This window comes from Amblyomma americanum, chromosome 9 (genome assembly GCF_052857255.1).
Source record: "Amblyomma americanum isolate KBUSLIRL-KWMA chromosome 9, ASM5285725v1, whole genome shotgun sequence".
Taxonomy (NCBI): Eukaryota; Metazoa; Arthropoda; class Arachnida; order Ixodida; family Ixodidae; genus Amblyomma; species Amblyomma americanum.
Genome location: NC_135505.1, coordinates 130,960,436 through 131,032,524, shown reverse-complemented (window position 1 = coordinate 131,032,524; position 72,089 = coordinate 130,960,436).

Genomic DNA, 72,089 nt, shown 5'->3' with positions numbered 1-72,089 from the left:
TCCCCCTGAGCTCCTGCCACACCAGCTGCCTTACGTTTCTCTCGGTAACCACTTGACCACCCTGAACGATCATGGGTTGGCTACTGTGCACGTGAAGTATCTATACCGAAGTGGTGAACATTCATTTCTTTCTTTTGGCTAACGTATCATAACATTGCGATCGGTCGCCAGTCATCACATCATTACTCAAACCACTTCTTTCCTTCCATCACTCGCTACACTGTCCTTGGCCTTATTCCAACGCTGTTCGCCACGCCATGAAAGGGCAGGCCTCAAATAGGAGATATAGTACCGGCAGGACACACTGCTAATGCGGTACTAATGCGCGGACACACCGCTACACATTTCTGTGTAGCGGTGATTCGCGGCATTCAGTTATTACCACCTCTTAACGCTGAATGCGCATACGGAGCCCTCACTGGTTCCGTGATGCCAACTACTCGAGTCAAGGAGTCTAAGCATCGTTATTTGCTGTAGTTCAGTACCAGGGTCGTAGCTTAAGTATTTTATCAGCACTTGTATTGGGGCAAGTTGGCTAATGATTAAAGATGGATTACTTCAAAGTGCAACGCACAGCACATAAAGGTAGACGGGGCAAGCGCTTTCGCTCAGGTACTCGTAACGGTTCTCTGCGGGTGGCTTGCACATGAGCTTTCCTGACCATCGCTACCCGGCTCTCGCCCTGGAGCCCTTTTAAGCCATTGCGATAAACTAGAGCCTTGGTCAAAAGTTTAATGCCGAGAGGGGTCTGCTCCTGGACCACGCCATGTGGCTCGCTATTCTTGCCCACAATTTCTAATCTCTTCAAGCTACGAGGAACCGTGGTCCTCCCCATCAAAGGGTAGGACTTCCACAGAGGCTACAAGGGGCCCACCACACTGCTTAGAAGTTGGCGCTGTCGGGCTCTAAACTTTTTTCAAAGGCTCTGCCTATTTGTTCGCAGTAAGCATACACACCGGAATTGGATCACTTTAAGCGTGCGGACTGTTGCACCTGTGACTGCCGCAAGGCATTCGCCCAATTCATGTTACATGTTTCGGTTGGTGGGAGAAACGCGTATCTTTTCCAAACTTTAGCCGTGTCCAGTCTCGTTTCTCTCCCGCTGCCGCTCGGGACGTTGCCGACATTCACTGAGATGCCTGTACTATGTACACCGTTTGGACACGTGCCATCTCGCGGAAAAATGTTGAGAACAAAGCGGCCTTTACTGGAGTAGGTGCAGTCTTGGTCAAAAGTCTTAGGTCGAAAGGTTTTTTGCTTCAGCCGTATAACAGAGCCATTACGGCACTATTAAATACAGAATGACCTTGAAATGCCTGCAGAATGGTTCTTCCTGTGGTGGAGAATCTTCCTGCTCTACTTGTGTTTTGAATGATCCGCTACACGGAGCATTCTAGGAACATTCATTTCGCTGCAGCCGAATGCTGTGGCCTTAAAACTTTTGTCCAAGGCTGCACATCGCCTTGGAATTGCACAGCAGCGACAGACCGTGGTTCATTTTCTGATTAACACCGTGGGGGCTTGTCCTACAACTGCGGTCAATTTAGTGCCAACGAACTAACACAGTCGTTTCGAGAAGAGATCCCATTTGACACTATTCTCCGTACCCACGGGCGAGCTGAACCAGGAATGTTTTCCAGCAGATTGCTCACCAGAGTGCTGAAGCACAACTTTCAAATCTGGTCTTCGCAGATATTCGGCCTAGTGGTACATCTTTTCGGGCCAAGCGGCTGCAGATCGAGAGCTATACCTGCACTGAGACGGCCTCAAAACGAAGCGAGAACAACCAGCGCGGCTAGCCACCGCCAAAACACGCCAGGACACACCGCGAAGCGTGATTTGTCGCTGCTGTTTCTGCGGCCGCGGACGGCGCGTCCCCGCCAGCCTACGTGGGAATTCGCTTCGCCTCAACGCCCGTGCACAGCAATCAACAAGAACATCAGCAAGAAGCAGCAGCAGCAGCAGCAGCAGCGGGAGCGGCACCACCGCCGCGAACAGCAGAGGAGAGTAACGCCGAGAACCCCAACGAGGCCATTTGTTCGACGATCACGTTCGGACGTCATTATGGGGCAGAGCCTGAAGTGTGGGCGCCGATGCCAGGCCGCCATTGGCGCACGTCTGAGGGCACATCTGCTCCGCGCCGCCGATGCGACCGGTACGGAACAGCTGGATGCCACGGGCCATTACCATAGTCCGGTGGGGGAAAAGACGTGCATGCTTCGCCACTCTTCGACGATGGGGGGCGCTGTGCGAGCGAATTACACGAGCCCGAGAGAGCGAATGCTGGCACGAGGAAGACTGTTGTTGATACGCAGTCTCGCGTTGCTTACAGATTAGTAGCACAATATAGCGTTTATGAGCGGCCTCTGTTGCGCCGAGCCATCGCGAAATATGTCATTGACTCACTGTACCTCTTTCCGTAGGTTACTAATATCGCTCCGTTTCTTGTTGGTGTTGTCGAGCATTGGTTAGAGAAAAAAATGGCACCCTGAATGACGTCCATCTTATCTACGTAGGTATGTACGTAATAATAATAATAATAATAATAATAATAATAATAATAATAATAATAATAATAATAATAATAATAATAATAATAATAATAATAATAATAATTGGGTTTTGGGAAAGCAAATGGCGCAGTATCTGTCTCATATATCGGCGGACACCTGAACCGCGCCGTAAGGGAAGGGATAAAGGAAGGAGTGAAAGAAGGAAGAAAGAGGCCCTATGTATGTAGATATACGTAGATTTTATGTACGGCGGTAGGTAGTTATGTACGTTGGGCGATTTTTATGTTTTGGCTTACATACTGGATTGATCCTGAGGAATATAGTGAATTTAGTTCATGCGAAAATTCACGAAACATAGTTGTTCCGCCAATTACGTTTCCGACCACACGCTCTGGTCGAGAAATTAAACACACACGCACACAGATTAGTGTGCACGAGTTAATTGACTTTTCATTCGCCTATATTTCTAACTCTGCCTATCCGCGTTATTACAACATGATACATGTCTACGCAGGCGACAGCATTGCTTTAGCGTGAAGTAAGCGAGATAATGCAACCTCCCTTTAATAAACTTGAATAGTATTTACCGTAATTACTTGCAAACTCTCACAGTTGAGCCACGCGATATTTGACTCTGCGCGAAAAAAAATCTTGGTGTCGTCTTGCAATGCAGCAAAGTTAACCAGCTGCCTCGTTCTAAGTGTGTGACCGATGTTATCCTAATGTTATCCTAAGAGGGACACCGGTCAAATGCGGTTGTTGCCTTGGAGTATGTTCCTACAATTGCTAACATAAACATGACATTCATGTAGTACAGTTATTGTCCTATAGGGTATCCTCGGCAGTTGCCTCCTTAAGCGTGACACCCGCCTAGACGATATGTTACCTCATAATATTTTTCTACAGTTGTCGGCTCAAGCGTGACACCTATATTGTAGCTCATCTGTCCTCGATATTTTAAGTTGCCGCCTTAAGCGTGACACCCATGGAGGACAGTGTTGTTCACGAGCATTCTTCGAAAGGTGGAAGTGGGACTCCCACGTAGCCCATTTATTGCCTTTGAGAATGTTTCGGCAAATGGCGCTGTACATCACCTAGCTCGCATATGCACTTCTTGTTTATGGATATATAGAGCACTTAGAAATCGTTTCCGCGGTCCGTTTCCTTTGCAAATCGCTTTACCCAACCGCCTAAACAGGCACCAGTCCGGGCCGACGACGTAGGCGGGATGATAAAAGGCTCGAGGATGGCTCATGCGTTTTCCCCTGCCTACTTCTAAAGGAAGTAAAAGAAAAGAGGAAGATATGAAGAACGAAATGAACGAAGCGAAATATTACACGCGAGAAGGAATTCGTTTTCAATTCCCCTCGATGACGCATGGGGCACGAGGGGTTCCTTCCTGCCGGATTGGGTGTTTATCACGCCACTGAATACAAAGTGACCACTTCCGAGAGCCTTAATAGCGCCTCCCGCTGAGGATGCGCGGCGCTAAGAACACGCGCGATAAAAGAAAATAAACAAGCGCTAAGAAGGACGACAAGTTCCCGTGGGTGTTGCTAATTCAAAAGAACGTTGTGCTTGGGTCGCGCGTCTCGGGCGGCTCGCTGCGTAGATGCACGAAGAAAGACTGGCGAAGTAGTTCGTTCACTGCTCCTTTTTTTCTTCGTTCTTTCTTTCGTTTGCGGTCTAGTCTTGGCTTGGCCGCGCTTGGCCTCGTATGTCTATCTGTTCAACGCCCCGCGTGGGAACGCATATGTGGCCGGCATGCCCCATCGTTGGTTGGGACCGTTTCTTCTTCTCTTTTCCCCTTGCTATTTTCCGCTCTGGGCCTGCTCCCTCGAAAGGGATTCGCGCGCGATCGGTCAGAATCAATCTTGTCCGGTATTGTGGCGGTCGGTAGATGTCCGCTTGCAAAACACCGCGGGCTTCTGGCTCCGCCCGGCGAGGCTAATCCCTCCTTCGTAGGCGTCGTCGCCGAAAGAAGGGCATTTCGAATTCCGATCATTCGTTCCCGGCGTTCCCCGGTGCCTCTTCTTCCGGCGTTTATTACATAACGCCTCCTACAGCCTGCGACTTTCATAAAACGAACGGTGCCCTCAAGGAGGCATCAGCACCACGCAGCATGCCGTCAACGCCGCCGCGGCCGCATCGCAATCCTCATTCGCAGTTCCTCAAGCGACCATTATGTATAGCGTGGTGAGAAGCGGCTGCAGTGTCGACGGCTTGCCCAAGGGGAGAGAAAGGGAGAAAGGTGTGAATCATAAATCGTTTCTCGTGATGTGTGTTCCGAACGACGCGGAGAAACGAAAATAAATCGGTTCCTCCCTTGACGACCGGAGGTATACCACATGGCGTAGTGACCTCAAGATTCGAGCAGGGTGGAGACAACCTTTGCACACCCAGCGGAGATCAGCGCTAGGCGTTGCTCTCTGAGTGCAATTGAAAGAACGAAGTGGTTTCCAGTAAGGGGGTATGGAGAATTGGGGAAGAGGAGAGGAACGCGGCCGAAGGTAGAGGATTTAATCCTGTCTCACGGCAGCACCGGGCACGCATCATGCAAGTCCGGGATTCCTAACCGCCGTCCTTGTACGCTGCGAGCACGTAGACATACAGTTCCAGCCATCGGGAGAGGTCAGGAAGTTGTGGGCGTCCTGTGACGTATGGGGATTCAGAGCGCGGCGCTTTTGAAGCGGGTAGGGTGCGCGCTCCGAGCGATTTGCCGTTCCGTGGGCTCCGACGCATTTTGAATGAGCGCAGTGTCGCTCTCCGCGTTTCCGCAAGTCTTGGTACTTGCCCGGGCCTGGTAAGGATTGAGTATGCTTTTGCGATGATTATTTTAGTTGTGATCAGTGCTCTGTTTTTTTCCTTGAGATATTTTCTCTTGTTGTTTATTTTTCTCGTAGCAAGCCGAGGTAGCCCTTACAGAAAATTCTTTACACAGTCTATAGACTGTCCATAAACTTATGTCTATAAAGTCTATAGACTCTCTAAAGACAAACCCCAGAGAACAGTCTACAGGAAATACAAATTCAATAGACAGTCTATAGACAATCTATAGATTTATGGCCATGTACTTTTAGTAGACTTTTGTCTATAGACAGTCCATAGACTATGAATAGACAAAGATAAAGATCTACAGGAAGGCAATAGAGCCGATAAGAAGTTTATAGACTGTCTATAGACCATTTTTGTGAGGGAGGGCATTGTCAGAGGCTGCGTCATATGCAGTGACCTGTCTTTGAGTGTCGTGGCGAAATGTGCAAAACTTAGGAGTGTTTTTTTTTTTGCGCAGGTAGAATTGGTTTAGCGATCATTTATCTGACAACAAAAAATCTCGGATACAGTATAGAATCACATAATCATTATACTAGCTGCGTGAGAGTACCCCGACGCAGAAGACGTCAGCGTTGGGTTTAAAAACATCACTATTTGCGTCGTCGTCGAAGTTTCTTTTATCACTACACGCGCCTGACATTTTTGACATGTTGTCCAAGCATAACTGACATTCATCGCCATCACCACCACGTAAGTCTTTTCGAGTGCTTCACAGAATGCGGGAGACAGACATTTTAAAGAACACAGTTGAAGCCTGCCTGGTTTTTAACCTGGCATGCTACTCCAGATGATGGTAAACGAAGAGGGTGAAAAAAGAGGTGAAAAATGAAAAAAAAAAGAAAAGGTGAAACCGAGCAGGCAATCAAAGGATGTCTCAAAGGGTAATCAAACGATGTCTGTAAAAACATTGTCCCCAAGAAAGACGATTAATGCTTTTGTCCCACGCGCAGCCGAAGCCGCATCACACCAGGGTCCAACCCTTGCGAAAATGCTCTATATACAGTCTGTAGACTTCTTACAGACTCTATTGCCTTCCTATGGATATTTTTTTTTGTCTATTTATAGTCTATGGACTGTCTACAGACAAAATTCTACTAAGAGTGTATGGCCATAAATCTATATATTGTCTATAGACTGCCTAAAGAATTTGTATTGCCTTTAGACATGTTCTCTAAGGTTTGTCTAGAGTGTCTATAGACTGCCTATAGACAAAAGTCTACTAAACTGTATGGCTATAAATCTATAGATTGTGTATAGACTGCCTAAAGAATTTATATTGCCTATAGACATGTTCTCTAGGGTTTGTCTATAGGTATCATAGACAGAGGTCTATGGACAGTCTATAGACTAAAGAAAATTTGTAAGGGAAGGACATGCTCCAGGGACAGGACGCCAACCCGACGCAGTCCTAAAGTACCTAAAGCACTTAACAGTGCCTTGCGGTAATTACTGTTAATCTGGCAGCGACATACCCAGCGTTCAAGATCTTCCCGCACGCCACGTGTCGGGCACAGACGGGTTGTCTACTGCACCGGTTTTATGAAGAAAGTATTAAGCGTAAGAAACGTTCAAGCGAATTCGGTGCATGCAATTACGGTCACGCCTAGCTAAATTGGTGGGAATGTGAAAGTCATAATTGGGGTCGATACGAACGAGGATTCCGTATTGACGCTGCTGATCACACTGCAGAGAGCGTGATGACACCATAACTCGAACGACAACCTGGACTGAGGCCCGTGCTTGTCCGGCGAAAACAGGCAGGACCGTTACTTTCTTAATATTAATATTTGACAGCAAAAAAAAAAAAAATGGGCACGTGCCTGATTCCGGAAACGAGGAATGTTGGATGAAATACATTTTCTTGTAAAAGTTTCAAACCAATATTTGTCTAACGAGGTTTATAAAAAAGTGTTTCTATCCCCGATCTGTTAATCCCTGGAAGCACTGTAAGTAAATCACGTAAGCGTAAGCGCAAAAATAATTTCATCAAGACCATATTTAAAATTTCCTCCCCGTTAACGAGGAGTAGCGGATAAGGAATGCCGCATACTGAAAACATCACATATGTAGGTCTTGTCTAGATAACCTTTCCTCTTTTGGCCTCATATTTTACTGAAGTAGTACTTGTCCGGACATATGCAAATATTTATGTCCAGGTAAGTAAAAAAAAAGACTCGTTAAGGTTAGGAACGAGCTAACTATTTCGGCGTATGCCGCTTTTGCCATGCGAAATGCCCACCTGTCGAAGCCGCGGCCAATGAAACAGCGTCGGATGTTCGCGAAAACACGCCGCACTTAATGATACCACTGTCACTAACAAAGCATGCAAGAGTACATCCTGCCTGGAATAAGAATGCATCGGCCATAGCTTTTAACTTTTCCTTAGTTTTCGTTTCATTTTGTCCGCTGCTATTTGGTCGCTGCTTCTGGTGACGTAGACATGGGGGGGGGGGGGGGGGGGGGAGGGACGTCAGGTTGATTGCGGCACAAACATACCCAAGGTACCGGAAGCGCACCATAAATTTCCATGCTGGTGACTACGCTACACTGGCACTTTGAGAAACAGGTATGTACACGATCAATAACGAGCAAATAACGCGATGAATCAAATTCAGATCTCTCTTTGTGTTCTTCTGTAGAATATATTATTGTTTTCAGAAAATCTGAGTGTGGTGCAGCAACTTTTCCTATGCACACTACCTCCGACCTCGCCATTATTTCACTACAAAATATCGAAATGTGCACTTTGCAATCACTTCCTTTCTGTTAGACGAGTACTGCGCTGTATTTTCTCTTTCCCACGAGTTCAAATTTATAGGGTTATGGGTTATGTGGGCTTAACGTCCCAAAGCGACTCAGGCTATGAGGGACGCCTTATTGAAGGGCTCCGGAAATTTCGGCCACCTAGGGTTCTTTAACGTGCACTGACATCGCACAGTACACGGGCCTCTAGGATTTTGCCTCCATCGAAATTCAGCCGCCACGGCCGGGATCGAACACGCGTCTTTCGGGTCAGCAGCCGAGCGCCATAACCACTGAGCCACCGCGGCGGGTCAGTTCAAATTTATAAGATCGCGCTAGAGAGATCTGTGCGTTCGTTACTTAACCTTACAATAACGCGAATACCATCTTTTTTATTTACCTTTTTCTTTTCCTCTCACCTTTGCATTCCTATGCTTGACATTTGCAAACAAACGCTCCCGATAGTGGGAGGCATCTCCCTGCGGCCACTTAGGCCTCTGCTGGAGGGCGCTTCATTCATGCCTCTCTTGTGTCGTAGACATAAAGTGCACTTGTTCTGACACATAGAGGTCGTCTTGATAGGCATACGCAGTTAAATAAAGAGAAACAAGAAAGCGACCTAGCCGGAACAGTACTGAATGCCTTCGATGGGCCCTGTTTTTTGGAGAAGCCTTAAGTGCAGGCACAACGCAAAGAAAAAGTTGCCACAACCAAGTATGCAGCCCCTTCGGAGGCAAAGAGACACTTCACGTCATAAACCCACACATATCATCGTTTCTCAAGTTTCCGCCCGTTTTGTCGTCGCCCCAAAACTAGAGCTCACTGTAGGGTCCTTATGAACTCGCAGAATTCTGTTGAAAGGACGTCAGGATCCGCAGTACTTCGGGAAGGGTATGAGACCAAGAAGGACGGGAAGCCGAAGAAATGCCGCGTCCGAGTCTACACAGTGTACGCCGTTCCGCTGTGGGGTTCTCGGTATTGTGAGACTCCTCGCCGGATGCACCCTGGGGGTCATCGGGCGCCAAACGGCTCCGCACAGGACCCGCGTCCTCCTCGTACATAGGGTGCGCGGGGGTTCGATTGAGTGTACTTCAAGCGCAAAATGGGGAACCCCGTTTCATTTCAATACCGTGCGGGTCCCCTGAGAAAAGCGGGGGTTTGGGAGAAGAAAGGCCGCCGTGTGCAGGCTCTGTACTCGGAGAGGCGCCGCGCTGGCGTGAGCGGAACCTTTGTGGACAGAGGCAGTCCTTCTGCACTCTGCTCCCGAAAGCGCGCACATTCTAATTTCGCGGTTGATGCACTCAGGCAAACAGCGCGTTTTGTCGAGACGCGTTTTTTCCCACACAAATGGTTGGCTGAACACTGCCGTAAAAGCATGCAGCCAGAGGGTTCTGAGGTTAGAGGCGAAAATTTGATGGACCGTGCGGGGAAGAGAGCAGACGTCTATTGGTGGAGGGCGACGAGCAGGGAATGTTCACACTTTCGGTTTATTTCTAAATTCGCGCAGTTAACGTGCACCGGAATGACAACAAAAATAAAGATAAAGAATAGTAACCTGTCTCTTCGTAACGAAAGGAGTGCATATAGGCACTCGAGAGTTAGTCAAGCTTCGAACTGTTCCGGGCGCAGCTTGATGGCGACGGCGACAACTAGAGAAGTTTCTGTCCCTCTGTGCTTACACGATACGTGAAAGCCACAAAACCGTGCCAGTAAATCTCACGGTAGCTTTTATCCTTCATTTTAACCAAAATGGTATCTATGGTGGCGCCCGCAGCAATTAAAGGCTGAAAGTTTTTCACCAACACCATCCCGCAAGTAGCCACCAACCTCAAACTTGATTCAAGCTTAGTGTGCAGCACGCAGTATTTCTTTAATGGCATTCGCTTTGAAAATTTTGTTCCTGGTGAAATAAAGAGCATCGCCGAGTAACAACGGATAACCTTAAGTTCAAGAAACCTTGTTTTAGGTACGCGTGTTTACTCTTTTTCGCGTAGTGAAGAGGTCACAAATACATAAGGTGGCCAATCAGATAATAATAAGGAAATTTGTCAAAAGCCAGGAAATCCCTCGGTCCATTCAATTGTAATAGTTTTTCGAGGTCATTGTAGTTATTGTTTTATTGCTCTTCCTCACAAGACCCTCCGCACATTATTCTTTGAATTTCACCTAAACAATAAATCTGTTCTGTTTTTGTTTTTTCGTGTGTTTATACTTTGTTCGCATTCGTGCCGAGTGGGTAATATGCCTTTTACGAACTCCGCCTTCTTCAACTATTTCTTCCTGCTCTAGCTGCGTGCAAGCCACAGAGGAAACCCTTCGTGAAGTGGATCGCAATCTCCATGGCACCTTTTTCACAATATGCTTCACCTGCCTCCAATGTTTTTCCTACAAGGAGGCACCACCTATCGCTCGCACCTGATTGGCGGACTCTTGTAACAGCCCTCACCTTCCGGCGACAGCTCCTTCCTACTTTCAACCTAGCTTTGCATGTCCAACATTCTTGGAGAAAAATTTTGAACACTGGAAAACTGTAAGGCACTGATTTTGAAATATTGAAGCTAATGGTCTATTCTTATGATATGTAGCGAAATATTTCATTTATAGTGTTTCCGTGTCTCGCATAGAGCAGTTTAGAATGCCATAGAAAGCCAATGGGGAAAGATTTTGCGATAGCAAATCGTTAATAGCAAAGAACGCAAGCCTGCCGACGAGAGATCTGCGGGTATTGATTGTTATAGCGAAACCATCAATATATGAGAAAATTGAGCTCATGAAGTTCTTTCCGTCCAAAACTGCTTTTGTGCAGAATTGTTGAGTATGGGTTATGCCCTGCGGTGCATGGTGGTGGTGTCCACCAGCAAAAAAACTGTGCTTTCGCGCAATATTTCGTGCTTAGCAATGCTAAACCGCCATCCATTTTTTTTTCTACTTAAACCGGAGACTCTGTCCCCTAGATATAGGTACAGCAGAGCATTAGTCTAGCTCCGATGCAGCGGCCCTTCTCCTCCTTTTCGCTCATTTCCCTTCTGCCAACGTGCACTCCAGTTGTTAATTTGCGGACATTCTTCCATCCAGTGCATTACTATCTGTTGAACACGGTAGTCTGTTGTCCAACGCACATCCGGAAACACCGCACAAGCACTAGCGACGTCTTTATCTGGTCGAGCCCTGCTAAGACCTGACTCGAGTTGTTTTACGACCCTCTATCTATAGCTCGTAGCCAGCCTTTTACCAACTGGACTGAGTGCACAAAAGTCGTGCACTGAAAAGTAAAAAGGCCACTCAAGTCATAAAATGTAGACGTGGTATGTGTACTGCTTATTGATTGACGCATTAAAGGGCCGTTCTTTCGCACGAAGGAACAGCGATTGTCTTATATATCGATAGCCGCTATAACACCTGAAACATATAAAAAATATATCTGTTCTTGTTTCCGGTTAAAACCCGGGCACTCAAACCATTACCGCGAGGAGGTCAGTTTATGAGGCTCCTAAAGCCAAACGTTGATTAAACCGGCCGCCGGTTGTCGTATCGAATGCAAAACAACACGGTTCACGTCGATTGGCCGTGAGACGTGGCCGCTATCACATATCTGCTAAGTGCGCCCCCCTGTGTTTGAGGTAGGAACGGGGCCAAAGATGGTACGATGCTGCCAATTACCTTCAAGCGAACACATCTTCTACGCCTAACAATTTCAGAACGTCCTAGAAAGATGTAAGTGCATATAGGAGCAAAAGAACGCACCGCTATTTTCACCCTGAAAAAAAAAAAAAACATGCGAAACTTGGTATTCGATAACCAAGCGGGAGATGTGCTCTGATGTTACGGTCGAAAGGGGAAGGGTGGGGGGGAGAGCCTTTCTACTCTGCAAGAACCGCCCGACTACCCAAGCACCCCCGACTGCTCGGTCCATTAACATTGCGTGTAGTTTTTAATGCGAAGCTGTATACCTCCATTGGCCATAGATAAGAAAGCCTTAACTAGTCGGGAAACACGAGCATCTAGTGCTGCTTGGAGCCGACCTCCGTCGTCTTCGGGAGGCTGCTCTTCTGGAATCGGGCGTTTATTACCGTACACACTCGGTAACCCGCCGCAGTAGTTCGAGAAGTTCGGCTCTCTAATCGAGAGCGAACAGTGTAGGAGTTGGCAGGGGCCACCTGCACGCGGAAGCCGATGCGTACAAAAAGAAAAACAAAAGAAAGACTTGGAAGTCCTTAGTCAGGCTGCGAACGTGCCGCAGCGTGTTCGTTTCAATCGGCGCAGCGGGTCTTGAGACGGCATAAAAAAAAAAAACAGCTGTTCACCATAGAAAGAAGAAAGAAATCGAAGACGAGTCGTATCTTTCGCTTCCAGACGCCACCAGGAGAGATCCGTGGAGGTCCTGTTCGTTTTGTTTGTAGAGATGCGACTCAGCAGAATGCAAGTGCTCAGTGTTAAGCGCGAACTAAGCCAATCTGCCAGCGCAGGAAAAAAGAGAAAAAAAATCATCAAAAGGCGGGAAGACAGTGCTGCAGGAAAGGCAGGGCGAGGCGTTTCGAATGTCGGCGGCGCTCGCGTTCAGGCGTATGCGTCGGCACGTTTTCGACCCGCCCAGCAGGCTCCGGCCACAGGCCTCCCAGATGCGGGCGATACGCCCATAAAGCGGGCGATGCGCTTGTTCGCATAGGGCTTCAGTCCCACGCGGTTCAGAACCCAGGACTGCCTTGTGGATAAGACGACACAATACACCACAGGCGTGTATGTTTGCAGCCTGGCGTGCGTGCAGTTCCATGCGGCTGCGAAAGCGTCTTTGCTATTGTACAAGAGACCAGAAGACTCGGGACCTTCGCGGTCTTTGCGTCCGCCGCCTGGTCTCAGAGTCCAAAGGCTTTTTCTCCCCCTACCGTAAGACCTCGGGGCAATGGTGCTGTGCGTCGGCGGCACACGTTATTTTGTTCCCTCCAAAGTAAAAAAATAAATAAAATAAAATGTGAATAAGGGGGCGAGCGCTCCTGCATAGAGCGCTCCCTGAGTGATCTTGTTTGTTGATATGGCCTGTATGGGGATTAACTAAGCCCCCAGCAAACGGAACCCGCTCCCGAAATGCTACGCTTGGCTTTTGGAAGTTCTCGCCGCCTCCCTTTGTGCATAGCGGCTCCCCCGCAAAGAACGCTGGACAAAGCAAATTACAGCTGGTTCCCTTCTCTGGTCAGAGAGTGGGGAGCCTGTAAACCTCAGAGGAAAGGTAAAGAGTGGAGACGCAAAGTTGAGGAGAGGGCTGGCGGGAAGGGGCCAGTGGTCGAACGGAAGCCGTAGAGCGATGATCTGGCCTTCGCAAAGCGGCCTCTTTGCAAAGAGCGATGGATCTGAAAAGGAACCGCCGCCGGAATTGAGCTGAGCCGATATTCCTTTTGCGCGCGCCGTCCGCGTGGGCGATATGTGCGCACTCCTCGATGAATGTGTTGGAGTCGTCGACCGTAAAACCGTGTTAAAAGCGCCTAGTTAACGAAGCAGGGTCGTACGGCCAGCGCCTCCAGCATTGTGAATGTGTGCGGCCGGTCGTTGCAAAAGGTTTATGGCGACATTTACGGGGGTACGGGCACCAACGGTGAAGGGCGACGGTTGGGCCTGCGCTCTTCCTTATGACGGCATCTGCGTACAGTGAGTGCCACTAGAGGTCCGTATCGTTTCCCAGTGACGTCGTGTGCGTCGTGTGTGCAAGTAGGTGATGCTTTTAAAGGGGTGCTTATTGTAGCTCGCCTGTGGAGAAAGACAACGCAATCGCTAAGCTATCATTGGCTCAAATACAACGGTTCCAAAATACTTCTGTTCGCTCAAGGCGGCTTTTGGCGAAAAACTTGAACTGAAAGGTCCTTTCACCCGCCGCGGTGGCTCAGTGGTTAAATCGCTCGGCTACTGATCCGGAGTTCCCGCGTTCGAACCCGACCGCGGCGGCTGCGTTTTTATGGAGGAAAAACGCGAAGGCGCCCGTGTGCTGTGCGATTTCAGTGCACGTTAAAGATCCCCAGGTGGTCGAAATTATTCCGGAGCCCTCCACTACGGCACCTCTTTCTTCCTTTCTTCTTTCACTTCCTCCTTTATCACTTCCCTTACGGCGCGGTTCAGGTGTCCAACGATATATGAGACAGATACTGTGCCATTTCCATTCCCCAAGAACCAATTATTATTATTAAAGGTCCTTTCACTCAAAATTGTAATGACGGTGCAGAAACGAAGTATGGAGATTTCCATGCTGTTTATATTTTGCTTGCTCTTTTGTTACTGGGGAGAAGTAACCATCAATTGCGTTTTGCATAATACTCTTTTCTTTAGTCAAGAACAGCCTGACTCTAGCTGTCATCATTTTTTTCCGTTGCTTTAGGGGCTATCATCTCTAGAATGAATTTTATCTATAGATTGGGCCTTTTTTTGTGAGTGCTCGCGTATTTGTTTGAAGCTTAAAGATGAAGTGCTACGGAATCCTAAACGGTGGAATGAAATGGCTAAGGACGCTTTTAGGGTACACTGGAGGGCAGAGGGGGCAGGACACTGACGTCTAGAAGCAGTACAATTTTCCAGCACTTTGTGTACAGAATTGAACATTGCAGCTGGTGTCACACGTATATATGCATACTGGCAATTCTAACTTCAGCGAGCAAGCCACATTGAAGAGTATGGCACGCAGCGTGTTTGAGCTGACATGAATGAAATAAGCGTCCATATATTGAAAACAAAATAATACAGATTGCACGCTCAGTTTCAAGGAGCTTTGGCACGCTTTTGTATCTCGTGATTTCCGAACCAGTGACCGCTAAATTTTGGCCGAAATCTTTGTGAGGTCATATTCATTGTACAAAGTACAGTTTACAAAAGACCCACACCGTTTTCACGATGTTCTATGTCCGCATAAATGCACAGGTGCACCTCTTGATTTTCTCTGTCAGCAGCTAGGTGACAATTAAGGTGCACCTGTGTACAGTGTAAGCACGGGTGCGGAGAAGGGGGTGCATTGAATTTGAGGCTCCAAAACTCACGGGGTCCTGATGTAGCGCCAAGACAGCGCCAGCTATCAACTCACGCGCAGGCTCACCTGAACATATGTAGGTGTACAGAGAACAAACCTGGAGTAATAAACACCATTTTACAACACTACCTCCAAGGCTTTGCAAAAAATAAAATGCTATATAGTTGCTGAATTGAAACGGTGACTTATACATACCCAGCTTTTCTCATTTTACCCTTTTTTTACGGATCATGTACCAATTTTTTTGCAAACAATTTTGAAGTTTTCGAGCATCTCAGTGACTCAATATTTGAGTGATCTAATTCTGTCTTTTTAAACTAGCATGGAATAATAAGTGAGTTGTTTTGTGCCTACGAAAACAAAAAGAACAATTTTGATGTTCGGCGGGTGGTGGCATCTCAGAACTTGTAGTGATCATTACTGCGCCGTTTAATAGTGCTAAGGCGGTAGTTTATCTGAAAACGCCACCAGCGAAGGATTTCTCCCTCACTTTTACTTTCCTAAATCGATCCGAAAGGAAATCCTCTAAAACTGCGGAATAATATTTCTCTCGGATAGACGGAGTCGAATAGCTCTACAATTCCCTGCGCATTGACCGAATGCCTTGATATGATTTCACCAGCTTTAGGCAGTTACTTGCTGTTGGTTTCTGTACTGATCGTTATTGAACAGATTGCTTTAATCGAACAGAGTGTTTATTGATTATATTGAGTCTCGCCTTACTGCTTGTTCGGTCGCACGCCACTTAGCGACGCTGTCCATAGACAACCCTTCTATGAGGCATAAAATGTCCGGAGTAATAAATGGTATCGTGGGTGCATTACTAAGGCCAAATTAATTACTGACGCATAATACTCTCGTCCGACCAATATCGCAGTACAGCTCTCACGTTTGAAATCCCATTTAGTAAGCGGCAGGGAAAAAGAAGATTTTGTTCAAAAATGTTATTTGATTTCTCTCCCGCAATTACGATACTCCTTTTCACTTGAACCAAAATTTTGATTTCTGAGCCCAAGACACCTCTAAGCATGCCATCCTGAGAGTCCGTTCCATTTTCAATTCACGTTTACTCGTTAACTGAAAGCGCTATTCTTGTTTTGATTATGTTTTAAGGGCATCATGTTCTAGATATCTTAACCCCTCGAATAAATTCGCTTCTCTATGACCACGCCTACATTTTTAAATATAGTGCATAACCCACAATTAGTACAATATTCAGACCACTAGGTCACCGCTGCATGCGAGAGATGCGAGGTTCAATCCCCAGTACCACCGAGTACACACCGGTGATACAATGGGTAGAAGATTTCCCCTGGTCTGGTGCTCGGCTTATTGAAGAGAAATGCTTGGGAAATGAGTCTTTGATCCCACCCTGACTAGAAGTAAAAATCTTGTACCATGGCCCTTTTTGGCCACAGGTTCCCTCAATTGCGCCATAAAAATCCATCATCATCATCATCATCATCATCATCGTTACAATGTTTAAAGCAGATACCTGCCAGTTCTTGGTCTCTGCAATATAAATGTTTATGAAAGTTACTTAGAGCTGCTGTCTCCGTGTTTGAAAGCACTGTGTATTCGTCTTAGATGGCATTTGTTCAATTAGGGCTTTTATTTTTCCTAACATAAATAAATCAGCTATATGGGCGCAGTTACACGTGAGAAGCAGCAGCCGTGAATCCGTTAGTCCCTCATGAGGGAATAAAAATAAACTGACATAATCTACTGTATAGCAGTGTTTTCATTCTCAGTATATTATATTATATGCGACGCTAAATTCATTGCTGACTGGCTACCACATCGCTGCTTATTATTTGCTCTGCGACAGGAATTATTCAAAGGGGTGATTGCTAATTGTTGCCACCACAGAGTCTGAAAATTCCTCTTTGTAACAAACTGTTGAAACTACTGCGTCTGTCTTTTCCTCCCTGAGACGCTCTCACCTCTTGAAATCAAGCAGTTTATTCCTGACAAATGAGTGAAAAGAGTTTCCGACCAAGGGCTACAATACTCATCACTGCTCTGAGCTACATAGATGAAAGGTACTCACAAGAGACCCAAATCTATCTTCCCCGATGGCTCATCTTTCGACGACGTCTCCACATTGTCAGAGCCGCAAGGCAGGAAAGAAGCTGTCCTGTATCATCCTGCTTCGAACAGCTCGACCATGGATGATTCCCACCAGTTCTAAAGAGCTCTGCAAACCCTGTCAAGCTGGCCACTGTGTACTACAATGGTACACAGCATACTGTGGTATCATTTGGGCAAAGAAAAGGTAGCCGAAGCACCCTGCAATGGGCTCGAACGCCGGAATCACATAAAAGTTCACTGATGAATCAAACACTGAAGTCAGAAACATATGCTTATGAAGAAAGGGATTGGATTTTGAGTTAACCGTCTCATCAGTATGAATTACATGATTACATTTACACGCACCTGAAGTCCAAAATCTAGGGTTCCGCACAGACTCGTCATCTGGAATTTTTCTATACATCGACTGCATCTGAATTCTACATTCAGAAGCAACGACCGCTACCGCAAAAAAAAAGAAAAATCAGTCCACATTGTACCAGCCGTGGTCCAGATAAGCAGCGCAGCCTATTTCGTTAAAATGCTCTGCTTACACAGACCAGCGAACATGTTAACACAACAGCCACTAACAATTAGAAATCTTCTGGGCGCTTCGGCTTGTCCTGGCTTTCTCGACCAATTTTAAAATGTTTTCTTATATATACCGTTCATGTTTCTTCAATCGGATAAATTCTACGACTGCATGTGGTTATTGCTTAAAATTATTTTTAAACACTTTTCTGCACCCTCCGTTGCCGCATTTCTCCCCCAACTCACTGGCTAGCGCAGAGTGGCATATAAGAGGGTTCCATAAGCCGGTTGCAACGTCTGCTCGTTATTAATCAGCCTTCTGTCTCCGTCTCTTCCTTGGGTCTTTTTGTTAGAGCCTTTACGTGGACAGGACCGAGTTTCCAGAACAATACTTTTACTTAAAGGAGCACTAAAGAGGAATCTGAACTCGTCTTTTTACAGCAGGAACTCGATCTACAGGCTCCCAGCATTCTTAGAAACTTCAAATTATTGTCCAGCGCCGCCTATGTCACTATTAAATTAAATTAAACGTCCCAACTCCCGCCCCCCTTTTCTTTAAGTTACCTCTGAGAGTAGGAGAATTCAACCAACGCGCGGAGTGCTTTCAACCAGTCGCATGGCGGCTTCGCTTTCCCTTTTATTTTGTTTTTAGTTTTCTGTGAATAAATAGTTTCAGTCGCAGATAACAAAGCCGCATATTAGGCCCACGGAAATGAAAATACGCGTGGGCTCTTTGCTTTTGCAGATCACTCCGCACACTATTGTGTATCACTTCGACGATAGCAGAGCTGCAAGCCGCCAGAGGACTGGCTGAAAGGCACTCCACGCGTTGGTTGACTCCTCCTACCTTAATAGCTCAGTTAAAATAGAAAGCTGGGATCCGGGACAAATCGGCCGCACAGGACTATAATTCGAAGTTTCTAAATATGCTTGGAGGGTGTTGATCAACTTCCCGCGGTAAAAAGGCGTGCTCAAGATCATCTTTAGTGCGCATTTAAGACTCGGTTCCAAACACAAGGCCTCCCACAAACGGGGCAATCTTCCTCGCTGACAACGATGATGATGGTTTGAAGTTAATGGAGCAAGGAGAGATTGGTTTAAATCCATGACTAACGACTTTGGTGTGCTCATAATGGGGTGACAAACCAATTTTTTCCAAGCATATCACCCAAAGAAACCGAGCACCAAGCCAGACGAAAAATCGCATCCAAAGGAAAACCTGTGACTACCAAGCGGCGCAAGACAGGGGCTGAAACCACTTGACCGCTGTCGCGGTACCACCATTTTTCTCGAAGAAAAGCCGCAGAACCGAACAGTAGCCCACTTTGTGCAATCTTTTCCGTGAACCTTATCAAAAATCAGATAACGAGCAAAACATGACGGGGAGGACCGGCGCTGAGAGGCCAAGGAGTCCTGGAGGTTGTCGGAAAAGCGGGGTTGCATCCCGTCAGAGTTCCCGGAGGTCAGAAGAAAAACACTTCCGAAGAAGACGACGAAACACTCTCTTTCTCGACTCTAAAAGTCACCGCCACAGCCACCGCTGTCGCGGCAACAACGACGAATGCCGGCGCTCCCCAGATGGCGCTCACAACGCAGTCACCCTCCTCGTTGTCCACAGGCCGAACACGCTAATCTTCGGTGCCTCTCCGTCTTCCTGCGGGGAGGCCTGCAGCGAGGGAAGAGACAGCGCGGTCTCCTTTTCAGACGTGTCCGCGCGCTTGGACGAAGCGGGAATTTTTCGATTAGATACGCCATCGCAGTCGTTTCCGGGTTTCTGGAATCGCTCCACTGCTTCAGTCCTTCCTTCCATTTTTTGCTCTTTGCCGCTTCGTTTATTTTCGCAGCGTTTTAGAGGTTCGCTTTAAAGATTTTTTTTCCCCGAGTAGCCGAGTTTTGTCGAACCACTCTCCAGTGCTCCAAACTTGGGATGCTTGTTAAACACGGGGTTAGAATGCAAGAATGCAAACTTCGGCCATTTAAAACACCCCGGGGGGCTTATGCACTTGAGTTACAATTCTGATGTGTGGCATGTTTTATATATTTCTTCGAGCGTGATCCTGCACCGTCTTTGCACAAATGGCGAAAAAGATAAAGACATACGAATGTCATAAACATACCCGACAATTCTGGACAAAAGCCTTTTTAAATAGGAAACCGTTTACGAACGCAATATTTTCACATAATGTAAAATTTCACTAAAAAAATGAATATAACCGCAGATCACCCGACGGCAGTCGTGCATTCTTTCTCTATTAACGTTTCTGATGTCATCCTAATTGTTCCCCATTGGTTTTCTATGGAAGTCCTAATTGTTTGATTCAATACATAGAAGCACTTAAAAAAAACGATTTTGCTATATATCGGAAAAAAATGAACCATAGCCTTCAATGTTCCCCTAACAGTATCTTACAATTCTAAAATTTTTTGTCCAAGGATGTTGGACGTGGTGAAAGGTTTTGTGAAGTAGACTCTCCCGGCAGGTCAGTACTCTTATCGTAGTTTACTGCTGCACGCCCGCTGAAAGTCAAGTGGCGCTTGCAATGATACTACTCGGAAGTATGCGGTGCAGACAACCTTGGGACGATTCTTCTACAACAGTTTTTCGCTCAAGATTTAAAGTTTGGGAAATATGTTCTCTGTCTCTCGAATGCACCTTCCCATTGCTATAGTAATTTCGAAAGGCAAGCGAGATTTTCTGCTGCGTTTTCACGCAAAAAACAAAACAAATAAAAAATCAGGTACAGAGCTTTCCTCCTATGGCTGGATAGTATGCAACGACACTGAACTGCCCCCTATTGTCGCTATACTTTCAGGAGCCCCTTTCGCCCCCCCCCCCCCCCCGCCCCCCATTACACATAGCTTTTGCCCACCTTAATTATGTGACCGCACACAGCGCATTCTCGTTTGGATGATTGCAGATATGAATGGCATTTTTTGAGAGGATTCCATCACCTTTACTTTGGACGGGTTACGACTACTACCGCCCCGACGACCATTATGCCATTAAACCTCCTTAATACGGCTAATTCTCTAGACAGAACATTTCTCATCATTTCTCCCTGGCCGGTCTATAGTGTGCGTAATTCTACTCCACTCTCTATTTTATGATAGTATAGCAGTTGCACTACATCGCGTTCCGCGACCACATCGTCAACATATGACCATTGGGAATGGAGCATAGACCTACAGATGAGTAAGAGTGCGGCATTATCGATGATACAGGCAGGTGAACGGCGCCGGCAGAGGTCTAGAATTCGTCTTCTGGGGCACGCGGTAGCCATGTCACGTGCGCTCACAGTCAATGTCAACCCACGAGGAGGACTACTACTCTCACTGCTATAGGAGAGTCTTATAAGACCCTAGCCACTGTAAGTGCAGGGACTCATACCTCCTGCCGCACTCACTCATTACTGCTTTGGTAAGGCGTTACGTGGCTTGGGCACTTTTGACAAAGGCTGGTGTTGTTCTTGAACAGTCTATGGCGGGTCATCAACGCTGATTATTCGGCTTGCAGAAATAAAAATGGTGACAGTACAGTTGCTGGTGTTGAGGTAAATCCGACATCTGCAAACAAGTGGACATTGACCCTTCACATTTTATTAGCAGTGACATCAGCTCACCTGTGGCTTAACTTTTTATAGTGCCGTTTGTACAAGCGCGTGGTGTTTGCCCGAAAAAAACCACACGTGTCTCCCGGGCCAATACCAAAAGCTTAATATCGCACTCAACGGTGCCGAAAGATATCCATGTTGGAACTGGGAGTGCCGACAATAGTTTTAATTGCAAATTTCCACCTCCAGCCCATTAGCCCCCCTTACAATCCCCGAAATCCCTCAGTTTGACTGCGGCAAAATCAACACTTCCTAAGACCGTAAGCGTTGATAAGAAGGAGGCTTAATAAGAAATTAAAAAAAGAGTGAAAACAAAGCAAAAAGGGGCGGGAAGGGGGGGAGGAGGGGTTACGTGAATAGCGGCTAAGCTCCGGTGCTTGAGGAGCGAAAGCGCTTCGGTGAAATTTAAAGACGAGAAAACAGAGAATTCGTGAGTTGCAAGGAGGGTGAGTTTGCGGAAGGCGAGACTGTAGAGGGAGGGGGGGGGGGGTGCAAGGGAACGGAGGAAGGTAATGGAGTTGGCGACTTCTCCCAGAGGTAATCAAGGAGCAAATGGAGGCTAATTGCCACAGCAACGCTGTGATTAAGCGATTCTCGGTCAGCACGCTTCAGGGGGAGAGGGCGCCGGAGTAGAGGAGGCCGGCTTGTGTGGTGCCCTGCTGTGGGTGTTGGGACGGGACGTGAAGAGAAGGAAGAGCGAGAGGAGGGGGGAAAGGGAAGTAGGGTTCGAGAAGAGGTGAGAGCGGTGGCTGTGGGCGGTGGTGGTAGCGCGAAGAGGTGAGCTTTGGCGTGAGGTGTTTAGAAGGACCAAATTAGCCGAGCGCACCTATCGCCTCAAGATCGAACTGAAATAGCGCAAGGGGTTATAGAAGCCGGTCGTGTGAAACGGGTTGCGTGTGAGTCTTGCAGCGCTCGCCGACTATTACGCACTGCTGACCCCTTTGATGATATGGGGATGTACAGTCTTGGTCAAAAGTCTTAAGGCCACAGCGTTCAGCTGCAGCGAAATGAATGTTCCTAGAATGCTGCGTGCAACTTATCATTCAAAACACATGCCAAGCAGGAAGCCTCTCTACCGCAAGAAGAAACCTTCTGCTAGCATTTCAATGTCATTCGGTCTCTAATAGTGGCGTAATGGCTCTCTTATGCGGATGAATTGAAAAGCCTTTGGCCTTAAGACTTTTGACCAAGTCTGCACGTACTGAAGATAGCCGAAGCTACTGAAGCAGCTTGCCCCCTGTGACAGTGCATTCAGTTAAGATCCATGCTCTTCAGTACATGTCTGCAGGTATGCCTTTAACGCCTCTATCGACGCATTTTGCGGGTGCACAATTTCGCGCCCCTTACCCTTATTTATAATGTCCTGTGCTTCGAATTTTATCCACTAAATTCTGTGGATGGTTTCCTTCCTAGCTGGTGAGCTCATGGGGCGGTTGTTCATTACATTGAAGCGGTCGCACTAACCTAGAGCCGACGCTGTGTTGGTTGTGGCTATACTTATTTTTTTATTTGATCAGTATTACAGCATTGTTAGGTCCAGGCAGGAGGTGCAGTACGAAATGGATTAAGGAAGAAGAAATGTATGGAGAAAGAAAGTTAAGAGAAAGAAAGAAAACACCGCACATGGATAGTTCTAAAAAAAAGCTGGCAGAAATACATAAAAATTTTGCGCATGTTTTGCACGTTTTTAATACAGGAATTACTCATGAGAGAGTCGTAACGCTCTCAGTGATCATTAGAAACTCCAATGGCGGTCATTCCACGGAGTTAACGTTTGGTGGATAGTGCGAACTTAAAAGTATTACTTCTGGATACGAGGGATAAACGCTTTCCCAATACGATGTCGTGTCAATCGTGTCAGTTAATGGCTTCATGTGTTGGTGGGGGCTACGCGATACCCCCCCCCCCCCTTTTTTTTAGCAAAATAAATTTAAATCTCGAAACCTTTATCCTAGTTTGCAGCATTTTATGCCCTGGTCATTCAATAACGTTTTTGGTCCTTCCTCAAAGTTCTCACAAGTCATATATATTACTGTGGCCAAACCTGAGGAACGTGCTCTATGTGTACCAGGATAAAAGAGAAGAGCCAGTCTTCGACAAAGAAATACTACGAAGCCGACGCTGTATGCCGGAAAGAAGTATCTCATACAGATATTCTCCGTTAAATAGCATTCAGTACGCTGCTTCCCTCGACGTTTAACATGTTCAAGGACAAGACCCGAGCCTAGCAAGTGATGTGAGCCCAAATGTGGACCAAGATCCTATATACGCCGGCAGTCAGCCAAGGTGTTCCATCACTGGCACTGCTAACAAATACAAGAGTATATATACGTGCTGTCTGTTTCCGCTTGCACATGAACTCCCAAAACCGTTAGGCGAACTGCTTTCCCGTGGTCATTTGTCAAAAGGCCGGTCAAAGGAGCGCCTCAGCAGGGACATCTGCATGCTGACCGGCAAATTCCTGCATGTATACATGCCTCCACAAGACCACGAAACAAAACATGGTCCAGCCTAAATTAGCGAGAGGGGAAGGTTGGGGGGTGTTGTGAACTGCCAGCATGGAAGCGCTGCGCGAAGCAGGCAGGGAAGCCTGGCGAGCGTTCAGAGCGACGCTCAGCGGTAACAAATTATCCAGCACACAATAACGGAATCCGCAAAACGCGTCGTGTTGCTTTAACGGTCCTTCGTGTTTTGGCGCGCCCGGGCCTGGCACCGCACGCGGTCATTCTTCACGATGGCCGTGTCGGTGTCGTTCTGCCTCCTAGCGGAGGAAGGCGCCGTTCACATGTATTCTTTCGTTTTCGACTGGTTATTTGGAATAGGCCCCGCGAAGAGGCGGTTGGATATGGAGAGGAGTAACTCGCAGTCTGCAAGCCGAAGGAGAGAAAAAAGGAGGAGAAAGGACTTGGAGAGTTAACCGCCTTTTGATTTACGGAACGTCGTCCGTCAGTCGAGCCCGCGCGACGAGTCACCCCTCTGCGGCGCGCGCTCTCTCCATGGGGTGGCGCTGCGGGCGCATGCACCGAGAACTGCGGGAGCGTCTCGCCAGAAAGAATGCGCTTGACCCCGACCTTAAACTTCCAATACACGTGTGGGGAGGAGGGGGGGAAGCGTTTGCTGCTGCTGCTGACCTCGTGGATTTGTCCCTGCAGTCGCCTGGTCCTAGCCCCTTCCCTCCGCATCGGTCGCCTATTTCCCTTTCCCTTCTATCGGCCGCCCCGCCATTGCTTTATGTCTCATCGAGGCCTTGTCCTTCGCTAGCATTCTTGACGCCTGTCACAGCTCACGTCTTTTCTCTTGAACTGCTCTTGAGCTCGAGAAAAGAAGCCGCTACACGTAACGAATGGATGTCCCGCTTGGGCGAGCTTTCATTTTGCTTACGGTAGCGTATTTTGTATGCAATTTGTTCCGGGCGTCAAGCCATTGTTGTTTTTGAGGCTGGGAAAGGGCTGGCCGCCGCATAGACAGGACAGTGGTTGTGTGGCGCGGCTTGCCTTGAAGGCCTCTCCTTGTTTTGTTGATCCAAGTTGTTCGATAGCCTTGTCACGGGTATTCATGCTCTTGACATCTAGGTCAAGTGCGTAATCCTCGTTTTAGTATTACGCGAGCTGGATATCTACTACGCGAGCGCAAATACCTCTTACGCTGCCAGACAAAACGCTCCTTAAAGGCAACTAAAGCATTGCTTTTTAACCGTGTTACACAATTAAAAAGAAAATCAGAAAATAAGATTTTCATGTTTTCCACAAATTTCATATTGGCATGATCTTCGCGTTATCGCAAGATTCTCTTGCTGAGAAACTTCCAATACTGCTTTAAAAATGACACTTTTTTGCTATTCAAAACGCTCCGTTAATGTTTCTTTCATATAATATTTTTATGAAACGATACATGAGTTCCACAGCTCTAGATTATTTTTCGATTATAAGTTTTTGCTGGATCCTCGGTGCTAGCTTTACTGTAATGTCTTCTTGGGATTGTTTCTTGATCCACCACGAAATATTTGCGTCAATCAAAGCAACTTTATTTCGCAACTTTACAAGGTGAAAAAGTGGCCGCAGAAAAAGATGATGCACTGCAGCTTGACCGGGCTACAGCCACCCATCAGCAATGGAAATAAAAATGCATCCAACATTAATAAATCATTATACCAAAGATAACAAGACAGGAACGTATTATAAATCAAATATACATGAAACTTCAGGCCAGTTACACAGAGAAGTGAATAAGGGCAAGCATTTTACTTGAGCAACAAAAAAAGAACCTCAGTTCCAATGCACGCGAAATTTTTTTCTGCTTTGAAACAAGGCCTCGGCTAGTGATCTCCTGCCATCTGTTTCCTTCTCACTTTCAAAAGGCCCCGCCCATGTCCAACTGTCGACAGCTGGTTATCTGAGAAGCCGATCAGTGGCGGTCAGTGGCACCGGGGATTGTCTTTCAGTCATGACCCTCACACGAAACCCTCCAGCGCAATGCCTCGCTTTGGGTGCGGTCTTCCTCTAAAGGAAACTGAAAGGAAAGACGGGATTTGGCTTAAAAACGGGCGTTGCAAACGGAGAGTCTAAAGCGCGAGTGAGGAGGGTAAGCGGGGGGGGGGGGGATGAGACGGCCGGGTCTACCACTGTCATCCTGTCGAGGACGCCACTTCGCCGTGGGGTCTGTTAATAAGGCCACAACCATAAAGTGAAGGAAAGACGCTCAACGAAGGAAACGGAATGGAGTGCATCCGAAGAAAAAGGGCCACAAAAACGACGCCGACGGAACTCCCGTGGACGATGTGTGAGTGGTGACTTTTTTTTGGAGGCACGGGTGGCAGCAATACGCGAGATGGGGTGGCCGGGGAGGGGGGGAGGGGGACACTGCGGTTTTTCCGCTGAGATGCCACTTGTCCTCTCTCTGCTTTTTCCGCGGTGTGACGCGACGAACGAGCCTAGCGAGGGAGGTAGCCCGCGCCCTCTGGTGGTTAGTGTCTTGTCACTTTGCCGGATGACGGATCACGAGAGACGGGCCCCCAGAGAGCGCGCGCTCTAGAGTAAAAGAATGAGCGCTAAACGCGTGCAACAGGAATGGGGAGAGGAGGGTTTGATGGGAACGCAGGCACGCGGAGGAGAGGGAAACGGAGAGGCAAGAGTGTTAGTAGAGGGGGAGGGGGGTGGAGAGGGTAAGCAGATGCCGCTCGGTGACACCGCGCGGCGCCATCCGCGTTCGAAAGACATTTCCGCTCCTTCGGAGGTCAGTCCCGCGGCAGCCGCTTTCTGCGGCCGCATCGGCAAATGCCTTCGTTTCAGTGTCGGCACTCCCCTTTTTACTTTTGCATTACACCGGCCCCGCGGGTCGTTTCGATTTGTCTCGTACGCCTCTTTTGTGAGCCGCCAGTGCGGGGGATCCTTGTGGTTCCCTTTTTATTATTTTCATCCGCGAGACGAAGCCAGTCCGGAGACGCCCGCACGCGCCGCCAAGTTGCCGCCGCTCTCGCTTGTCGACGAACGCGAATGGTGTGTGCGACCCGCGTGGCGTCTTTAACATCCGGTGTTCTTTCCTGTTTGCGGGCGCGGTCCAAATTCGCGCCTCCAACCACTGGGGTGAGCTGAGCGGCTCTCGATCACGTGGCTGTTATTTTTTCAGGGGCCCCTGTTCCAGCTATTTCTTTGTTTTTCGTGCTATCGTGACTATTCTCTCAAGATGGCTTTCCTCCTTCTAACTGTCTTTAGAAAGCGGTGGCAGCCAGTGTTTTGCGCGCAAACAGCCTCCCCTGAGGCGGGCTGTTTAGGACACGCCCGGGCAGTGTCGCTGGCCGTAATGCTCCGGGAGCGGAACTGACCGCTGTGAAGTGGGCTTATGATTGTGATGGAGCGACCGGTCTGTCAGCGTAGCAGGTTATTTTCTAATGGCGATTTAGGTAAGAGCGTAGTTTCGCTTTGCGCCTGTTAAAAGCAAACGGGGGCAGCGCGTCGACACTTTAGCTATCTTCAAGCGGTTGCGACGGATGATTGAATAGAGCTGTAAGCCGCCAGCTTTTTACGGAGGGAGGTGTCGAGCAGGCTACTTTGTTGCTTGGAGCTTTTCGCTCTTAGATAGCTGTAAAATTTTTGTTCTATGTCTAACATTCTTCCATCTTTAAACCAATGAGGCATCCGCTCTCCTAAAGCGTTCTTTCGTTTATTCATCTCTTCTCTGTAATATTGCGTGGCTCAGTTGTCAGACGGTAATTTGAACTTTTTTGACACTGGCCGTTTGAAGAAGGGGTATACTTCGTTACCGTGATCGCAGTCGTGACGAGGCTTCTCAGTTAGCGGCCGAAATTCAAACATATCGACGCCAGCGCTTGTGCAGACGAACGCGCCTATCAAGAGAAAGAAGAAGCCCTCGTCCAGGGCTACGCCGCTGATGACTCTCGGCCGCTTAACGCCAATGTTACATCATGCTTAAATCTCTGCACTGAAAACAGGCGCGGACATGTTGATAAGTAATCCTGACTTTGTAAAAGACTAAGGTCTGTGAAGGCTCAGACATTCGAATAGGAGGCAGAGCGGCCAATATCAAGGTCAGCTTTCCAAATATGCACCCCCTCAAAAGTCAGACTATTTCAGGATGTACTCCTAATTTGTAAAGTAAGCGTACCTCTAAATTTTGGAAGCCCACTTTACACTGAAAACCGAAGTATGATAGCTTGTACGTGACGTCACGGCCGCCATCTTTGGGCTGACTGGCTAGTTGAGTTGAGTTGTATGCTATAGGTGGCATTATCCTTGCTTGTTCTGCCGGCAATTGCTCCACCGTAGCGTCACTTATATGTTAATAACGACCTAAAACCTGTCGGGTCTGCCCCGCAATGCGCACAGTCACTTGTATTCCACTCCCGCAGTCACCATCTATGCACACATTCACTCACAGAAGAACAAAGTCCACTCCAGAAGTCACCATCTATGCACATGTTCAGTCGCAGCAGAGCATAGCCAATTGCAGTGCCACCATCCATGCACACATTCACTCACGGTATAACGTAGTCCACTCCAGAAGACGCCATATACGCACACATTCAATCACAATAGACCATAGTCCGTTCCTGCTGTCACCATTTAGAAACAAGATCAGTGTCCTGCAGAAATGTTTAAAGAAGGCGTACAGCCTCCCTTCTGCATGTCTGGTTTGCACTCGGGTAGACAATGTCCTGAACTTTACTGTGAAGGGCTCCTGTCATCTCGTAGGAAGCGAACATCACACGCATGGGCTATAACTTCCACCGTGTACATCGGAGCAGGTGGCCATGAGCGGATTAGGAAAAACACACAGCTTTCGCCCCTTGTTCCGATTCCAGGTGTGGTCTGGTCGCAAGCTAGGTGTCTTCTCGAGGCATTGCCTTCATTGGTTAAGCAAAAATTCCCCTCTATATATTGAACCGCAGAACTGCTTTTGAGCTACGAAAGGTACTAGACCTTACAGCAAACTCTGATCTCACCTAATATACATACGCAGCCGTCATTAAAAACGAAAAAAATCCAGAGTTATTCTAGCCAGCAAGTAAAGACAGAGCGCATGCGCTCGATCCTGCTGGTTGAGTGAGAGCCACGTCGGGCGTAGGCAATTGCGTCGGCGCAACAACTGACGCTATAGGAATGCCTGATGCTGATTAATGTGCACCCCGCCCAAGAACTAGACAACGGGCCATAGCATGCAGCAGTTTCTCGCTGCCTGGTATCCACATCTCCGTGCGAGAAAGCATTCGGTTATCCAAACATCCCCCGCTCATTCTTTATTTTTTTCCCCGGTTGTTCCTTCCTACGCCACCGTTTCTCGCATTCCCCGCATACCTACCGTGGATCAGGCACGACCGCTGTGGCGTGAGGGGGCCATCGTTTGTCAGAATCACGCCGTGCGAAGCACTTGCCTAGAGGACGCCGAAACGGACGATAAAGGGGAATGAATGTTGGTGGGCAAACGATGAATAGAAGAGGAAAGATAGAGAAACAGAAAAAAAGAAAACAGGAAACCGCACGGCCAGCTCCGGACTGTATACCTCACTCCCGCAGACGGGGAAGGGTTCCTGGGGAGGGCATCGGCAACGGATGCATTGTGCTACCCGCGACAATTGTGCTCGCACGTGCTCCCCCGGGCACCAGTTAACCCGGGCCGTTAGGAATTCTTTTTCCACTCAGACTCACTGCTTCTGTGGTGGCTGGTTATGCCTTTGGCGCCGTGAAAGTTCTTGCCGGCGCAGGTCGTTTACATCTCGTCTCACAATTTGTTTGCAGCACAGTGAGAGGCAGGGCTCTCTTTCCCAATCAAGGCCATGAAAGGCCACAAGTACTCGCTTGAGTATTTGAGCAGTGCTGTGAATATTTTTGAAGCAATTATTGAAGCAATTGAAAATGTAGTTCAGCATGGTGTTTTGAAGTACAGCGTACGTTTAATTCTCTGGTTAAATTAGCAGAGAAAGTACGCATGAACACTGAACTGCGGAGGCGTGCTGCGAAGTGGTGCACTGCCATTCCTTGACATGGCGTCCGCGCCGATTCGGCCAAGTCTCCTGTGCGCCACAGCCGGACACTGGTGCTCTTTCCTTCCCAAGGATGGAGCCACCAGTCACGTGGTGAGGGGTGTGGAGGAGTACGTTCAGCAGCGCACGTCGTTCTGATTGGCTCAGAGCACTGCAGTCTTCACAGCTCTGCGAACGACTATTGAGATGGGGTATAGTCAACGTTAGAAAGAGAGGCCGGTCAGTATTGGGTGTCAACTCGCGGCGAGCTCTTGTTGACTCAGATGCATAAGCACGGACAGTACTACATAAAGAACTACTGATGAAATAATAGCAGTTGTGCACCTTCAGTAAAACTTATTACAGGCGCATGGTTTTCTCTGATCCGCCAAGAGGGATACCTATGACACCCCTAGTTCGTTAAATCTTAGTAGATTGAGCAGAACTCTCGTTATCAGCTTTCGAGACCTTCTAGTTGTGAGGTGTGCAGTAAATATATCAGTATGTGCGGCTGAGTATAGCGTGCTGCTCGGCTTTTTTTTTGTAATTTCCCAACCTGTATTTATTTGTCACATGCAGCGCCAGCAAATCCTTCCCATGATTTGCAAACGTTTCACCAGGCCTGCACATATTAATTCGTTACTGAAAGCACATTGTAAAGTATCGCTTGCTCAAGCTGCCAGTGACCAAGGCGCAACTACTTTACATGCGGATTACATCATGGACTTGACGTCTTCTGCAGATCGATTCCGTATATGCCGTTTTAAAGCCTGGTTCAAAACTCCACAGCTCGCAGAAATGGTCGCTGAGACGTGTAGTAGTAGAGCTTACGACACGCATGAAGCTGCAAACGAGTCGGAAGTGCAAAGACGAGAACTTCGCCTCCTAGAATTTTGCGGGACTTCGGGATTGTCGCAAGTGCGCTATTATTTGATTCAATGGCTATGCCCCCCGCCTAGGGACATTTTTCCAAAGTTCTACGCCCTGTACACGTATTCTCACAATACTACAGCACAAGTTGAATTGATAGAGAACATATCCTCAGTCGATCCCAATATGTCTTATGGCTCGAGACCAAACTTCTACTATGACATGAAAATGACTGGTAGCGACTGAACTGAATCAACTAGTGCACATAAAACTCCACCGCGACCTGCCATTATGCGAATGCCACGACAACGATGCGTATGGACGGGCAGCAGCACACTGGTAAGAGAAGAGAAGACGGTAAGAGAGAATGGTAAGAGAAGATTAAGACAAGCTGGAGCCAATGGAAGAAACCTCGTGAGTTCGAAGCAACGCAGCGCCAGCTGCAGCCAATAGCAGGAGAAGAAGAAAATGAGGGCAAGCTGCAGACAGAGGAAGGAAGTTCGGCAAAGATCGGAGGAGCGTCGCGTTACTTGCAGCCAATGGGAGAAGAAGGTGAAGGCAAGCTGCAGCCGATGAGAGTAAGCTCGAGAAAGTTCGGAGGATGCTCGCGCCTGCTGCACACATATAGGTCACATATAGGTACACATATAGGACACCGATAGGTCACACAATAGAAGAATCTGGCAGCCTTTTCGAAATCTGCTGGTCCCCTTCAAAATAGACGCGGTTCGAGTCGAAGCCCCAAAGCACGCCGCATACTATACGGAATACCCAATGGCAGACCACATATTAGATCACAATGCAGTTCTCATATCTGAGGCCATGTATTAGGCCACAAGGCCGGCGACATAGCATAGGACACATATAGGTCGCACAGTAGAAGAATCTGGCAGCCTTCTCGAAATTTGCTGCTCCCCTTCCAAATAGACGACCGTCGCGGCGGCTCAGCGGTTACGGTGCTCGACTGTTGACCTGAAAGACGCGGGTTCGATCCCGGATGCGGCGGTAGAATTTCGATGCAGGCGAAATTCTAGAGGCCCGTGTACTGTGCGATGTCAGTGCACGTTAAAGAACCCCAGGCGGTAGAAATTTCCGGGGACCTTCACTACGGCATCCCTCATAGCCTGAGTCGCTTTGGGACGTTAAACCCCCATAAATTAAACCAAACCAATCAATATAGACGTGGTTCAAGATGAAGCCCTAAAGCACGCCACATAGTATACGGAATACCAAATGGCAGACCACAAAATAGACCACATTGCAGTCCTCATATCTGAGGCCACATATTAGGCCACATGGCCGGCGACAGAGCATATAGGCCACACAGTAGAAGAATCTGGCAGCCTCCTCGAAATCTGCTGGTCCCCTTCAAAACAGACGTGATTCGTGTCGAAGCCCCAAAGCACGCCACATAGTATACGGAATACCCAATGGCAGACCACATATTAGACCACATTGCAGCCCTCATATCTGAGGCCAAGTACTAGGCCACAAGGCCGGCGACATAGCATAGGACACATATAGGCCGCACAGTAGAAAAATCTTGCAGCCTTCTCGAAATTTGCTGGTCCCCGTTAAAATAGACGTGTTTCCAGTCGAAGCCCCCAAACACCCCACATAGTATACGGAATACCAAATGGCAGACCACATATTAGACCACATTGCAGTCCTCATATCTGAGGCCACGTATTAGGCCACATGGCCGGCGACATAGCATAGGACACATATAGGCAACACAGTAGAAGAATCTGGCAGCTTTCTCGAAATCTGCAGGTCTTCTTCAAAATAGACGTGGTTCGAGTCGAATCCCCAATGCACGCCGCATATTATACGGAATACCCAATGGCAGACCACATATTAGACCACACTGCACTCCTCATATCTGAGGCCACGTGTTAGGCCACATGGCCGGCGACATAGCATAGGACAAATATAGGCCACACAGTAGAAGAATCTGGCAGCCTTCTCGAAATCTGCTGGTCCCTTCAGATCACGCGGTTCGAGCCGAAGCGACAAGCCGGCTGTGTAAATACACACGGCAGCTTGTGGAAACCACCTCTCCGCTCCTGCGTACACAAACGCTCCTCTGGCGCGCTCGGTAGCCCGGGCACGAACGCCCTTCCCTCGCGAGCCCCCTCTCTAACAGCCAAACCCCCTTGCGGATAGTTTGTCGCTCTGTCGGCGATTTGCCCGCGCGGCTTAGAGGCAGCGCCGCGGCGGTGTTTAGTTGTCGCCGCTAATCCCCGCGGTGATTTATCGCGGCTGTCGTTACTTACACCGCGCGCGGCTTTTCTCAGCGTCGCGCTCTGCTCTCGTCCATTGAGGGGCGCAGGCCAGGTGCGGCGCTCATCACCCACCAGGAGGAGTAAGCTCCGTGAACGAAATCGGAAGGAATGGAGCGGCGGAGATGGAATGCGACGCATATTTGGTGGCCGTTGTAAACGTTTTGCGTGGACCTTGACACTTGGAGTGTTCTAGAGAGGGACTTCTATGTTTTGTATTCGCCGTCAGCGTATACCATGTTTCCACGTGTCCATTTTTACTATAACCGGATACAACTCAAGAACGAAGCGGATTTTCCCTGATAAAGAGCCCCCTTCCAGCCAATGGTGTCGGCCGATTCTCATGAACCTGCTAGCCTGACAATGCAGGGAGCGGCATGACAATGCAGGCAGGGGACTATTCCGGACCATGGAGGGAGGGGACTATCCGCTTTCACCTGCCACTCCCTACACTGTCACGCTAGCAGGCTCATGAGAATCTGCCGACGCCATTGGCTGGTCTCCTTTGGTACTATCCCGGACCATGGAGGGAGGGGACTATCTGCTTTCACCTGCCACTCCCTGCACTGTCACGCTAGCAGGCTCATGAGAATTGGTCGACGCCATTGGCTGGTCTCCTTTGGGACTATCTCGGACCATGGAGGGAGGGGACTATCTGCTTTCACCTGCCACTCCCTGCACTGTCACGCTAGCAGGCTCATGAGAATCGGCCGACGCCATTGGCTGGTCTCCTTTGGGACTATCCCCGACCATGGAGGGAGGGGACTATCTGCTTTCACCTGCCACTCCCTGCACTGTCACGCTAGCAGGCTCATGAGAATTGGTCGACGCCATTGGCTGGTCTCCTTTGGGACTATCCCGGACCATGAAGGGAGGGGACTATCTGCTTTCATCTGCCATTCCTTGCCCTGTCACGCTAGCAGGCTCATGAGAATTGGTCGACGCCATTGGCTGGTCTACTTTGGGACTATCCCGGACCATGGAGGGAGGGGACTATCTGCTTTCATCTGCCACTCCCTGCACTGTCACGCTAGCAGGCTCATGAGAATTGGTCGACGCCATTGGCTGGTCTCCTTTGGGACTATCCCGGACCATGGAGGGAGGGGACTATCCGCTTTCACCTGCCACTCCCTGCACTGTCACGCTAGCAGGCTCATGAGAATTGGTCGACGCCATTGGCTGGTCTCCTTTGGGACTATCCCGGACCATGGAGGGAGGGGACTATCCGCTTTCATCTGCCACTCCCTGCACTGTTAGGCTAGCAGGCTCATTAGAATCGGCCGACGCCATTGGCTGGTCTCCTTTGGGAATTTTGCCTGGTTGAAGAGCAGAGTGTAATTTTGAGTCTGTGTCGCAAGAAGTGACGGGTGATGTTGTTGCTGTGCAAGCGATGTTGGAGCGTGTCCTGACGTCGAATGTTTTTTTTTTTTTTGTAAGGAGTCTTTCTCTTAAACAGCGCTGCCTTTCTGCTACTAGCTAACCCTCGTGCGATATCGATCAAGTTAGCGAACTACGCTAATTAGTGGTTATTAACAATTCCATCCAAGGTGGTGACTGTTGCCGGTAAAGGGGTCCATAATTCACCCGGATAACAAACGTTACAAAATTCCGGCCGAAACCACTTGTACACTTCAGGTGTTTCAGTTTCCCCTAATCAGCTATCACAAAGCCGCTGGGTGAGCCACCGATATCACATACGGTTGCCAAAATTGTGGGCCGATTGAGCAGCCCCCCGCGGCTATTAATACATCCAAGCAGTACTTAATACTTGTAGAGTGAAAACATGCACCAAAATATTTGAGCGATCATTCACACCCGATGCACTGTTTGACTCTGTATTCATAATATAGACGGTCGACCATCACAATTATGTTTCTTTTTATTTCCTCTGAAAAAATAAAGCTCCTTATTCCTCAAGTTTGGCACCTTCGTTTCGTCCTGAAGTTAGCGCTGCGCAAATAAAATTAAGAGCCCAATCAAAAACTTGTTGCACAAAGCTTTCTACTTGAATTTTTGAAGACAAAAGCGCCAAGTGCAAAACATGGTTGCCATGTGCCGTCTCCAACCACGCCAGCCACTCCTAAAGCACATGGTCAGGAGGAAAATGTCCTTTCAGAAATCTGTTCACAGAAACAGGAACTTTAGATTCTGTGATATAAAACGAACTACGACATCATAGGGAAGACGCCAGCGTTTCTTTTTGTGTTTTTGCACGCACCCCTTTCATGGGAATGTCACAAGAGGGATATATGTCATAGCGGAGACGTACTTGAGTAGCCGTGTATCCGATTGCGGGACGCCGACTGCGCATGCGCAAAGGCCCCGCCTGGCCCCACTCATGGCATTGCGAGTGCTTAAGAAAGGGCTGGCAATGCGTTATACGTCTACGCTAGTCCGTTCCCGCTATGCTAAACGCGTCGATCATCTATATGAATATGAAATGAGATTTTGATAACCACAATTGGCTTATTTTTATTTATCATACTGTTAGTCCCACTGGGACTGTTACAGGAGTGGATTTATAAGCAAGATACAAATTAACAGACAGTAACACAAGGGTCAGCAATAAGGTTTAAAGAAACAAGATATAAAAGCATCAATAAACGGTCACATCGAGTGCGGCATAGTTGACGGAAGATAGTTCGCAATTCCGGTTTTCAAAGCATGCGTTCAAACACATCCAAAGCAGTACAGGCAATTGGCCTAACATTGGAACCTGAATCAGTAGAGACATCAAATTTGCGGCTGCGGGGTTTTCCTTTTCAAATTGTGCGTAATACATCAATATACATAGGTCACAACGCGGAATTCGCCTACGCCTACTGAGCAATTCATAATTCAGTTTCTCCTCCCGTGTTAGGTTTCGGTATTAGAGCCGACCGATGGCTATGACGTCACTGCTAGGTTGAGAAGATATTAATGTCGAATGACGTATACAAAAGCAGCAACACATCTGCTGGTTCATATGCTGTGCTGTGGGCTCCTGGGGCGAGCTGGTGTGAGAGTTCTAGAGCGTTAAAATGACGACACAATAAGCCATGCTCACTGATATCTTGCTCATCATTTCAGAGAAATAGCAAAAAACCAAAATTGGTGTCTGTTCTCCTCTAAGAATTATTTCCTTGTCTTGGTATCTTTTACCTTGAAATAGAAAATTTCCGAAACCCGAAAACCCGAAAACTGAAATTCTGGTCTGATCCGGAGTTCCCGGGTTCGAACCCGACCGCGGCGGCTGCGTTTTTATGGAGGAAAAACGCTAAGGCGCCCGTGTGCTGTGCGATGTCAGTGCACGTTAAAGATCCCCAGGTGGTCGAAATTATTCCGGAGCCCTCCACTACGGCACCTCTTCTTCCTTTCTTCTTTCACTCCCTCCTTTATCCCTTCCCTTACGGCGCGGTTCAGGTGTCCAACGATATATGAGACAGATACTGCGCCATTTCCTTCCCCCCTACCCCCCCAAAAAAAACCAATTATTATTATTCTGGTCTTAGGTGCGCCCCGTACACCTTTTTTTTTTCTAAAAAGACCCTCGACACATTTATAGAAGGTTCTGCTGCAGCAGGTTGGACGCCAACGCTGCTCGATGAATGATGCGTTCTTATGTGAGCGAACCGGAAGCGGAAACATCGGAAGCGGAAACACGCGCACAAGGGAGTCACATCTAAGGCTGAGCACGGGCTAGAAGAAAAGGAAGAAGACTGGGGGGTCTGTTTAGCACTGTTTCCAACCTACGATATTTACTGGGTACAATAAAGCCCCGCCGCGGTGGCTCAGTGGTTAGGGCGCTCGACTACTGATCCGGAGCTCCCGGGTTCGAACCCGACCGCGGCGGCTGCGTTTTTATGGAGGAAAAACGCTAAGGCGCCCGTGTGCTGTGCGATTTCAGTGCACGTTAAAGATCCCCAGGTGGTCGAAATTATTCCGGAGCCCTCCACTATGGCACCTCTTTCTTCCTTTCTTCTTTCACTCCCCCCTTTATCCCTTCCCTTACGGCGCGGTTCAGGTGTCCAAAGATATATGAGACAGATACTTCGCCATTTCCTTTCCCCAAAAACCAATTATTATTATTATCATTATTACAATAAATGATACATCTATTGCATATTTCACGCACCTCGCTGATTTCTTTATTTCTGGAAATGCGGAAAAAGATCGGACTACAATTCGATTTCTTTTTCTCGGAGCAGAAAATTCTTCTTTCAGGGCGAGAAATGAACTCATTGGGCGCAGCAAATGATGCGCCAATTAGATATTTCAAGCAACAAGCTGATTTCATTACTCTTGGCAACGTACAAAGAATATCAAAAATGACAGACAAGAACAACACAATTCAAGCGCGTGTTCCATGTCCCCTTGTCGCGTGTTCACAATTTTTTTCGCTTTAACACATTTTCAAATAATAAAACACCTCGCAAGACGACAAAACCGGTCAAATGTCCCGTGTCACTATATGCGTCCGTCCTTTACAACGCTCTACCACATTTCGGAATAGTGAACCTTAAATAAAACATATACTGTGCCAAAGGACATATGTATCTAACGCCGTTGTCTCTGGAAAGAAGAAAAGCAAGAGACAAACCATGTTTTCCAGATACAATTGGTCCTCCTCCACCCTGCACGCGCAGCCCGTCGCATGTATAGGCACGACCACTCCGCCTCGCTCTTTATTTCTCCGCCCGTTGCCTTCCGATCTCGGCTTTCCTTCCTACGTGTATACGTCACCGGTCTGCATATATTTATTTCCCGCGACGCGCCGGGACAAGTGAAGCCGCCACGCGAGCCAGCGACCCGGTCCCCAACACGGCCGGCCGGCGTGGAATTCCCGTTCCCGAAGCGAGGGACGACATTTGGCGTGATGCTAATCCGACGTCGTCGTCTTCGTCCCGCGATCCTTGTATCCGGACGGTGGTGTTACGCCGATAAGGGAAATCTCTCTCTCCCCCCCCCCCCCCCCCCCTCGCCACTGGCCTGCAGAGCGTACAACGCGGACGTGAGACACGTCGAACTGGAGACAGAGCCGTTGTAGAGAGAGCAGACTCGGGTGCAAGGTGGGAGCGAGCGAGGAGGTTTCGTGCTGCATCGGTCCTGGTACAACGTACACGCGTACAATTCGTCGCAGTCGCTCTCTAAATCCGTGCAGTGTAACAGGAACCTGAGCGCTGGCTTCTTACACAGCGGCTACCAGCGAACAAGAATTCATCGTGGTTTGAAGATTGGAACTGCGCTGCGCCTGTTATCTGTCGCAGAGCAGTTCTGAGGTTCATGTCTTCAAGACAGCGGCTAGCAGTGTCCCATCAGAAAACGGTGTCAATAATCAGTGAACTTTCAAGTAGCGAGTGGGAAGGTTATAGAGTACCTGGCTGAGCTCTATGTTGGCATAGGAAGCATTTCGCGTTTTTGTGCTTAAATGCACACAACTAGTCAAGTCTGTGGCGCCGTATCTGCAGCGGCCAACACGACACCGTCGTCGCCGCGTGAATACGAAGAAGCAAAGCAAACAAAAGAAACCAAGACCACCAGAATGTAGCAGGTAAAGGGAATTATACGAGTCGGGAACGAGAGACAAGCACAGTCCTTCTGTGAAGAGAGTGAAGAGGAAAAAGATAGAAAGAAAACTCAACGGATCAAACGGGCGGCGGGCAGGGAAGAACGGAAGAAGGAAGAGAGAGAGAGGGGGGGGGAGGGGTGCAGGTCTCACGGTCTCGTGCCGCCGCTCACTGGCCGACATGACAGTTTTGACGCTAATGCCCTCACGGAAATGAAGCAGTCCTTTGTGGCGCCTAACAAGGTCCCCGACTTCGTTTACCAGCTTGCCGCAAGGGGACGCCGCCTTCCTTTCTTACTCGCGCTTGCTTCACTGCCTGTGTGCACTCCCCCTCACTCCCATCCGAACCGCTTTCCCACCACCGGTCCCTTTGTACTCCACCTGTTTCGATCCCTCCCCCACGCCTTCTCAAAGAAGCTGGGACGCCGATGGCTAATCTGACGACGTTACGTGAGCTTATGTTTCTTTGGCATTCATCCCTGAGTGTGGTGACGTCGCGGTGATCATCTCGCCGAACTTTGCATTGGTTAGCGCTGAAGGCTGGGAAGTATACGAACATCTACGTGCCGTCAACTGTCTGCGCTGCTGAAGTGTGCACCCCCTTCCACTCCTAAAGAAGTTATCGCTTATTTGATTTATTACAGCGGTGACGTCAAGGTGATTCTGCTGCAATGATTAAAATGGCGGCTTAGCGAGTGTCAACGTTGATATGCACAATGGTAACCGGGGTGGAATGTAGCGCGTGCCTTGTTTAGCAAGATATCCATAGCCTTTTTTTAAAAATTAAATTCCGAGAAAATCGCCAGCCTCTGGTACCATGCATCCGACTCGGTGTTGATACAGAATCCAGCCAACCAGGAGAAGCCAACAATAATTCTCCTTCTCAGTCCATCATTTCCTTTTGTTCCCCCAACAAGCACAGTCCTCATCCACTTCTGAAATTCATTCATTCATTCATTCATTCATGAGAAATCATCTTGCCTTTGAATAGGTCTAGGAGCAAAAATAGTATGTGAACAGCGAGCGTCTGCCTGAGTCGCTGTTACGACGATAACGACTGTTAACTTGGGCTAACTAGTTGCTCTATCCGCTTTTAGCATTGCAAAATATTCCCTAAAACAGACACAAGGATGTTGTAAAGCACAGTTGGCGCCCACGCTCAAAAGACGTCCGCTTGATAGCATAACAATTCACGCCGATAGCTGGACTTTTTCATTTTAGAGCGCGAAACGGCACTAATTCACAACGAAATCAAAGAATCAGCTAAGATATACGGTAGAGATTTTCTACTATATACTGGAAGATTAGCGTTAATTTGTTTATTTCCGTGGTGGGCAGTTGTTTCAAAAAAGTACAGGGTGTGATTTGCACACATAGCGGCATGCTTTGAGGGTGTGGTCTTGCTGTTCGCGCGACGCCAGCTGCGGATGTCTCGTATACGCAGCTGGGCGCTACCAGAGCCGCAAAAGCACGCGCTCACGTGATCCCTCTATGTGTGGATCACCCTGCCATTCCATTCGTTCAATGCTCCACTTCTCCTGAACGTGCACCGGCGAACCAGGAACTGATCGGGTGGGCGGATTGTGGGCACCGCATTCTATAGGCTGCATATTAGGGGCTGGTCAATGGGTCGGTCTCGGAGGATTGGCTAGGGTATCTAAAGAGGATTGTCTTCAAATAAAACTGTTCGACCTCATTTACTGTATCATTGCATGATCGGCAACACCGGTAGTAGGGAAATGCGCAGCCGCTAACACTTTCGTGAATTTTCCGAAAAGCAGTTTCGACTCCAAGCTAGGTCTTTGTACAGGATTATTTCAGGATTATCAACAATGACCATAACAACCACCCTGCCCCAGAAGCGAGAGCTTTCGAACTTCCCTCGGCACGTTCAGTTGTTCTGAATAATATAGCCTGGCTTCTTGCCGTAATAATCTGAGAAAAAGAAAACATTACCAAGGCCATGTGGGCATGCGGACGGCACAACGCGACGGCCCTCCGCGACAACTCCATATAACCGCTCCATGAAGAATTAGCCTCTTAAGCTTTAAGTTTTTTTTTGTTCGCATTGCAAATGGACACGGCCAACTATTACAATATACGAGATATGACGAAATATATCCCATTTGAAGGCGAAACGGAAGTAAAACGAATCTACCGATACGGTCGCAAGTGTCTGATGCGAGAACGCTCCAATTTTGAACAGCACCTAGCCCCCTTCTTTTTTGTTGTAAAGTTGTAGAAATGCAATAGAATTTTACTTAATATTTGGAGCTCGCGCACCTCAAGAAAGCGTTCAGCAAAAGAGGGGGATTCCCCCGATTCTGACCAATGGTCACTCACTGATCTTTCGTGTATTTTGTACGCAGAGCAGACACAGTGAGTTCGGCAACAAGCGGAACACGTCCAACTTCTCCGGCTGACCACAAACTCAGTCTGTAACACAACCAAGCGTGCACTTTCGAAGATAACTGCTTCTCCACTCGGCCGATTAAGCTTCGTGCGACACGAAAACCGGCCGTCACCGTCGCGCTGTAAACACGGCTCGCGACCAGACCGGCGTGGCGATTTCTCAAGAAATAAAAGCAGTCACAAAGCAAACGACAAGGTGTAATGAACGCGTCGATGAGCAAGAGCCGGACCGCCAAGCCGACCTTGTCACACGTAAATCTCCCAGGGGGCGTTCTTGCTTATTTCTTCACCGCCGCACGTTCCAACTGCTGGGAACGAACGAGGAAACTGAGAGCCATCCGGTGTCGGACTTCTTTTCTTGCCCTTTCGCCAGCGTCGTTCGCTCGGGCGACCTTACGCACACCCGTCCAACGTGACTCTGAGGCGTGAAGGTCCCCGCCGAGAGCGCATTTTCGCACGACTTTTCGATCGCCGCCGGCGTCGCCGCGGGAGGGAGATATGTTCGTGGGCCGCGTTCTGCCATCGAGTCGCGACAAGCTATCTCTCGGGGCTGAAGTGCAGTCATTCGCGCCCTCCCACAAACAGCGCCTTGCTTCCATGTCCCATGGCAAATAATGTAGAAACATCCCCCCTTGTGTGTACGCCAGTCTGTGCCGGCTATTTCTTAGAGGGCCACGAAAATCTGCGGGACGCCGCTGGGTATATATGCTTGCAAACTAAGATAACGATCGAATGTCACCTCGGGCGCGCCGCTGCGCCGATTTCCCGGGGAAGATAGCACTCCGAGCCGTTCCTGTAGGGGGAAGAAGTTCGGGTTCGGAAGTGGAGGGAACAGGCGGGGGGAGGGGGGGGGTAGCGGAGAGGCACGTATTCTATTCTATTAAATTACGGGATCAGTGTTGGCGGCCAAGCGCGCACATAGACGAGGGAGTCTGGGTGAAGGCGGACAAGAGGAAGACACGCTTCCTGCGGACCGCAGCGCGAACCGCGAAGAGATCCTGGCAGAGAAGAGCATAGTGCCGCCCACTGCGACTCGCCGTGGTTGCGGCCGCGGCGACCTCTGGTGGCGGCATCCGCGCTACCTCATTGGTTTATTTGATTAGGCCGCCATTGTTGTGCCAATGTCGCTGCCGCCGGCATGGCTTGCGGACTGCGAAGCGCTACGAGGCGTGCGTGCCACACCTAGTGCCGACTCCTGTCACGTTTGCATCTCTGAGGCGGCGAGGCGACGGTCGGAGCGACAGAGAAGACTGAGTGGATGGAAAGCGGATGGCTGCTGCGGAACGCTCGCAGGGCAGAGAGCGGGGATGGTGAGGGTTTGGTTGTTTGGAGGAGACGGCAGCTTTAGGACGACAGGCGAGACGATCCGCGCGTCTTGCGAGGCGTGACAGTGAGATCTATTTTTTCCGGCTCGCGCATTTGGCGGCTTTTTTTCTTCTCTACCCCCCCCCCCCCCCCTACACAGACACACATACATACGGGACTGCGAGGAAGCCAGGCGTTCGTGCAAAGAGGAGGACGGATATGGAAGGACAACAAGCGGGCCACACATTTGTGTCTCCGAAAGCTTCCAGGATCGGGGCGAGCATCTTCTTGTATGCCGCATTTACTGTATTTTGCCGCATATTCCGTTTTCTTTCCAGTCCCGAGGGACAAATTTGGTTCTCCCTCACCGCAGGTGGTGGGACCGTCGGTCACACTCAAACGGTGAAGGCGCGCTCCAGAACTTGAGGATGGCGGATAAGAAGAAAGTTGGAAGCAAAATAAAAATAAATAAACGCCCAGAGGCAAACGAACGGAAAGAAACGGAAAAGGTGGCCCACACCAGTCGCCGGGCTGTACTGCTGTATGCCACAAAACGTCGCCGTACCCTCTGCTACGGGAGGAGTAGGCTGCGGGCGAAGGAGGGTACTGGAGGGTCCTCGTCGTCTTCCCGGCGGTCCACCGGCGCTTCGCGGGCCAGGCCGGTAAAGACAGACCCTGCGCGGCTCAGGAGTGCGGCACGGCATTCTTGCGCGTGACAAAGGAGACACGTCGGACCCCCGCCGAGCGCGCTGCGCCGGGGAGGCAGTGTAAAAAAAGAAATGTTCGCCAGCCGTAAACGGACTCGGCTGAAACTCAGGTAGACGCGAAATTGGAGAAAAACGCAAGGAAAAAGAAAGTGCCGAGGGAAGAACCGAACAGGCAGCGCTTCTGAGGAAGATGCGAGCAACGCCGACTGTGTATTTGTGCGTGTGCTTGGAGGTATCCTCGTTACCATTTCTACCTGTTTACTTCTTTCACCTGGATGCTGGTGGAGGCGGCTTGGAGGGAGGGTAACTATCGTGGTCTGCCGGAGGTGGGAGGAGCGAGCCTCGGGTGGAGGGGAGGCAGACAAGGCTCGCTTGTGGAAGGGAGCTTGTTCGGTTGGTCGCCGCTGCGTCGTTCTGGTGCTGGCCGCTGTGGAGGTTGTCTGTGTGTGTGTGAGTGCGCGATCGCCGCTGCGTCTCGGGTCTTTCGCGCCTCCGTTGTTTGTCCTGGGTCTGGCCTGCTGCCGCAGCCAGCATCGAAAAAGAATTAAGCGGGACGATGGGGGGCCGGGAGCTGAGGGCGAGAGAGGGGCAGGGCACACACGTGAACGCATCCAAATTGGTAGTAACATGGTCTTGCGATGCATGGCACAGCGGAGGTAAATTTCCTTGCGACCGTAATGCACGAGCAAGAAGACGGTGGCTATTTGTGGATTCCTTGCTTTCTCTTTTTTTTTTCTCCGCCGTCGTTCTTCCACTGTTTGTCCTGCCGTGCAAGTCGTGAGTTGCCAGAAACTGGCTTTATTGCTTTTCGAGCAAAACCACAGGCGGTTCCTCCTGACGACTGGTGTCTTGGGGAGTAGAGCATATGTTTAAGACGTACGAATCAGGTCTATGCATGGTATGCACATGGGATGTGAACATAGAGGGTTTAGCTAGGTCGGTTAACGTCTATCCTTCACTAGGCGACGTCAGAGCTTGGCCAGTGCGGCGCTTGTTAATTTGTTTTCAGATACCTTTCACGGGAACCTCACAGGCGGTTAAGTACCCCGAGGCTGGCTGGGTGGGAGCTGTGTCGACGTTCTTGTCTTTCAAATAATGTGTTCACAGACCGCACTCCATGGGTAGGCCATGTGGTGCGCACCACCTGGAGGGACTTTGTTGCCCGCCAATAAAGACGTTTTTTTACTACTACTGTGCTTTATACCTATTGATAGCGGTAATAATGGCGTACTACTGTCGCACTGGTTATGTAATTACGCTGCGGAAATGGTGCGGTGTACGGTATAAGGCGCCTTGGAGCAAGTTTCTGCACGTCGAAAATAAGGGCGCGGTTCAGGTGCCGGCCGAGATGCGAGACAGATACTGCGTCATTTCCTTTTCCCCAAAACCAATTTTCATTTTTCGCCGAAAATAGGCTTTCTCAAGTGGTGATCTAAGTTAATAGAAAATATTTGAAAAAATGAGTATTTTTCTAGTGAAGGAATATATTGAGCGCCGTAAAAGTAGCCTAGGCCGATTTTAATAACTGCATTATAACCAATGCCTTATGTTACACTTTCTACAACTTAGTACACCCGCTGCCTCCTGCGTCGAAGCCAACAATTCATGGCCTTCCAATGCGGCCTTTGTCGCGGAACTAGCCGCCGCGGTGGCTGAGTGGTTATGGTGCTCGGCTGCTGGCCCGAAAGACGCGGGTTCGATCCCGGCCGCGGCGGTCGAATTTTGATTTAGGCGAAATTCTAGAGGCCCGTGTAGTATGCGATGTCAGTGCACGTTAAAGAACTCCAGGTGGTCGAAATTCCCGGAGCCCTTCACTACGACGTCCCTCATAGCCTGAGTCGCCTTGGGACGTTAAACCGCCATAAACCATAAACTTTGTCGCGGAACTGTTCATTCACGCCATCGGGCGACTCCGTCAACGTTGAGCTTGGGCTGAGCCAAATTGGGGGCAAATTTCGAAGCGTACGTATACCTGATGACAGCCTGGCATTAATGGCGAGCATAGCTTTGAGGTTCTGTGCTTGGCCTCAATCGCGAAAAAGGCTACAGTTTTAATTAAATGTGCAGTACATAATGACGTGGAAGCCAGCCTGACGAAACGAGGACCGATTACGTCGATCTAAGACCTCTTTTAGCTGCCAGCAAAATTTACCCACGGTGGCCAGAGGCCTGTCTTGGCGACTTGTCTGGAACGTTAGCGCGGCATTTGTGTGTCCAAAGATTTGAGTAAACGTTGCCACTATTGGCGTTTGCCTGTGCTGAGTGAGGTCACTGCACGCGATACGCTCTTCGCGTTCAAAACCGAAACTGTTCGCTTAAAATGATAATCCAGTTAAAAAAATATCTTCACGAACTTGAGAGATAGAGGTTTCCTATAACTACGAGTGATGCGTTGTTACGAAATAGCGAAAAAGACTCAATACCCATGGACTCCGGATCACTGCCTCTTACGATGAGAGCTCGCAAACCGCGGGCGCATTAGTCGGGACTCTCCCATGGGGTTACCCGTCTCGGAGCGGAAATTTAGAGCCGCGACCATTTCCGAGAATTGATTAGGTTTCGCGAAGCGAAAACACATGGCCCGACTGGCCGTTCCGGCAGGACCTCAGGAATTTTCACTCACGGTACCTCCCCCCCCCCCCCCCCCAAACGAAAAGCAAAGAAAGAAAACAGGGTACCCTTTCGCAATGCGGGCGACCCACGGTCAGGTGATGCCCTCTTAATGTCCTCGCGTGCCACGCTCCAGTAATGTCACCGCCGGCCAAGACGACCACTAGAGGGCGCATCGCACGTGCGTCGAGCAAGCCGCCAGATTTACGCGCTTCCTGGAGCCCGGGATACTCCGAGATAAAGTTAATCCTCTGGGCGAGAAGAAAAGGGAAGTCCGAGAACAGGATTGCAAGCGCTGATCTGAACACGAGCGCACATAATGCGGCACAGCCGGCGAGATTCGAGCAGAGGCGACCGAGGCTGTGTACGCACCGACCTCTCCCTGGATGTCATTCGTCAGCGGTAATCGAAGAAAAAGATAAAAAAAGCGAATGTGATGCGAATTGCGTGTTTTGTTACATAAATAACGCGAGCGCCTAGCTGCAGTCGCGGTGCGATAAAAAAAAGGAGCTCTGAGCTCAGCACAGGCTCGTTAGGAACAGCATCACGGAACTGAGTGCACATACACGACAGATAACGGGACGCCGAGAGTTTTTTAGTCTTTTGACTTTCACAGAGTGAACCGTGGCAGAGTTATAGAGATTTATAGAAAACCGGTATTGTAATCCTGGCGCGAGGCCCCGTGTAGTTGTTTTGGTACTACTGCACGCATGGGTAGAACGCACAAATGTATTCTATCTACGCTTGCCCAATGCCTCAGGAAGGAATGGGACGAAGGCGGTGACGTTACCAGTGCCAAAATTATCCTATAAGAGAGTGCTGTAGTGGGGTGTGGGTGCGGGCCAGTTGGTAATTCATGGTAAACGTAAAGCGCGGCAAACACAGGGACGTATCCCTATGTTTGCCGCGCTTTACGTTTTCCATGTTGCAGTGGACCATAAATCCGGCCGGGACAAATGGACTCGCGGCCCAAGGTGACAAGTGCAATCTCGTTGCGTTGACGTCGTGGAGACAACTGAGCATTTAAGTATACTGGTTCCAAGCTCCCACTAAAACACATGGAGGATGTGTCGTCATGGTTGTCAGGACTGAGTACTACCGTGCACTTTGTTGAAACTCTCGTGAATGAAATAACCAGTCTTGTCGTCTTCAAGCAGCAGCAAGATTCAAGCTCGTTAAAAAGATGGTTTATGGTTTGTGGGGGTTTAACGTCCCAAAGCGACTAAGGCTTTGAGAGACGCCGTAGTGAAGGGCTCCGGAAATTTTGACCACCGGGGGTTCTTTAACGTGCACTGACATCGCACAGCACACGGGCCTCTAGAATTTCGTCTCCATCGAGATTCGACCGCCGCGGCCGGGATCAAGAGGCGACCAGGAGCCTTACTGGTCCGATTATCGGCTTCACATCAAACCTTACTTGTCAAGGAAGAAAAAATATAATACGGCATATTGGCCATGCAGCACCGTTTCACCGCGAACTATGAAAACGTATTTGTGTTCATGTTACTTTGTTCTTTTTTTTTGACGACGGAGTAACAGAAAAGAAAAAGATAGCTTTCGATTGTAGCGCCGTGGCACGTGGGGCAGGTACAGCTCAATATAAGGACAAAGCCGTCGTCTCGACAAAACAGTAGCACCTGCGCTCGGGGGCCGCCGTTCACGAGATGGACCATTTAATCATCCTGACATTAAGTGGCGGCGAAAGCCTGACGAAGTAGTATTCTTCGTACCAGTGAAAAACACAGCGAGATCGGTCGACCAGCGACATCCGCTGTGTAGCGTAGACTGTACACCGTCGTCGTGTAGAAAACACACCTGCCTTTAAACAAAACGGAATTCGCTTTACGGCTCGCCCTCGCGCCATTGTCATCAATCTCGAAAATTATTTGGCGCCGTAAGCGGCGTTTGCGACTTCCGCGATGCCTTCTCAGAAACGAACAGCTGCCGCGAGCCATCGACCTTTGTTACGGGCCGAATGGACTTCACGGCGCCGCACCGCGAGTTGTTCTCTGTTGCTTTTTAGTCCGGAGACAGCAGAGAGAGAGAGAGAGAAAAGGAGCACTGTCTTGTCTCCGCATAAAGGAGTCACAATACAATCGCTGATGACATCTTAGTATAGGAAGTGCGTTTCGTTGCCATCTTCCTTGTTTATGTTGGGTACATTCTTCACTAGGGTCTCCTTTTCATGGCGGGCAAGTGCCCCTAAAGGTTTTTTGCACCTGTCCTCTATCTTGTGGATAAATCTTCACCTTGGAATGCATTCCCTCACTGACGTCTTTGGCTGTTAATAATAGGGTGCGGGGATAAATATAGGTCCGCAAAATTGTCACTTTAATTCATTCTATTTGTCACTGTGCAAACAGCCCACCAAACTAAATCAAGGTGTACCCTATAGTAGTGCAGTGGTCTCCATAGTGTCGAAGCTTTGGATTCTCTGCAACACCGGAGAAGCGCGTCTGCATGATCTGGATCATCATCATCATCATCATGACGACCACCACCACCATCATCATCATCAGCCTGACTATGCCCACTGCAGGGCAAAGCCCTCTCCCATGTTAAATTAGCCGCCGACGTCAATTCACTCTCTCACCCTTGATAATATCTTTGATATAGTAACTGATAATGTAAATGAGTCCCTGCGGCAGTGTACATAATGAATGTCCAGTGGCTGCCACCTTTCACTACCTCGTACTAACATTAACGTTAGGAGAGGATTACCGAGGAAGCATCAACGTACGTTGTCCATTGTGTTAATCAGCCCCACGCTGTCATGCTCTACTCTCATGTTGCATGACTGCGCATGAGTGAGGGCTCACGATCATAGCATTTTCTGCGTTAGCACTCATCTCTCCTCCTAACAGTTTTCTTTGGTGCCCTGAGAAAAAGGCTACTTACGTCTTATACGAAACTAACTTCGCAACATGGCCGTTTGCTTCCTGCTATAAGAGGTTAATTACGGTAATGTGACAAGTTAATGTTACTGCGAGAAATTACGTCTAGCTCGATGTGACATCTCACGACGCGCAAACATCGCAGCATGAGTTTCTGAACGCAGAAACAGCAACTGAGTCCCTCGATAGCATAAGCTTCATGCTTCCTTTAAGTGACAGCAGTGGTAATTTCGAAGGCCAGAGCTCCAAGCGACCGTGATTTCTTTGCCGGTAATTTTGCTCTCTCAGTGAGCGGGAAAGTGATGCTCTCTAGTGCACTGCACCAATATACCTCCACACTGACATTCGGTGAACATTAAATACCATAGACGAACTGCTGGGCTAGTTGGCTGTACATGCTGCAATTCCCCATAGCGCACACAAATGACACAGACGGGAACACATCACAAAACGTTCGCTGAAACTAATTTTTATTGTTGCGCATGCGCTGTACCTAGATCTATATACACCAGCGTATCATGGTCAGCTGTGTCCTTTTGTAGTGCAGAATTTTGTTGTTTTAAAAGTGACGTGATTTTGTGTGATACAATGCTTCGCGCTATCAAGGAGGAATGCGGCACATCACCCATATTTGCGGTTTCTTGCTGGCGTCTGCCTACGCGCTGATATGTATAAATATAGGCGCAGCGCACTACAGTAGACATTTGTTGAAGTGGGCGCTTTGTGGTGTGTTTATTTCCATCCGTGCCTTTTGTATGCACTGTGGAGAATTGAAACTACATATCATTCCTCTGCTCTCTCACGCAGCCACTCAAAAATAAGGTGTCCGTTAAAGCATTCAGTGGTAAATTGGCCTGTAGACACAAAACAGACTACTGCCAATCGACGGAATGTTGTCGGACCACTGGAGCTTTGTGAACATGCCCAGATTCAATGTAGGGCCAACGGTAGCTAATCGCACTACACCATACTAGAAACACTAAAAAAATAACGGAACCTGTGGCTTATTAAATACAGACTACAAAGCCATTGAAATTTGTATGCGTTGGCCGCCGACTGCTTGCTTAATGGCTGCTTCGAGGAGAAAATGGGACAAATGGAGACACAGCACTGCGTATTTAAGTGATAATTACGCGACTTTTAAAATTAATTCTTCCACTAACGTGCTCAGTTTCTCCGACTATCTAACAGAAAGAAACCTATGGAAGGTGGTACATCGTTCATTTATACCATGTGCTTCCTAACGTAGTGCTTCTCCATCTCTATCTTGTATTTCGCATTCGCACAGGCGCAGTTCGTGACACTACCACTGGCCGCGGGAAGTGTTTCGCGAGACTTTTAATAGAAGCCGCCAGCCACTTGTTCTCGGAATTCAGCACAAACAAGAATGTGTAGCGTACAATCCACTCCAGCCTAACGAGTCTTTCGAAAAGTTGGGGGGACATTTAGGCTCCATCTATATGGGTATGACGCGACAGCGGTTCTTCTTGTCCGGTTTCCTATTTCACAATAATTGTGTGAAAGACAACACCAAGCTTACTAACCAAGCCGCACGAATGTGCCTGACTCGTCCGGCTCGCAACCCGTGCGCTGCTGGTGTGGCTGGCGCCATCTATGGGGTCCACTTGTAACAGCCACTTTTTCGATGATAATAATAATAATAATAATAATAATAATAATAATAATAATAATAATAATAATAATAATAATAATAATAATTGGTTTTTGGGAAAAACAAATGGTGCAATATCTATCGTTGGACACCTGAACCGCGCCGCAAGGGAAGGGGTAAAGGAGGGAGTGAAAGAAGAAAGAGGTGCCGTAGTGGAGGGCTCCGGAATAATTTCGACCACCTGGGGATCTTTAACGTGCACTGACATCGCACAGCACACGGGCGCCTTTAGCGTTGTGCCTCCATAAAAACGCGGCCGCCGCGGTCGGGTTCGAACCCGGGAACTCCGGATCAGTAGCCGAGCGCTCTAACCAGTGAGCCACCGCGGCGGGTTTCTAATGAGCACTGATCGCATTTTCCTTCGTTGTTTACTGGATGCGGTTTGCTTCACATCCTAAAGGGAACTAATCGAGTACGCAGTGGACGACTGCCGTCTTTGACTGTTTTTATGCGAAGGTATCGTCATAAATGCAACCTAAATGTTCTCTGAATACTGAAGTGTTCTTTGCTGAAATTTTAAGTTATTTGTATTATTCAGATATTGCAAAGCTGCACTCTTCCTGTTCTACGACCGCAACAACTTCAGCCACGAACACATAACCATTTTCGAACAGATATGTGGTTTTAGCAATTGACATCTTCAAAGCGAAGATTTACTTTAAGGCAATATGATTGGGGACTAGGTTGAGGAGGGGTGGGGGTGGGGGGAGGGCTTTATTTCATCACCGGGATCAATACCAATGATGAAGCCGCCTTGACACACGCGACCGATGAGGGTGCATCGTCCGAAAGGCTGTGTGTAAAGCGCTGAATAACCAATACCAGCGAAGATTAAAAAAACTGCATCTTCGTATACGTCAAAACATTCAGTTCCTAATGGTGCTCTGACTCGGAATCGAGGGTTAGATTTTGCTTTTTACCCAGCAATGGTGAATTTGCTCACGCCGTTCGGCCGTCACCTTGACACTACGTTCAATGCATCCAATTATTCATCACGGCCTAGCGTGTACCATTGCGGTAGCGGACGCTGCGCCCAATGATGAACGACAGCGACAACGAGGACCGTGAACGCGCGTACCAAGGTTCGGCGCCTTTGCTTCGCGCCCCGTTCGGCGCACGACCTCGTGTTTGGACAAGCACCACACCACCTTCACCAAGCTCCGGACGGCCGCGACCGCACAGCGCATATCTGAACCGGCCTCGCGTGGTATGAAAAATGAGTCACGCGTTGACGTCGCAGTTTGCCAGCAACACGGCGACTTTGAAATATCGACGTCCGCTCAACCCTCTCCCCCGCGTTCTGCTCTTCTTTTTCTCAGGTGCCCATTTCCTCGGCAATCCGGCAACCTGGGTCTGTTCTACTGTGTTTGTTGCTTGAGCCCTTTTGTGAGCTCAGAGCGTGACCGCGGCGCGCGGCACATGCGCGACAGAGGTTACGAGCTTCACCACTGAACCGACAGAGGGAGCCACTCTCTGCACCCGCGCCTCTCGCGGCGCTCTTCTCTCTCCCATTGGTGGAGTCCTGTGCAAGGCGCGTTGTTTGCCGACTGTGGCGCAGCGTTGCGGCGTCTTGAGTGATGATTCCCGCCGCTGCGGTCCGGCGGCCACGTCACGTCGCTTCGCGGAACTGCGCGGTGGCATGATCGACTGCGCATTGCGCGGCTGCGTGTGTGCTCTCGTGCGCCTGTTTGTCATTCTCCTGGCATGGAGGGAGGCTTTGGTTAGAAACTGATCGCTGGAGGGCGCACTGTCAGATTGCGGCGCTTACTATTTGCCCACTTTTTTTAGGCAATTGAAAACTGGGGCTTCCAATATATATATGCTCATATGGCTCTGCATGAGCGGTTCAGTGTGGTCCTAATGTCTATGGGCTATAGTCGGACACTTGCGATGTTATCGCTTCGGTTCATCGAAGGTTACATTGAAATTGAAGAAACAAATGAAGAAATTTATAAGCGACCTCTGTAAAACCCCCAGTTGCATGAAGAACTTGACAGGCTCACCTGTTCGCACACCTCTGCACACTAAAAACAAATAAGCCTGTATAGGAGTAAAAAAGGGGTAAGTTGTCTTCTAGGACACTCCCTTTTGAGAGGCAGGGTGTGCTGCCCAAGCTCCGGGGAAGATTTCCATCACTAAAAATATGGAATACTGGCGATTGGCAACGCAGATAAATTACCTCTTCAACACATGCAAAGTTCCCACAGTTGCGAAGGCTGCAGCCGAGATTTCAATTTTCTTTATATGCCAGCCCTCACACCACCGGCGCTGCTTTTAAAAACCTCCTCCCGTTGCTAGCTGCATACAGTTACAACGCTTTGCATTGGGAACATGCCTTCATTGTCAAGAGTGAGCGTTCCGTATATTTAGTAACCGAAATCTTCGGCGGAACTTGGGAAGCTGCTGCTAAACTTAAAAGGAAGTGCTCTAGAGGAGAGGATACTACCTTTTTACTCCCATATAGGTGTATTAGTGTTTAGAGTGCAACGACACTCCTGCGCTTTTTGAGGATGGAATACAGTCGGTTAGGTTTAGGTTTATGGGGGTTTAAAGGGACACTGAGGAGAACACTGAGACACTGAGGAGATTTTGTTAGCAAAATCCGATACTTCGGCATTTCATGGCTTTGTTGCCGCTTGTCCGGGCGCGAAAGATGCATTTATTTGAAAGAAATTTGGATTCGAAGTTGAGAAAGTTCTTCCCGCCGCTCTGATTCAAACTCGAGAACTCTTATGACGACACGGAGAACTCTTATGACGTCACAGAACGGAGTGACGTGATACGTGACGTAAACGCAGACTACGTGATTTCTGACGGCTAGCGGTGCGGTGCGCAACCTTCCTTTGTTAGCCTCAGAGATTCTTGGCTTCCATGAAGTAAGGAAAATTCCTCCAAGGTGGCGCCTCTTCTCCTAGGAATTCATCACGCTTGTACTTCAGTGTACACAAATTCCAATAGATAACCTTATAAGCACACCGTATGCAACAATACAGTGCACACACTCTATAGCGACGCGATTCGTGCAGTGACATGCCGCTCGCCCGCGTGCATGCAGCGAGCTGCTTGCTAGACGCTGCTACGACTACCCTAGATGACATCGAAACCACAGCGGACGTATCTTATAACTAGCCACTGCTTATTATAAGATTTCTACTACTTTTTCGAGTATGCTACACATGGAATACCCTCTAATAAAAATGAAAGTACAGTTGGTTTGCGCAGCGTCGTTGAGAACGAAGCTAGATTGTAGTCACCACATGACTGCGATTTGGCGGGAAAAATCGGTACAAGAAACCGAAGCCTACCTTCAAGCACACCCCACGGCCAGTAGTTGCTAGAGGCAGGTCGTGAGGCACAACGGCCAACAGATGCCAAAGGCCACGCGCAAAAAAGCGACCAAAGAGCGCCATTTGCATCAGCGAGGCCCGACGGAATCGGAGTTCGATATACTGCTTGACTTTCATATGATTTTACAAAGAATTTTCAAGGGGATAATCTCTGTGTTCGATATAGGCAATAATTCGAAACATCCGAGTTCGATGTGTCCGGGCTCAACAGTAATGCAGTTTCTTGCTTAGCAACAGAGGTTTCTTTATCTTGTCTTGTACGCGCACTATTGTTCTTTCTCGATGTCCTAATTCATGTGCATAAATTGTTGTTTTTTTAATTTTCCCCCATTCGTCTAAACTTCGACAAACTGGAGATCTTTAACGTGCACTGACATCGTTCTCTGCACGGGTGCCCATTTCTTCTGTGGCTGTATTCAGCGGCAAAAAAAGACATTTTCTTACTTTGCGCCATCACGGGGGAAGGAAAACATGACAGCCTCCCAACACAGGGAGCAGTAGCCCAGTTGCAATGACTTCTACAGCCCAAGGAGGCAGTTACCGGGCTTCGCCCCCCACCCCTCATTCCTCATATCCCCCCCCCCCTCCCCCAGCGCGACCTCCCAAATTCTTCAGAACCTCACGTCAACACAGGGGACAGAGAAATTGCACCTAGCAGGAAAGTTGTCCGTTCACCGATGTACAGATATAATTAACTTTCACTAGTTACAAATGAAATGACATGCGTGCATGAAAATGCTTTTTTCTTTTTAGCAAATAAGGCACACGCAGGAGGAATTACCGCCCTCTCGGTGGAAACGTGAACGACGTCGTGAGAGAAGAGGTTAAGAAAGGAATGCAAGGAGTGGGGGGGGGGGGGGGGGGGCAGAGAGCAAGAGGCGCCATAGCCGAGGGATCTGGATTAATTTGAAGCACCTGGGGCTCTTTAACGTGCATTCACACCACGAGGCATACTTTTCCATTTCGCTTCCACCAAACTGCGACCTTCACGGCTGCAATGATAGTCTTACGTTCACGTGTTTAGTTGTTCCTTTTTTGTCTGTGCTTATTCGATGCGCTTCTCCTTGACGCCGTGACATTGTTAACAGACAGCTTCCCCCAACGTTCTGATAATTGCTTCTGCCCGACCGCTATGATGGTCTCGGTGTGATTGAATACGTTTTACTAACGACCAGTATACGGATAGTAGCAGCAGAAACATTTGCGTCATCAACGGCAACCTATGACAAGAAAAGGAAGCCAGACGTCCTTGAAGACAATAGCGGACGCCCTAAGCGGCGCCAGTGGCGGCATTCGCACCGGATTCCAGACAAGACTGGCGGCGACGCAAGAACCCAGCATCCATCTCGTCTCGTTGACGAACAGGCTTCAGGGTCAGAGTTATGGTATAGGTGTCGATGCGCCGCCTGCATTAGCGAAGGAGGCCACATGGCGCCAGTGTCGAGACGCCCCAGCGTCAGTTGAATATCTCTAGCGACACCATCTAAGATAGGAAGGTACGGCTCCAACGCGGCTTAAGTTTCGCTGGATGTGTACCATTCAGTTCCAATTTCTATTTCACGGGGACTGCAATTTCAATCGCTATCCATTTCGGCATACTTATCTGAAGCAGATTGCAGCATCGAAGAACATCGAACTAACATTGGCGAATTCACGTATGAATGTACAAAAATTATGGTGGGGCAGGAAAAAAGATTTAAAAACAAAATGCCCCAGCCCGTGTAACTAGGTATAACGGGCTTCGTATGCACGTACAGTCGGGAACAAAAGTGGTGTAAAGACGTTATGGCATGCATCTTGATCAGTTATTAACAGTATCAGCACCTTAAAGTATAGTTATCGCCACTGCACTTGTGCATTATCAAAGAGGGCTTTTCATCAATGATTTTGTCAATCCTGATGGGGTACAGTCGTCAGCCGCTTTTTCTGCACGCGTGACGCCTACCGATAACACCCGATTCGAGATAGCCTGCATCTGAGCACGCGCCGTCAGACTAATTACACTGCCTGCTGCTTTATCGCCAAGCCGGTTCACAGCCGCGATCGCCAACGATCACCGGAGAAGGTGCTGCTGGCCGCAATAGCAAGGTCGAGATAACACGTCCGGGAAATATTTTTTCATCCTGGAACTTTGACGCGCAGCAGTTTCGTTCCATATTTATCACTGTTGTTCGCGAGTTCTTTGAAACAGAGGCTGGCAATTTGTCGTTGTCGCAAGTGGGTGGATATTGTGTATGCGATCGCAAACTGTGCTGTTCAGCATGATCATTAAATAAGCCGAATAGCTATAGGAATTAGACACTGATCACTCCGATTGACTTTCACGCTCAGAGATACCATCGCACAGAACGTGCAGATATTCAGATCGCTTTATGAAAGCTATTCACATGCGTGAACATGTTCGAAAAACAAAAAATGAATACAACATCCCGTAAGACGCTTTCCTAAGAAAGTAACAGGCAGCACTTGCTACCCTAGAAGAAAAAGTCCCTGGCTCCTAGTAGCCGATCGCGGCTCCTCCAGACTGCTTCACACTTAAAATCCTTTTTGGGAGCGAGCCATAAAGTGGTTCTACTACCGTCGGATCTCTCTGAAGACGTTCCCACTCGCCTTTAATAGCCTCCCATAGCAGATCAGAGTTCGCTTTAGTGAGGCCGGATTGTCGCGAAAGCCTTTTTTTTTTCATTAACCCCCATACATTTTCTATAATGTTCAAATCTGGACTCTTTGCCGGCCAATCCAAAGCATAAATGCCGAGGCTTTGTAAACAATCTTTAACAATATTTGCTGTGTGGACGGAAGCTCCGTCCTGCTGGAAATGAAAGAATAGATCCGAGAACGGCCCATCCACCACATATATGGGACAAGGACTGTCTGTATGATGTCCACGTTGGAAGCAGCTGTCATTCTTCCTTCAATTCTATGCAGGGGCCCAAGTCTTTTGTAGCTTATTGCTCCCCAGACCTGGACTGACGTGCGGCCGCTGGATCGCGCAGTCAACACACAGTCCTCGTCGTACCTGCAACGTAGTGGATTAAAGCGGTAATCAAAGAACCCTTAACGTTAAGAAGCAGTGTTAGAGTGGAAAAGTGCACTGGTTTTTTTGAGCCTATGAAAATCCTACCGACTTTATTTCTGCGCGTTTACCATTCTTAATCACTGTGGTCATTACGGACTAAGCCGAGCTACACTAAAAAAAATGTCTTACGAATATATGTCTTACCGGCATTTCACAAGGCGCCACACCCGTTGTTGCTGGTCCCAGCGGGTGGAGAAAGTAGCTTCGTCACTAAAACTACAGCCCTTCAGTTCTCGGGCGTCCATTCTTCCACAGCCGAAGCAAACTCGAGGCGCTGTTGCTTATGCGATCCTTGAAGGTATGTCTTCTGTGCAGCGACTCTGTTCTGTATACCTGCTTCGTGAAGCCTGCGTCGGGTGGTGTCCGTAGAAACATGCCCCCGTTGAAGTTCATCCCGAATTTCACGGGCACTGAGAAAGGGGTCCGCAACTGCGGCTGCCACTATCCATCGGTCTTCTTCATCCGTGGTCCCCCTTGGATGTCGATTTCGGACGGCATCAGCAAGACGACCTTCTCTGTAATAGGCCTGCAGGACTCTGTTTACTGTCTCCATCGGACGCCCTGTTGCTGCACATGTGGCTCTTTGAGACATCGTTCGTCCATTAGGCAGTTGGCTTTCCTTTTCTGCAGCGTCAAGCGCGGAGCCATCGTTGAAACCCATGTGCGGCATTTTCCAAATCGCACATGGCTTTTAAATGCATCGCTAGCTACTGCAAGCGTGCAGTAATGCGTTTGTGCATCGCAAGGCGCGCATGTATTGACAAAGAAAATGATGTGCGTCAAAGTTCGAGCATGAAAAAACTTTCCTAGACGTGTTATCTCGATCTCGCTATTGCGGCTTGCAGCGCCTTCACCGGTGATCGTTGGCGATTGGGGATGTGAACCGAAACGGCGATAAAGCAGCAGGCAGTGTAATCAGTGAAACGGCGCTTGCTCAGATGCAGGTATCTCAAACCGAGTGTTATCGGTAGGCGTCGCGCGTGCAAAAAAGCGGCCCTCTCGAGCGCTCTGGACAGGCGTGCTGACGACTGTACTAGTGTGGTCATACACTCTTGATAACGCGAGGCGAATAAATGTTGAAGCGGTATCAACGGATGCTGCAATGAAAACGCGCCCTTCGCTTCACCGCGAGTGCCACCTGCAAACACGCACCATCGTACGCCGCGTCCCGAAGAGCACAGTCTCATGCAATTCCCGTTTAATGTTTGGTGTACATTGCGCTAATAGCTCGAGGATAACTGACATATGGTGGCTCACCTCCACGAGGATTTTCAAAGGCCGCAGATTGACTTGCTTGCGCAGGTCCTCGTATTGTCTCCAGAAGCACTGCCGAAGTCACGAAGTAACTGAGGTCTTACGCACAGCGCGCACTCTACTAAAGCCACCTTGGTGCTGCTATCACAACGCCGCTTCTGCGCTGCCTAGGGATCGGCCAGCGTAGAAGTGGTGACGACAGAATTTCGTTTCCCTACGTCATTCGTACTCAGCCGCTGCGATTTAGACGCCGCAACTGCTAGTAGTCACGGCGCCGTGGGTCGATTTTGATTTTCCAGCCGGCCAACACACAGGCTTCGATGACAACACAGAACCCACTGGAGCACTCTTATCTGTTTGTCTGCTGCAGCGCGCTTCCCGGGCTGCGTATGACTCTCGGGAAGAGGGAAAAGCCAAGGGCCGAAGCATTCTGTTCGACGACCACCGGGCACGCTTGCGGCTATCGTCGCCGCTGAGTCATTCCGTTCTTTGCGGACGCGAGTTGGCCGAATTTCTTTTGGAACCCCTTTTCCCTGCCTTCCTGAGTGCCGGACTGCGGTCAGACGACATACTGTCGACAGTTAAAGCGTACGATGAACGAAAAAAACAGACGACAAAAAAAAACCGCCCTCACCTCGCATTGGCAGAGATTCAAACGCCTCGCCGATAATTCCGAAAGGCCTCCGCTGTGGCTCCGTGGTTACGGTACTCGGCTGCTGACCCGAAATACGCTGGTTTGATCCCGGCCGCGGCTGTCGCATTTCGGTGGAGGCGAAATGTCAGAGGCCGTGTGCCGTGAGTGCACTTTAAAGAACAGCAGGTGGTCGGTCGAAATTTTCCGTAACCCTCCACTACGACGTCCCTCATTGCTTGAGTCGCTTTGGGACGTCAAACCCCCATAAGCCTAACCATAATTCCTGACATTCGTCTCTTGTAAGGGCTCCTGGTCTCGTCTGTCATGATCAGCAGTGAGGTTTTCCGACAACTATCGAAGTACTATTCCGTCCCCAAACAGCCGCCATTTTGCGAACTTCCTCGCTGCCGAGCTTTGTTGGAACGAAGAGTTCCGCATATTTGCAGTACTGTGCTCTCGCTTACGACGTCAGCTGTCCTCAGACTCCTGAGCTGTCAGGAGAGGCTGGAGACGTAAAACGCATGCTCTCTTTGCACTGCAGAATTTACCCTCCCCCACCCAATAACCTGCATCAAAGCAGGAGGGGATTTATGATAGCAGGTGCCCGATTTGCGCAGTGCACTACTTCGATGTTACTTCTTCGTCTAAATATGTATGGTTGAATGTTTTTTTTTTATTGGAAACTTCTTCATTGCTATTCCAGCTGTTACGTGATATCCTTCACATGTAAGTTTGAGGAACAGTCCACCACCATGCACTGAAGAATTCTGCGAATAATTTGGCGAGTATCAGTATGTAAGCTTGGAATTTAGCCCTTTTGGATATGAATTCTTGATTCGACCCAGTTTTCTTACAAAACATTTATTTTTTACAGAGCTAGTTTAAGCTCTGCTTTTGAATATTATGCTTGCTAAATCATTATTATGTGAACTGGGGAGAAAAAAGAACTATAACATTAATTGTGTTGAATCGGTGGCATTGAGGTACTTCAACACAAACAAGAAACATGTGAATAGCAAGCTTCTGTCACAAGCGATGATGTGAAAGTGTTATTTTCATGTGTTTCCACTTAGGCATTGGAAAAGTAAACTAGCTTGAACGCATGGGGTCTAAAATTTGTTCATGGTTAGTAGCGAAACGGTCGGGGCAGAAAACAACACGACAACCGCTGTTCTTACCGTTATCTGCCAGCGTCTGCCATTTCTATAGTAATAATGAATTCAGGAAGCCAATAGCTACTAGATGAAACAAACAATTTGAACTTGAGTGTAGGAGAGGCACATGCTTGCTTCCTTGGTGAAAGGGCTAAATACCCCTTCGTTAAAGTCGTCTTCTGGGTTCATGATTTCCTCCGATTTCTTCATATCCTGCGCGTTTATTCATAAAGTGAAGCTGGAGAAAGAAAAAATGAAAACGCACCCGAAAGACTCTAAGCTATACGAGATTTGAGCAGAAAAATATAGCTCTGTCGAGTGGATTGTGCACATTTTGATGTGTACATCAGCAAGTTCCGGCTCATTTTTGGTTCTAAATAGGATTTGTAAACAGGTTTTCTAGGCGTCATGGGACGCCTGTCCTAATCATATCTTGTTCAGAGCGAAGATGTACGGATGTGGTCGGCATTACAGTATAAGTTTGACTTAGTTTCGGTTTGTGTATTAGGCTTATTTCGAAAAAATCTCGAATTTTCAAGGATAAAACAATTTTTTAAAGAATCCCTACTTGGCTTCAATGCGCGATCCCTTCGGCTGTTCTCACATCATGCGTGTTTTTTTTTTCTTGATGGGTGCCTTCCTGAACCTTCTTTTAGACTTGTTTTGGGCTTGTACGACGTCTGCGTTAACATTAATACTGAAAACTGCTCGATAGTATATCACACACTACTCATTTATTAATAGCGCTCAATCGTGGACATACAGAGGAACTGCTGTGAAACTGACGAAGGCCCTGCAGCTAGCCGCATAGCGCGAAAATTGCACTAAGCACGAATCAAACAGTTATCCATATTTCATCAGCGTGGAAGTAAGGAGTTCTACTTGTGGCAATGGGAAGCTGATGTCTCGACAATGAATATGAGCGTGGGAGGAAATTAATATACTCAATTAAAAAGAGAAGAAGGTGTGCCAAAATAAACGAATATGGGCAGATACCGGAAAACGAGGATGTGCAGACTGCACAAAGGCGCCAACTAAAACGCGGCCCGCCACTCCCGACTGTTAGGCACGCGAAGCCAATACGACATCGCAAAAGGGAAACGATGAGAACACAGCCCCCCCCCCCCCCCCCCCCACAAAGAAGAAAGAAGAAATATATACGTTATTAACACCCAAACCAAGTCGTGTAGGTAGCGCGCACAACCGCTACTAAAGAGCCCCCGAAACTGCTAGGCGTCGGCCCGGTAGAGTACTCTTAAAAGAACAAGACAAAATGTGAAGTGTATGTATAATAGCAGTGGAAGCCTTCCATCTAACACCGTCGGAAATCCTCTCGCGGTGTGCAGGACGTTACGGCTAGCACTAAGCGCGCGCGCACACGCACAGACAAACCTGCTCTGGAAATCGCGCGGCGGCGGCCAGTGTTCCCACAGACGCCACCAGGGGGGCGCCCACGTCGCGCCGCGCCAGACACCGCCGCCGAGCTTGGGGGCGCTACGGGGCGCGCGCGATGCTCGGGACCCCTGGCGGGTTATTGATGAATCACATTGTCAAAGCCGCGAGAGGCCCCTGGTGGCGCGCTCACGCTCCACTCTTAGCACGAGAAAGGTGAAATAGACACACGCAAAAAAACAAGCCGAGTGATGTTAGGGAAAGGAAATGACGAGGAAAGTAATGGAGAAAGAAAGCACGAGTGTTGTACAGTGCCGAGAAATGCCGCACGGATTCGCCGTGCCCTTCGCGCAGAAAGCTTCGCTTGCGGCCCTGCGAGGCGCGCGTATTTATGCGTTCTTCCGCCGTTCGTTCGTTCGTTCATCTCAGGGCAGGGCATGTAACAGCGGCTGTGCTGGGGACGCAGCGAGGGAGAGCTCGGGCGACTTATAATAAGCCGGTTCATCGCTATTCCTTTAGCTCGCTTCTTTTCCTTACCTCTAGTTTCCCTCCCCACTGTGGGTAGCTGTTGTTTTCTTTGTTACTACCCACAACTCGCTTCGTCGCGTGTTCGTCGCATTGGGCAGAGGCGTTCGACCATTCCATCTTCCAATAATCTACTCGCGGTTTACTTCACTCGTGGCGCGGATCTCAATTTGTTCTCGGCTCTCCCGAAGCGCGCCGCCCCTCATACCATGGCAAATAAAGAACAGAGCAAGACGCGCTAAGTTTCCCCGCTAAAGCCGAAGAAGAAAACGACGATAAAGAATTCCTTCAAGCCAGTTATTATTTGTATCACGTGGCTTCGGGCTTACACGGGCTTCCCACTTGCTTTTTCGCTTTCGTATTCTTGTCGTTGCGACGACGGAGAGCGAACGAAAACGCCAGCAAAATAAAGAAAACAAACCTGGGTGCGCTATTGCCACGTCTGGAAGCTTCTTCTTTTTTTTTTTTCACTTATCGATACGACGAATGCGACGGGGAAAGGAAAGGGAGGTTATCGCGGCCTGTGCTTTATGTGTCCAGCTTGTCCAATACATGCATCACGATGTTATTCGACGTTTTGTTGTTGTTGTTACGTACAGAAAGACGGGGCCAAAGATAGCAGCGTGTTTATATGGAACCTTCTGAGGACATGTTCGTAGGTTGTCTTCGCCCACATCTGAGCAAGAGAGCGCAAAGAAAGCAAAAAAAGATTGCGTTAAAGAATTGACACGCCGTACAGAATTCGTAATAAGGGACGTCACCCTATATGATCCGGTCTCTCGCGGTCCTAAGCAGAGCAAACGTTTGTAAGCGCGCGAAGGAACACGCAACCCCGTTGGAGGATTTGATCTTTTTGAACTTTTTCTTTTTTTTCCCCTTCCTTCTTATTGGAGATAAGTCCTACAGTGGGAGCGCTATGTGGTACGGGTTGAGCGGTCTGTGGCGGCGACGGGCCAGTTTTGATCGAGTGGCTGCTAACGTTCACGGAGATTTTCGATCCCGAAATCGCCCCCCCCCCCCCCCCCCCCCGCCTTTTCCCAGCCTGGCGAATTACTTCTAGAGTGAGTAGATACCGGGAGGTTTAGGAGGATCTAACCGGACTTTTTTGGGCGGTACGTTCACCCTGCTGACTGCGATTGATCCTCTACTTCCTGTTGTCATTCCTTTGGTTTGACTTTTTTTTATAATAATGAAGGAAGAGGGGTTGAAGTGGAATCAGCGGAAATAAGGGCAAAATGAACGATACCGTGCAATGATCGAGCGTGCGATCGAGCATGCCTGAGATTCGCCTTTACGCGTGCGTCCTACGCTTTCGAGACAAACATTAAAAATAAAGTAGGCGACGTACCGGAATAGGAGTCATAGTTTAGACAGGGGAGAGTTTGAAAAGAGTTGGACGGCTGTTTTTTGCAGAGCACGCCGCGGTGTTCAGTTCAAGTTGTTGGTGATCGAAGGTTTCTGCCGAAGTCGTCGTCGATAATCTTCTACCCGGAACACCACGCCGGACGCGTGGGATGTTCGTTCGATCTTGCTTACGTTCTTTCTGCTCGCTTCTGAGACGAGCTGCATCGGACACAGATGAAATCGCGGGTTCCATAGACTGGTGGATGGTTGCACGGCCAGTTCGGCACATATAGCCAGGCTACAGCAATGCAGGCACTGTACGCTTATTAAAATGGTCAATAGACAGTCTATAGACTCCTTATTGACTGTATTGCCTTCTTATAGATATTTCTTTTTGTCTACTCATAGTCCATAGACTGTCTAAAAACTAAAGTCTACTAAAAGTGTACGACCATAAATCTGTAGATTGTCCATAGACTGTCTATCGGATTCGTATTGCCTTTAGGCTGTTCGCTTGGGTTAGTCTATAGAGAGTCTATTGACTTTATAGACAGGAATCTAGGGACAGTCAATAGTCTGTCTAAGCAAGTTTTTGTACGAGTAAACCGCAAACTAACATATTTCGCGCTAAGATTGCATTCAGTTGGTAAGGTCTCCGGCAAAACACTTGAATACTTTGATACATACACCTTGCCCATCTTATACTTTACAGTTGAAGCTTGTCGTGATATGCTCGCGGCGTACAGGGCGCTGGGCATACTACCAGACTCACCCAAGACGGTATTGTGGCAGCAGGACAGTGCGCGCACTCGTGGACGAACCTTGGTGAGCATCTGTGCATTCCTCGAGCAAACGCGCTTGACGTCCCGTCTGTTCTCTGCCAGGTAGTTACGCGCAGTGACCGAACGCTCCGCGAGTGCTTCCTTGGACGATTAAGAGCTGGACGCCCCACTCCAGTTGTAGTCAACATAGCGCGGTGCGCGTGTGTTTTTATTGCTTCACCGTGAACTAATCCCGCGCGTAATCTGTACATATTTATTACTGTGTAAATAGTTTTTGTGTATATTACCTCTCCCCCTATCCTCTCTTCCTGTCCCCTCACCTCTTTCATTCCATTTCTCCATTCTGCCTGCTATCTTTTATTTCCGGTACCCCAGTTCAGGTGCTTCAGTATCGGTGGCAGAAACCTTGAGTAGCAAAAATCTTTTCCTTTAATTTGGTTATCCATTTAATAAACCACTTACTGCTACTACTATATCTTATTGCATTGAGCCGCCTTAAGCCTACTAGGCGTTTATAAATGAAAACACCTAGAATTGCCACTTCTTCTAAAGTCAATCATACGTTTTACGAAACCGCGTAATACAAATGGTTCCGTAATAGGAGCGGTCGTATTACGAAACCGCTCTACTACTCAGATTGCTCTTATATCCCTGCTTATAGTGGCCGCTGGCCGGCGGCACCAATATCAGCTGGGCTTTTAGAGTGATCTCATTTGCAGGGCGGTATCGTGCTTCAGCCCCATGCTAGTTACCAACTATTTTCCTAACTGAGTTCTTTTACCTTTTGGCTGGGTTTTCCAGCAAAAAAATGACGACCGGTTAAGCGTGATTAGGTCAAATGCGAATTCAGTGCGCACGCATTTGGTTTTTCACTTCAGTCTAATTTTCAGTTCGAGGCTCGGGTGAAGAGGGCAATGTTGACAGCGGTGTGTTCTGGATCCATTGTGCACATATGGAAGTTGATGAAGACGACCACATCCAAACCACATGGCAAGAGATTGGCAGCAATAACAGCAAAGTGATGCACCTTATAATTGCAGAGATCCTCTTCTAGTTTTGTCAGTGGAATCTTCAATGGTCGTTTCACTCCTTTTTGCTCAGAACGCTGAGGTGAAGTGCTAACTGTGAAAGTTGGCCTTAGGCTCCAGTGAGCCGAATGCGCCAGCCATATTCCAGTCTCTTCATCAGTGCACCGCAACGAGAGACAGGGTAGAAAACGGGCTGGGGCGCATTTATAGGAAGATCATGGAAGGGCAGTTGTGGAGGGGCCCCGTTTGACCGATGTATTTCTTGGACTTTTTGTTCGAATAAGTGAGGTTGAGCATAGTTTTCCCATGTAAAATTTTTCGCTTGGGCAGAGGGGGAGAGGGCGACCGCCCTCACAACCACGCCCCCTCCTTAAATCCTTCCCCGAAAACGGGTCCTTAAGGGTAACGGAGTGGATTCCAAGAGAAGGCAAGCGTAGCAGGGGACGGCAGAAGGTTAGGTGGGAGGATGAGATTAAGAAGTTTGCAGACAAAGGCTGGGCGCAGCTGGCAAAGGACAGGGTTAATTGGAGAGACATGGGAGAGGTCTTGGCCCTTCAGTGGGTGTACTAAGGCTGATGATGATGATGATAATGAAAACGGGGCGCTATTTATAGTAGCCTCGACGCTTTTTCCTTACTTTCTGTTTGTCTTTTGTTAGTGGGCTTTAATTTTTAAACTCCGTTAGCAATTCTATTTTAGCGAGAAAATCATGGTACGTGTCTGTATGAAGCCTCAAATGCAGCGCCCATTTACGGATCGGAGCGCCCTACAGGAACAGAAGATGCTTCTAACGGCGCACCTACCGTTGGGTGTGCCTCCTGCCAAATCCTTGGGCTCCTTTGGGTAAAAATGGATCTCCCACCTGCGATACTCCACCTACCAGAAGGCGTCCATCCGCCAGAAGCCAACGCTGAAATCAAATTCACAGACAAATTGGGACGGAGGTCAGCGTAAAAACGAAATGTACTTAGAACCTTATCCTGCAGAGGGCGTATCGAGGTTGTAGCGGCTGCTGCTGACGATGATGATGTACTCAGCAGGGGTTCCCATGGATAGGTAGGAAGAACGCTGCGTTTGAAGTACTTCTCTGACCATTCAATCGTTTTTCTCAAGGGGTTCACAATGCCTCACATTTTCCTTCACAGCTACAGTTAAGAGCACCTTTCTGGGTTCCGCGCTGTGGGCGTTGCTCCCAAACACGGTGCCATGCTGACTGTTCGGCATTGAGTGACATGAAGCATTATTTCACTGGAAGGTGCAATGATTGCTGGTCTGAACATATTGATGTCACGAGCGAAAGTGAGTGACGGCATGGGCAATTTAGCTAAGGGAAAAAAATATAACAATAATTTATTGCAAGAATAATAAACAATAATATATTCACCTTTGGAAACAGCTGTCGCCGATCCTCAGGTGGCAGAGTGGTAACTGTCTTGTGAGTTTTTTATCAGTTTGAAAGAGAAGCTGCAGTTCTAGAAGGATGTGAAGATTTTGAAACAAAACTTCATGTGGTTTTTTCTTCTTTAAAGATCAATTCGACTGTCTTGATGTAATTCGGCACCAGAGCAATTATTTATTGCTGAAGATTTGCAAATATTCATTCAATATTGTTTTTCGCTTATCGACTCGAAAGCTTTTCGTTATTGATGGCGTCGAGTGAATTAACAACGGCTCCGTCATCAGTGCCTTTTTAACGCATGGCAGCGTAGTCTAGCAGCTTCGTAGGTTTCCAGCTAACACTTGATGCAATCGCAGTTAGCTCGTGAAAATGGCCAGTGGCGGCGAAGCCGGTATCTCACTTTCCGATTTCCTCTACATTATTAAGCTTTCGGTTTTAGCATCAGTCTACTCTCATTGATAAGAACCCAATAATCATCCAAAATGGGACAACTTGAATTTGTTCCAGATCCGGAGTTCCCGGGTTCAAACCCGACCGCGGTGGCTGCGTTTTGATGGAGGCAAAACGCTAAGGCGCCCGTGTGCTGTGCGATGTCAGTGCACATTAAAGATACCCAGGTGGTCGAAATTATTCCGGAGCCTTCCACTACGGTACCTCTTTCTTCCTTTCTTCTTTCATTCCCTCCTTTATCCCTTCCCTTACGGCGCGGTTCAGGTGTGCAACGATATATGAGACAGATACTGCGCCATTTCCTTTCTCCAAAAACCAATTATTATTACTATTATTGAATTTGTTCTCGAAAGTTTGTTTCTCTGCAGTAAGAAAGTGTTACGCAGAAAAAGCCACTTTCTGCTGCAACTACATTTATTAAAAGCGGCTTGCGAGCGTAAGAGAAAAGCAAGAGCAAGCGCATTTATCCTTGTTACCGGCTTTAAACTAGCAGCGATTACGATAGAGAGAAATCACGGCGAGTACAGGCTGGGAAGCAATAGTGACTGGAAAACCATTCGACTCTTAGCAGCAGACATGTTGCGCCACCTCTGAAGCATTTCAGCAACTTTGCTTCGTTTGTAGGTGACAAGGCTGAGACATAGAGGGAGGAACGGTAGGTTTCTGCTTTTAGGAAGTGCAATGTAGATACCAAGAGCTTCTGCAAGAGCCACGGAGCCGGCTGCCCATCGTGCGCAAGCTGGCAGCCAGACTGGACAGAATCTGTTCCCATGGCTGCTCTATCTCCCTGGCCTGGATCCCCAGCCACGTTGGAGTCCCAGGGAATGAGGAGGCAGATGCCCTGGCCAAGGCTGCGCATGGACACCCTACCCCCTGCTCTACTGCTGTGGTGCCCCTGGATGTGGCCAGAGGCATCGCGGAGCGGCAGCTCCTAATGGAGCACCCCGACCCCAGGGTTGCCCAAGGGAAACCCCCACAACGCCTGCCAGACAAGGGGATCACAAGACGTCAGAGGTCCCTCCTGCTCCGGCTCCGCATCGGATGCTCCTGGACCGGGGCTAGGCTCCACCGCAAGGGTTTGGCCCTCACGGCGGACTGCTCCCGCTGTGGCCATTCGGAGGAGACCATCGACCACCTCCTCCTCGATTGCCCTGCCTTGGCCACCCACCAGGCAAAGCTGGCTGCCTGCTACAGGGACCTGAGCCTTCCATCAAACTCGGCCAGTGCCCTCCTCTTCCCCACCGGCCCCAACGCTTCCAAGGCGTTCCGGTCTCTCCTCGCCTTCCTGGAGGAGACGGGTCTGGACGGCTATTGCTAGCCCAAGGCAGCTGACTGACTGTTGACGGCGTCTCCCGCATCTGTATACTCCCCCTTTTTTCCCTTTTTCCTTCTTCCTCTGAAACCCTACCTATCCTTCTCTCTATCTGCACGCCGGCAGTGGTGGTGGTGCTTTAGCACCAGTCACAGGCCCGTGCATTTTCCTTTCCTCTTCCCCTTTCATCCACTTACTACTACTACTGCATTTAAAAACGTTGGCAAAAACCTTACCGCCAGTTGTTGCAGACTTCTTTGCTTTCCCAGAAAAGAGAAAGTGGAAAGAGAAAAATGGTATGATATGGTAAGGGGGCTGGACTATTAGGAACGCTGCAGTGGAGGTCTCCGGGCTAATTTAGCCGCCACTGGTGTGCATTAACGTGCACTGACATCGCTCAGCGCATGGTCTTTTGCATTTCGCCTACACTGTAATGCGGTCGCTGTCGGTTAGGAGTTGGTCCCGCGGCCTAGGGTTGCGCAGCCGAACGCCATAAACACTGGACTACGGCAGCGGGCAGGGAAAACATGCATGCATGCATGGAAGCAAGCAAACAGACAGACAGACAGACAGACAGACAGACAGACAGACAGACAGACAGACAGACAGACAGACAGACAGACAGACAGACAGACAGACAGACAGACAGACAGACAGACAGACAGACAGACAGACAGACAGACAGACAGACAGACAGACAGACAGACAGACAGACAGACAGACAGACAGACAGACAGACAGACAGTATGGTGGAGCTGCCATAAAAAGAATGACAGACAGACAGACAGACAGACAGGAAATCAGGCAGGCAGGCAGGCAGGCTGACAGGCAAAACCACGAGGGTGGCTCTAGCTTCCTACATGAGCCAGACTTTGAGTGGATAAAGAAATAGCGCGCGAAGCTGTAATTAACTGATAGCTGGATTAATTCAGGCTTCCTGATATGATTTTATTGTAGCACCATGCGTTCAGCAGTGCATTTGAATGGACCGTTAATCAGAATATTTAGTTTGGTTTGGTTTATGGGGCTTTAACGACCCAAAGCGACTCAGACTATGAGAGACGCCGTAGTGAAGGGCTTCGGAAATTTCGACCACCTGGGGTTCTTTTACGTGAACTGACATCGCACAGCACACGGGCCTCTAGAATTTCGCCTCTGAAATTTCTAGAATTCAACCGCCGCGGCCGGGATCGAACCCGCTTCTTTCGGGTCAGCAGCCGAGCGCCATAACCACTGAGCCACCACAGCGGCTAATCAGAATATTTAGTTTAGATATTCGAGAGAGTATACCCTGACTGCATTCTCAGGACACTTTTCCAGTTTAAAAGTCAAATGTCTCACGCCGACATGAAAAGTCACCGATGTTAGATCCGTTCTTCGGCGTTAGTAGCGTTCAGGCCTCTCGTATATGTGGTCGGCGCTTGCTTCGAGGTCATTTTGCAGGGCCGATTGCAACCGCTTTCTTACGCGGGAATGTAAACCGTGTGCATTCCCGAAAGTTCGGATCTTTAAAAAAAGATTGTGATGACTTTGAACCCCAACCGCAAAGCCTTGCATCTCCTCATTCCGTGACAGGGCGCAAATCGCCCGAGTGAAACAATGACGGAAAACGGCAAGTGGATATGCGAGTAAATATAGCAAATGGGGTGAGGTCGTGAAAAGTGTAAGCAGTTTTTATTGGCCCCTAATTAAAGTTAAGCCATCAGAGAGCTGCTTGTAGCAGCAGACCCGGAGTGACCTAACTCGCGAAATTTACACCACGGGTTTATGGGTTTATGGGGGTTTAACGTCCCAAAGCGACTCAGGCTATGAGAGATGCCGTAGTGAAGGACTCCGGAAATTTCGACCAACTGGTGTTCTTTAAAGGGACACTGAGGAGAAATTGAAGTTGGCTTGTATCCATAGAATAGCAGCTCCTGATCACAAAAACGCCACTTTTCATGAAAACAAAGCTCTTGTAATGTAGAAAATAGCAAGAACCAAAATACAGGTATCGCCGCCACAGGCCAATCTCGCAAGTACAAGCGTGATGACTTTCTTGGACAAGAGGCGCCACCTTGGAGGAATTTTCCTTACTTCATGGAAGTCACGAATCTCTGAGGCTTGCAAAGGAAGGTTGCGCACAGCACCGCTAGCCGTCAGAAATCACGGAGTCTGCGTTTACGTCACGATTCACGTCACTCCGTTCTGAGACGTCATAAGAGTTGCCGTGGCGTCATAAGAGTTTCCTGAGTTTGAATCAGAGGGGCGGGAAAAACTTTTTCAACTTCGAATCCAAATTTCTTTGAAATAAATGCATCTTTCGCGCCGGACAAGCGGCAACAAAGCCATGAAATGGCGAACTGTCAGATTTTGCTAACAAAAATAAAATGATAGAGTTCTCCTCAGTGTCCCTTTAACGTGCACTGACATCGCACAGCACACGGGCCTTTAGAATTTCGCCTCCATCGAAATTCTACCGCCGCGGCCGGGACCGAATCCGCGTCTTTCGGGCTGGCAGCCGAGCCCCGTAACCACTCAGCCACGGCAGCGGCAAATTTACACCACACAACTTCCACAGTACGCGCGATATGCATATGAACTTATGCCGTATTCAGGAACGATCATTTACAGTGGGCTTTATCTCACGTAACTTAATAAGGCAACTGCAAAAATATTGGTATTGCTGGTTCATTAAACACACATTTAAAATTGGCTGCATTAATCAGTAGAAATCTAAGGACCAGATGTCGCGTCACATTTGCAGCCTAATCTCCACGTCTCCCCGTCTACATTACAGACGGCGCAGTCAAGGGCTACGGAATAATTTCTGCCTGCTGGGATTCGGCAACTGAACTGCGTTAACGCTATCAGTGCTACACATCTGTGTTGTGCGTCTTCAAGGATAGGTTTCTGCATCTTACCATAGCGCTCGCTGCCGTCCTGGCTCCCGTGATGTGACGGGGACATCGGAGCAGTTAATAGTTAGGTGCTCATTAATAGTTAGCGAAGAATGCCTGAGTGCAAGTTTGTTTCCACTTCAGTAAAAGTCATCAGGAGAAATAGAAATCGCATTTTGGGAAGAACAAAAACTTACCGGAATTGTTTAAAAAGGCGAGACAAAGCAATGTGTATGTTAATGTGTGGTTCAATCGCCCGTTATATTGCGGGTCAGCAAAAGTAAAGCTTTTGTTAGGATAAAGACGAGGGGAGGCGAGGCAGGTAAATGCAGCTTTAGGACGAGCTTGACGTTCAGTTAGGACGCACAATATGCATGCACATCTGGTCAGTAGTCAGCGTGGCGCAGCACTCCACAGCCTCACGGAAACAGCGCAGCAGAATGTATGTAGCCTGCCTCTCATAATTCAGTGCAGCACAGCTTAAGGAGAAGCTCATCGTCTTGCAGTCAGTGCATTGCGCACCACGCACGCGTCCTACTAAGCAATCGGCTGTCCATGCGCGAAATCCATGCGCGCCTTCCGAACTTCCTCACGGGCAGCTTGAACGTACTATCAAGGGCAAAAGTCTCCATGGAGACTATGTACACTCCACGTCCGCGTCTGTGGACATTCCGCGTCCTGCAGGACGTGGAAAAAGCGATCTAGGTCCATAGGTGTCACGCCTGACAGGACAGTCGTCCTGGAGGCGTCCAGGGTATGTGTCCTGGAGAGTTTTGTCCCCACTAGTACCTTCATTTAAATTTTATTTCGCATCTATTAATTTGCACTTTCTGTCCGCCCTATGGAAAATTTTATTTTTAAAATTCATAGACAGTCTGCAAACAGCTTCTAGATTACACATTGAAATAGTTGCAAAGGCCACTAAGCTTTTCCCACGTGTCCTTTCAATTGCGCGAATGCTCTCCTGTCTAAGCCACAAGAACTTGCAGCTCTAAATATGATTTCTGCGTGAAAACAAACGAACAAACAAACAAAATAAGCGCACTAGCACGGTCGCTACAGCAGATAAAAAAATCCAAAGTTGTGTACACTGTTGTTTGAGTTTACTAAGCGTGCTCTTGTGAAAATCGTTCCCCTGCAAGCCGTCCATGCCTCAAAAACGAAAAAAGCCGCAAGCGCTTCTTCTCCCGTTGCTCTGTTGGAGAAATGCCTTTACTACTGGTGCCAATGCCTTAGCCTAGAGATATCATATTAAATGTGAAAACGTTAGATTCAGATGAGTGAAACAGTTTGGAACCAAGGGAACGGAACAGCGCAAAAACAAGCAATCACAAAAGAAGGACAAGACACAACACGCTCGTGTTGTGTCTTGTCCTTCTTGTGTGATTGCTTGTTTTTGCGCTGTTCCGTTCCCTTGGTTAAAAAAAATGCA